The sequence below is a fragment of the Peromyscus leucopus genome, chromosome 5 (genome assembly GCF_004664715.2).
Source record: "Peromyscus leucopus breed LL Stock chromosome 5, UCI_PerLeu_2.1, whole genome shotgun sequence".
NCBI classification, from domain to species: domain Eukaryota; kingdom Metazoa; phylum Chordata; class Mammalia; order Rodentia; family Cricetidae; genus Peromyscus; species Peromyscus leucopus.
This window is the reverse complement of record NC_051067.1, coordinates 13,517,844-13,589,037: the sequence shown is the minus strand read 5'-3', so window position 1 is coordinate 13,589,037 and position 71,194 is coordinate 13,517,844. Positions and strand designations below refer to the sequence as shown.

The following is a 71,194-nucleotide window of genomic DNA, read 5'->3' as shown; positions in this document are numbered from 1 at the left end:
CTAAGGATCAAATGATACAGTAAACTTAAGGTTTGATGCCCCAGTCACAAGGTCTCTAGTAGTTAAGTGAAGTCAAGAGAAATGTGGATAGCTATTTGACAGAAAATCATTGAAACAACTGAAACTCATAGAAAAATTGCCAATAGCAAGCAGGTAAGCTTGATTTAATGGGCATGTACAAACATACATGATAGCCAGAGAAAACACATTACCACCTAACATGTGGACTGTCCACAAGAAGTTACTCCATGTTGGGCTTCAGAGTAAATCTTAGTGGCCTCAAAGAATTGTCATGTAAAACACATTTAAAATTTTTATTACATTTATTTATTGTGTCTGCACATGAGCAGGACCCACATATGCAGGCCAGAGGACAAGTTGTGGGAGTCGGTTCTCTGCCTCTACCATGTGCTCTAAGGATCAAACTCCTGAGGTCCTCAGATGTGGCAGCAAGTGCCAGTAACAAAGGAATAGTGTGTGTCAGAGAAGCCCTCCCACATAGCAGCCCCAAGGCTGTGAGCCAGGACACTAAGGGGACAGACTTGGACATTTGTATCCAACCAGCTATTTTAAAACTGAAACTTCACCTGTATCCCAGCACATGGGAGGCTGAGGTAGAAGGATTCCTGAGAATTGTAGGTCAACGTGAGCTGCATAGTGAGTTCTAAGCCTGCTTGGACTACAGAGTGAGACACTGAGACAAAAAATAAAAAACACAATGACCAGAAATACACAAAACAGTCATGTCCTAACGGGCTGGCAAAGTGTGAGTAGAGTCTTTCAAACTGAACCAGGGTTCCTATTCACTAATCCATGTCACTGTGACTTTATAGGTGTGGTCTCTTTCCCAGAAGTGTCTGGAAGGGGCTTTGTTTTAGATTTTATTGTCAACTTGATACAACCAAGAGTCAGAATCACCTGGGAGGAAGGAATCTCAGACTTGCCTATGGCCATGTCTCTTGGGAATCATTTTGACTGATGGTTGGTTGGTGTGGGAGGGTCAGGGCTAGTGTGAGGGGTACACATACAGCCCTTTAGAAGTACTACTGGGAAGGACAGACCACGGTCACACATACACATTCATTTTCCCACATTTGCTCAAATACACACATGCATTTGCCAAATTTGCATATATAAACACATGCTTGTGTCCACATTCACACACACATACACATCCACATGCTCACAAGTTCTCCATGAAGTTTTATTATCTATTTCAGTGATTCACAGTTATGTGAGGATCATAATAGTTACATGAAACAAAAACACAACAGTGGGGAAAAAATACACGATCTAGTTTCCTATTTTAACGTAAAGATACTTGATAATTTCTGAGGTATACAGATTAAAAAAACATATTTCTTAAAGACACAAAACCACCAGAGAAAAATATAGAATATTATGATGGCTAATTTCTTGTGTCTGGGCTTGCGTGGGCTGTGGGCAGATTGGGAATACCACCTGGTTCTGGTGGGCCTGGGACTGGTGCTTAGTACAGAAGGCCATCTAGCCGATGTGGGGCCGCCTTCCAACCCTGAGGACGAACACTGCCCATCTGTGTCTGCAAATGGGCCATCTTGTCTTTCGGTGCGAACTTAATTTTCAGAGGATTCACTTGCTGCCACGGTGCTTGTTGACGCAGCCACTCAGCAGAAGTGGGTCCCTCTCCATAATGACTGAGCTTGTCTAGCTTTTAAACCAGGAACTGAAGAACCTAGACCTTTGTGCATCTTAAACTCAATTCTAGCATCCTTCTGCCCTTCCCATTCAGGGTCAAAGTCATGATGACTCCTTTCCAGAGGCTCTGAAGGTAATTCCACATTCTGGATGAGGATGTGCAGGATGGGGCACACTCTTAGCAGCATAAAGCCAAGTGCTACTCCTTGACAGACACATCTAATGAGAAGAGAAAGGAGCCTTCCATTAGAATGATCCTGAACAAAAATCATGACTATAGAAGGTTGAAAAATATATCTCACACATAAGAAATTTTATTTCTGAAAGATGAAATGTGAACTGATTATTTTCTTTTTCCTCTTCCTTATGCCCCCCTCCCACCTTGTCTGTCTGTGTAGAGTTGTGTGAGTTTATGTGTCCAAGGGCACATACACATGCTTGGGCTTGTGTGAGTGGGACAGAGGTCAGCATCAAGCCTCTTCCTCTATCACTCTTTACCTTATTTTCTGAGGCAGTCTCTGCTTGAAGCCAGAGCTTGTCAATTAGTCTCTACCATGTGCACAGGGAGTCCCAGGCTCTGTCTGTCCCCATCTCCACAGAGGTGGGATTAGAGACACACACTGCCACATCAGGCTGTTTTGGTTCCTGGGGATCTAACTCGGGTCCTCAGGCCTGCTTGACAAGAATGTTGTCTAGGGAGCTGTCTCCCTGGCCACAAGAAGGGCAGTGTTGGAGGGCTACATCCTCATCCCATCTTCCCCAAGTCCAATTTGGTCCACAGCAGATGGTTTGTAGACACTGAGTGTCCAATCCCCTGTTGCAGCTCTGTGAGACAAGAAGCAGGACAGGCTGGTGGTGGACTATGGGCTCTGTGGAGTTCAGAGGACTCCTGAGAGCCTGAGCACTCATGTCAGGGTACTATCAATGCCCATCATGGCGGCCAGCCCAGTCCCCAGGACACTGGAGGCAAAGTCCTGTCTTGACTGTGTGGAACTGAAGACTGAAAGGAGCAGGGAGGAGAGCACACCCTGGGCCTGTGCTCAGCAAAGGCCCTGAGGCCATGGGACTTGGGTGTCCTGGAGATACTGAAGGTTAGTGGTCTGGCTGTTTGGGATGTGTTCCTAATGGCTCCCAAGAGCTAGTCTGCCAGGGACTGAGTCACCTCATGTTGCCTCAGGCGTTGCAGCCTTCCTAGTGAGGTGGGGTGGGAGGTTTTATTGCTCAATTTCTCTGTTTCCATGGTACTCAGACTGGTTCCTTCCATCCCATGTCCAGCCTTGAGGGGAGGGCCAGGCTCTGAGAAGATTTCAGGGCTTAAACAGTCTTTCCCCATCCAAGCAGTTCAGAAACAGAACCCTCCCTCCGGGAAACTAAGTCTCACATTGGCAAAAGGAATCTGGGAGAGTCCTGGGCTGGAAGTCACTAGGAGTGAGTGTCCTAGCAGTTTGAGCCCATTGTCAAAAGGCCTGTGGCTGCCACGTGATCAGAGTGTCAGTGTCACCTATGGACTGGCCACTGGTGGCTTTTATCTTCTGTGGAGAATCGTGGGGTGTGCTTGTGTGTTTTTTTTTTTTTTTCTGAGACACAGTCTCACTATCTAGCACAGACTGACATCTTAGGCAACAGTGACATTAAACTCACTTCAAATCTGATTTCCAAGAATCAAATTTGGCTTCTCTATAAGAGCAGCACCACAAGAAAGGATCTTCAGGGAAGAAAATCAAACTCTAGAGGCTTCTCACATCATCCTGTGCTGGTCATGAAGGGACAAGTCTGAGCTGCTTCAGGGAGGTTTTCTGGAGCATCTGCATAGGAGGAGAGACATGGATTACGTTCCTGGTTTGGGAAAATGCAGAGTCCAAGGGGAGCATTTGCAACATTAAGCACTCACTGTGATGCTTCCCCACAAGGACACTCTTCCAAGACAGGAAATTACATGGTGGGAGAGGTACGGGTTGTTAATACTCTAACCCACCCCTTGGCGCCACCCTGCATCCTGACATAAAAGCCTCATTTTAAGGAAAAACCCCTCTCCTCCCTCGCTCTCTTGCTTTTCCTCCCATGAGATGGGCACCCCTTGATTCCCCCCTTTCTCTCTTCTCTCCCTCTTTCCTCTCTCTTCTTTGTCTCTCTATTATAATAAACCATTTCTGCATGGATGCAGCGTCTGGGTCATGAATTACTGTCCACCGCCTCCGCCCCGCCACCATGCCTGCATGGCTTGGGTCACCCACCAGCCTGCCACTGTATCTGGCCAGCATGCTAGCATGTTTCCCTGCACATGCGATATATATATATATATATGTATATATGTGTGTGTGTGTGTGTATATATATATATATAATAACAACACAGGCCCTATGAGGAGCTGGTGTTGCAGTTTTGTCACTGTCCACAATGTGTCTCTGACTTGTGAGCCCTGAGGCTCTGGGGGAAATTACAGAGCTCCAGGAAACCAAATGTCAAGTCCCTCAGTAAGAGGACAGGACCATGATGACCATCTGTCCTATCCCTGCCAACAGGGCCAGAGTACAGGCTGCCAGGTGGAGGCAGGTCTGGCTACAGGTAGCAAAGTTTGGCTAAGTAAAAAAGGAAGAGTATTCCAGACAAATGGGTAGCTAACACAAAGTCCCATGTTCTCTAGAACGCAACATAATTGGGGTAAGAAGGTGAAGGCTTAGTGAGGAACTGGTGTTGGAGAAGAAACCATTTTGTCACCACCCACAGCAGGTCACTGTCCTGTAGGACCCTGAAGGACTGGCTGTCTTACCAGAACCCCAGGAAACCACAGGTGTGACGTTTCTCAGTAAGAGGAATGTAATGACCCAATGCACCATCACTGCCAGTAGGGCTTGGAAATCCAGGCTGCTATATCAAGGTGGCCAAGATGTATAAGGTGTATAAGATGTAGTCAAGCAGGTATGAAAGAGGAAGAACATTCTGGACAAATGGATAGCTTGGTACAAAGTCCCATGTTCCCCAGGACAGAGTCTGCAGCCTCTGCAGAGAACAGTGAGTTCATTTTCACTGGTGTCAGAGATTAAAGAGAGTCAGGTACAAAGCCTGCCTCCTTCCTTATGACCTCCCCTGGGGAGGGACACCAAGCAGGGCCTCTGACTCCTGGTTGAGCTTGGCCTTGATGGCCCTGATCATTTTTCTTGTAGCAAGATGGTCAGAAATGGCTCCCTACGAACATGTCACCTTGGAATCTCTGTCTCCCACTCTCCATCTCCCCTCCACTTGTCCAGTCAAGACAGAGTGAAGAGAGCTTCAATGCTGAACACATCAAATAGAGCCAGCAGAGCCGAGACCAGAAAGGAAGGCCATGGTGGATCTCTGGAGTTGGTATATGAACTCCCAACCAGCCTGGGCCACAAAGGACATTATAGCTAGGGCTGTATGCCTGGCCCAGAGATTATACAGTGACTGACCAAACTTGTTTATTTCCCAAGGACAAGTCCCTCAATGTCTCTTAAAGAGCATCAGGAGAAGTCTGTGGGTTGCAGCAGAACTGTGGGTCTCAACACCCTGATACCCAGAGGCAGCTAGGAAACACACTGGGCCACCACCAGGTGTGAAAACCACAAACAAGCAGTTGGTGAAGGTTCTGGTTTCAAGGGCCCTTCCTCACCCCAATTTCTGGTCTCTAGTAGAAAGCCAAGGCCAAGGGTGGGCAATGTTTGAGGTTCCTTTGGTTCGCTGTGCCAAGGTAGGTAGGCCTTTTCAGGCCTGAGGCTGACTGAGCACTGTCTCCAAAGGCCAGCAGCCATGGGACTACTTTGTACCCAGTGTCAACCTTAGGGGGTCAGGTTTACAAAGAGATCTTGATTGCCATGGAGCCCCAGATGGCAGCTAGTAGTGCTGTGTAGCCCCCTGCTGGCAGGTGCCTGCAGTGTTCTCTTGGGCACCTTCCTGGTGGGGAGGGGCTTACCAGCTGACAGGACATACAGGGAGCTCACCTGAGGGCATCTTGCACTTGGCGGTAATTTTGAGTCCACTGAGTATCTGCTTGTGGTAAAAGATGAGTTTCTGAAGTCTGGTCTTGACATAACACTAGCCCGGGTGAGTAAAAGGGAACAGTGGTTTTGGCAGGCCTCCCCGACTCAGAGGGAAAGGTGCCACTAACTGGCTTTGAGGTTTGGTGAGGGGAAAACCATCTATCTGGTCTGTCATCGGGCTTTCCACTCTGGCCCTCTGGCCCCACGCTTTTTTGGCATATCAGGATCTGCCATGGAAGGTCTGGAGGACAAAGAGATGTTGACAGATCAGCCCAAATGCCTGAGTACACAGGAGGAGGATGGGTCTCCACTGGTGGATGAGGCCTCCTTTCTCTCCCACCATACCCTGACTCAGCAACCTAAGACAAGAGAAGATTTCCAAGCCAGCATCATACTTGTGTGCCTTGGCACATGCTGGGACTCTCCAATCAGGGCCTCTTCGCATGGCGGGGGGGGGGGGAGCTTGCACCCTCCAACTCCACTCTTCAGGCTGAAGTTTGCTCCTGTCTTCCTACATTCTGCCCCAACCCAACACTCAGTCCTTTCTCCTCACTTCCTTGACAGGAGTTTCCTCAGGACAGACTCTACTCCCTCCCCAATTCCCTTCAACTCACCCCTTTCCCCTCTTCTCCTCTATTTCTTTATGCCCCGTCTTTCCCTTCCCTCCTCTGACTGAACTCACACTTAGATTATCCATTTCTGTCCCAAAGGAGTTAGTGAGAGAGAATATCGAAGGGATGAAGGGACCAAGCAGATGAGAAGCTCGAGACCTGTATGTCAGTCAGTTTTGCTTCCAGGAGTAGGTGTTCTGCAGGAGCTGGGGAGGTGGACCTTCATCAGGCAGATGTCACGTGAGACCTCCTATCTGTGTTGCAAGCAGTGCTGGGCTGAGCGAGCAGGGAGCTGGAAGCAAAGACCCAAGGGCTGGAGGATGGCTGCAGGAGTCTGTGCCCTGAGTGTGTGGGCACAGCACACTGGAGTTCTGGGCTGCTTCCTCCTGTGGGGGTCCATCCACACCAGGAGTGCAGTTCACCAGGCCTCTCCTCCTTCACCACTTCAAAGATGACACATGAAAAGGCCTCTGTCAGTGACATGTGGCACAGGCAGGACTTAGCACTCAGCTACCCTCCTGTGCCACTGACTCCTCCCCTTCTGAACCTTTGTCCTCTTTGCTAAACTCGCCCTCCTCCCTCTCATACTCTAGCCCCACGCTCTGCTCTCTCCATCTGGTTCAATGTTCCCAGGTTCTACATACGAAGGAGACTGTGAGCTTGTTCCTTCTAAAGAGAGACATCTTTCTTGACATTTTCAAGGGGCATTTAAAAAGCATTAAAATACAACATAGAAATGCATTCTGGTGCCCTAAACTACTAAGCTCCACTCTCCTTTCTTTGGCCCTCCTTTCTGCAAGTGTCCGTGACTCACCTTTGGGTGGGCAGGCAGCAGCAGCAAAGTCTTCTCCATACTCAAGAAATTCGACTCCTCGTCCCCTTCCAGCCCTAGTTACTTGGATCCAGAGCCTGTAGATTCAACCTGAGCCTGGTCACTGGGCATGGCTGGCCCTGTTGATGATTCCACAGGGCACAAGCTCTTGTTTTTTTTGTTTTTGTTTTTGTTTTTTTTTTTTCATTTAACTCTGTGGTTGTTGCATCCGGGGCTGACTCTGGTGGGAAGTGCTCATCAGGTAGAGTATCACTCAAAGCCTTGGTAACTGCAATGCCCCTCAGAAAATTGCTATTGATGTCAACAGTCGTCACATTGCCTTCCATGTCTGTGGTACCCAGGCAGGACATCTTCTCAAGGCAGCCCTGGGTGTTAGGCATGTTAGGTGTTCCATGAGATGACCTACTATCATGTACCAATATAATCTTTCGATAATAATTTGGTTGGTTTGGGACAGATGACAGGGAAGATAATACATTGTGTTGGTGATGAGCTGGTGTATACCTGAAGGACTTGTTTCTAAGTATGGAAAGTGCTCTATGACACAGAAAAGGATGCCCAAGCTCCACATCAGCTGCACTGTTACACAGTTTTCCTGCCAAGATATCTGGGGCCAGGTAGAGCAGGAAGCTACAGACCTTCCCCAACATCTGCCCTTTGTGGATTTAGCTGCCATGCTGAAGTGGCAAATTTCTGCATTTCCTACTGCATCCACCAGAATGTTTTCCTAATTTGATATTCCTGTGGATGTGTCTTTGGTGGAGGAAGTGAACCACTGACATGACCTGTTGGAAAATTTGTAGTGCCTCCCTTGTATACAGCCCAGCTCCCTAAGGTACCTCTCTGGGTCTTCTCCCACCACACATTCCATTGTCATATAAGTGGTTAATGGTATATTGATCATATAAAAATTTTTATAATGTTCTAAGGATTTATGAATTCTGCTTCAACAAGTCATTGTTGCTTTTTTCAAGGGCCTCGACAGTTATGTGTATGTGTGAGAATGTGGCACACCAGCTTTGCCTTCCAAAATGTGCCACAGCCCAGGGACAGTAGATTTTGTAATCATTTTGAAGGATGCCCTCTTCATGGGGCTGGCCATGAGGATTGCCTCCATCTCAACCACTTTATTATGAGAAACAGTAGTACCACATGATGCTAGGAAGAAATAGAAAGCAGGTTAGAAGTTTATAGTTATGAATTCTACAGCATAAAATCTGAGATACTCCAAACAACCTAATGATGCACCTCAAGGTCATAGAAAATAAGAACAATGCAAACCCCACAGCAATAGATGAAAAAGCATAGTGAAGAGCAGAGATGGAATCAATGAAATGGATATTCAAAGGGCAACACAGAGACAGAAAAACAAAAAGGTGCTTATTTGCAAGGACAAACAAAACTGGCAAACCCTTACCCAAATTAACCAAGAAAGATAAGACACAAATTAGAGGCAAAAAGTGATGTTTCACTAGACACAAACGATCATTAATATTTTGAGGTTTTTATACTGTTAAGTTAGAAAACATGAAAGAAATTGCTAGACTTATGTGGATATTGAAATAATATGAAATCAAAAGACTTGAACAGGTCAATAATAAGCAGCAACAATAAACTAGTAATAAAAATAGCTTCCAACAAAGAAGAGCCCAGGAGTCCTGGATTCACTGAATCTACCAGACCTTAGAGAAGAATGATCGCCAATGGTCCTGAAAATATCTCATAAAAGAGACAGTAAAGAACACCCTCAAACCCATCACAAAGCTAGTATTACCCTGCTCCCAAAATCAAATAAGCACATAAACCCGAATAGGCCAATTTCCTTGGACAAAGATGTGAATATCATTAATGAGAGCACTTGATACCTCACATCCAATTCAACAACACACTAAAACCTCCCTTCACCATCCAAATGGCTTCTCCCAGGATTACAAGGATAAGTACATGTACACAAACTGACTGGCAACATAGCTTATAAACAGACTTGGGGAGGAGTCCCCTGCTCAGCCACAATGAGGGATGAGCTGTTGCCATTTTCAGGAAAGTAGATGAATCTAGAAACAGTTTGACATGAAACAGTCCCATCAATGTGTAATGTTTCTGTTTTGTTCTATGGGTCATAAGCAGGGAGTGGGTTCTAGTTCAGTAAAAGGGGGGGTGTCAGTGGCACAGATGTGACTGGGGACATGAAGCAGAGCAGGAGGCGTGATCATAGTGTAGTGTTGTCAGGTATGGAAATGTTATAATGAAATTCCTTATGGCTAATATATACTAAAAGGTGTTTTAAAATAAGAAAAATGAAATAAAAAATAACAAAATTTGAGTTTCAAAAATGAGAATGGGTAATAATGAAGAAAAATAGGCACAAATTAATCTTAAAACAGGAACCAATAATATAAACAGAAAAGTGAACCATGAAAACTAAAACCAGAAAACAAAACCAACAAGCTAGGAGACAAATTCTCTGTCAAGGGTCAGCAGTTTGGAGTTGCCCAAGCCCATCATAGCCAACATTACAATCCTGCTCTGCAGCCAACCAGCAGTGTCTCTGCAATAAGAGGACAGGCCCTGCCCAGGTGGCACCTTATGTGGACTCGTGCTCAGCATTCCTCAGAATTGGCTCCTTGTGAGGTCACAAGAAATGGACCAATCATGGCTTGGCACAACCCACCGTGGCTTTTCTCACTTCTGTCCCACAACCACTGTAACAGTGACTTTTCCTCATGGCTGTGACCAAATCTCTGACAAATAGCACCCGCAGGGAGGAAGGCTTTGTGTGGACTCCTGTAGGCTCTGAAGAGGCACAGGAGTCCCGGGAGTGGGAGCATCTGTTGCTTAGGCAGCTGGGTTGTTAGGTGTCTGGTGACACTGTATGGACAGGTCTCCATCCCCAAGTGGTACAGTTCCTCCAGATAAGCCCGCCTCACATGGGCTCCACAACTTCCCAGAATAGGACAAGCTATAGGAAAGCAAGCGCTCCACCACACGGGACAGTGTTAGGCAGCCATGCTGTGGTGGTTTGAATGAGAACTATCACCCACAGTCCCGCGCCTGTGAACACTCGGACAGCAGTTGGTGGTGATGCTTGGGGAACCTTAGTTGGTATAGCTCTGTTAGAAGAAGCACATCACTGGGGGGAGACCTTTAGATTGCAAATGCTCGTCTGCTTCCAGTTCTTTCTGCTTCTTGCCTGAGGTTGGGAATATGACACTCTCAGTTTCCTGCTCCTGTTGCCATGGCTGCAGCTAGCTGCCATGCTTCCCCTCCACCTTCATGGCCTCTTATCCCTCAGGGAAAATAGGCTAAATTAACTTGGTTCCATAAGTTGTCTTTGCATGGTCTTTTATGGCAGCAACAGGAAAGTACCACACATGCCTTCAGCAGAGAGGGCTACTGCCCAGTCCCCACCCCAAGCATGTTGTCCAGTGTCCAAAGCAGATTGATTTTTGCCTCGCATTATCCAGGTTCCCTCCCATATCCAGAGAAACAAGGACCCCTGTCCTGTAGCCTAAAAGGAGGATCTGTCCTGCGATCTCTGTCTCTCGCTAACCTGCTTTTTCTCCCTTGCTCCCATCTTAAAAAACCAAACATACGCACACAGCAGAGGAGTAATCAAAGGAAAAGTCTAGAAATTAAAACTGCACAAAGGAATATGAAAGTCCTGGTGGATCACAAAAGCCTTGCAATGTGACCAGAGCACAATTCACTGATGAATTCTACGTTATTAATAATAATTAACAGGAATGATCCCACACTCCATAAAACAGAAGGGAAGAAACTTCCAAACTCATTCTATAAGACAAGTACTGTGAATTGTGCTCTGGGGACAAGTGACAACTTAAAAGAAAGAGGTGTAAGCCAAAGTCTTTGATGAGCATAAATGAGAAAATCCTTAATGAGAGACCTCAATACTTCACATCAGATTCAACAACACATTAAAAAGACCTTCATTCACAGATGGCTCACACAGGAACACGAGGATAATTCTACAATACAAATTTGCAAAGAGCATACCATATAAACAGAATCAAGGGGAGAGTCCCATACTCAACCATCAAAAGGAATGAAATGTTATTTTCAAGGAAAATCATGGAAGTAGAGATAGTTTACCTGGGGTAAGTCAGTTACACCAACAGAAACCACATTTTATCTGCTGTGTCAGGAGTGGAGGGGGTGAACTTCTGCAAGAGGAGAAGTAAGTATCAGTCACATGGGAAAGGCAGGCAAGTGAAAGAGCAGGTGGATATAGTCAAAGTGCAGTGTAAGCCGGTAAGAAAGTCAGGATGAATCCCTACTGTGTGCACTTAAGACAAACCAATGAACCTTCTGAAATGAAAAAGAAACAAAACCAAAAAATGACAGATGAGTTTTTAAAAAGAAAAATGGGTAACAATGAAGAAAAATGCAGGCACAAATTATAACCCAAACCAATATTATAAATAAAGTCAATAAAAGGCCAAACACTATTGAGAGCCGCTGGTAGTGAAAGTCCATGGAGTATACAGCAGTGACAACTAGAGTTCAGAAGGTCAACCTATCAGAACTAAGGGTTCTGTTAGAGGAAACCATCACACAAGGCGTTATGGAATTCCTGCCTTTTGAATGAACTGGCTGTCTCTTGTTGTAAACTTCTTGTGCAATAACAGCCATGATTCTCCCCATTTACCGTGCATCTCCATGTTACGTGTATATGTAATCTCACGATTGTATCTCAATCTTGGGCACAACTTTCCCTATACATTTGGGGTAGTTGGACAACTGTTCCCAGCTGTGTTTATTTTTCATTAACATATATCTGGCTAGGGCCATTCTCCAGACAAAAGTATTTCAGCAAAGATACCTTTTTCCAAGGACAAAACTGCACATAGATAAACACTAGCTCATCTCACTCACAGATAGAGAAAAGAACCACTAACAATTTAATCCTCACCCCCTTACCTTCATCCTAGGTTATTTACACAGGACCCTAATTTAAGAGATTTACTGCTCACATTCCTGGGATGAAGTTTTAGCCATTTGCTAGATACTGAGTTAAGGCAGTTACTTCCCACTGACCCAAGGAGATTGCCTACAAGGCCAGGCAGGTGCCAGGTGCCAAGCTTCTTTCTTGTGCAAATTAAGTTTTTATTCCTCCTCAGCCAGGTGCTATTCCTAGATTTTCTCCTCAGCAATTACTCTGAGTGAAAGTGTTTTTACTAACCAAATACTACATGCTCTGACATAGGTTGCTTAGCCACCTAGCATATGTCCCCCTCCTTATCAGAAAGCAGCTGCAGCTGGGATGAGCGGGAAAAGTGGCGCCAAAGACAGCTGACTTTCTTGTGACTTATTGACCACTAACATTCTATCTAGCCATTTCTAGATTACAGTTTGAGCACATAAATTCCCTAATTGGTCTTAGCCTTTAGTTGACCCTAGCAGAGAACTCCCCTTTAGTCATTCCCCTTTTGGGTTGTAATTGGAAGCTGACAATTAATTGCTTTATGTGTGTATTCTTATCACCTCTCTCTGCATCCCTGAAAACTTCAAGCCTCGCATTGCTTTACCAAAGAATTACTGTGTAGATATACATACTGCTTCTCTGAGAGCAACAGAGCAGAGAATTGATGGAGAAGAACAAAGATGAGGACGGAGATGGAAAGAACTAGGTGGAATGATGAAAGAACAGCAGAAGGGACTGAGAGCAGGAGGAACCGAGAGGAGCTAAGTAAGAAAGCAGAAAAGAAACTGTGTAGATAGAATCGCCATAGAAAAATAAAGTGAATGGACTAAAGAACTCAGTGTGCATAGATTCATTGAATATCCCTCAGATTAGGATCCTCAGCTGGTTGGTAGACTCTTCTGCGGACCCTGGGAACAAACAATATAGACTGGACCTAATATTGCTTGCGTTAAAACACCAAACTCCCCAAACCCAAACTCACAATGTTGAGGTCCATCAGGTTGGAAAAGTCAAAGTCTATCAGAGACTGTGAGTCCAACTGCTCACCAGCCACCCAGCCATCCAACTAACAGCTTCTCTACAGTTGAAGACAAAATTTGACTTTGTCAGTATCTTGTATGTATGCTATTTAGCATACCTCACAATGACTCCTTGTGTCTACAACCCTGGGACTGACTAATCAGAGCGCGAATGTATGGGATGCTTCCATGGTATTTCACTTCAGCCCCAAGTTTCTGTAATAACTTACTTTTACAAACCTTATCATACCTACATTTAGGGTCAAGTCTTGTATCTTGAGGCTGAAGAGTGATGGGTTGAAAGGAGGTAGCTTTTCACTGACACTGTGGTGCTCTTAACAAAATGCTCTGTTTCCTAGACACCCCAGGACATGGGATGAACATCTATGGGCCTCGGAGGACTACAGCTTCATCACAACTTCACAATAAGGCCCTCACCAGAACCCCAGGATCCCAAAGACAGTGTGTTGATGCATCCTTCAGGTAGACATGAGGATGATGCCACCTGTCTTTGCTCTCCAATACAGTATCTTGTTTTGAGTAATTTATACCACAGATAATCGTTTCTTATGCTCTTGGAGGTGGCATTTCTACACCATGGGTGAATCCAAGGCACTTCTGCTCTCCCATGTTAAATCTTGGGACTTCACTGGGGCCTCAGTCCTCAGCACATGAGTCCTCTACGCTATGCATGCCATCACATCACCACACTAAAAATACCCCTATGGTCTCTGGGCTAAGATTCAAGGCTATTGTATGCTGTCTGTTGCTTGGTTGGGCGAAATCTCAGCCTCTTCACAAGCAGGGGCAACCTTCAGGCTTCCATGCTAGGGTTGACCTCCTCATGGATTCCATGGGTGGCTTTTCCAGCTTAGTATCTGGAACCCAAGGGACTATAGCACCAAGCAGTTCCTTGGGCTACATGGGACTGAGGGTGACAGACCCGAGGCAAGGACAGTCTCCTGCCTGAGTCAGAGATCAGAGCTGCTGTGAGCTTCTGGCTTGGCATGCACAGCTGTTAAGTGTCCACAGGACAAAGAGCAACAGACGTATCGAATACCATGTGAGAAGAGGCACGCACGTCCTGCTGCATGAGGCTGTGGGGAGCCTGAGGAGGTGGCAGGGAACAGCATGCTCCCAATGGGCTCCTTTATAGTCCCAACATCAACTTGAGCTGTTTCCACTAGGGTTCAGCTCTGTAGTGCAGGGATAAGGAACCTCTGTGGCTACTTGCCCGGTTCAGGGCCTCCACAGCCTCACTGCATACCAGCTCCACTGGTCACATCCCCTGGTACCTCCTAGGGGCAACATCTAAACAGCCTTGGCCCTGGCTTTGAGTAGGAAGATCCTCAAGCTGTTTAATAAGAAGATGGTTGGGTGTGGCCTCAGTATTTGCAAATATGGGGGAAGAAGTCCCTAGCACAGGTTAATAGACGAGCATGTTGCAGGACACATGCCTCTTTGGTCCAGAGCAAAGTTCGGCACAGGGTTGAGGGTAGAATGCAGCCAATTCAGAGACTCAGCTCTGGAATCTGATGGACAGATTCACAGCTCCACATTAAGGGGTCTGAGCAACCCTGATGCATTTGAATTTGTGCCAACAGGGTAAACAGGAGTTTCTACATCTGTAGTTTATATCTGAGTAGTGAAGAAAGACATAAAAAATGAATGTAAACTGAGGTGGTCACATGGAGGATAAGAAGGACTTTGCCATTCAGATGCCAGCCTCTTCCCACCACTGTAAAGAGAATTTACTGATCAGCACAAGCTGGTAAGCTGTCAGTCACATAACATGCTTAAGGGGTGATGGGTGGAAATAATACTTTTTGTGTTTATTTTTCTCAACATATAGTTAAAGAATTTTACTTATGGATTTTTAAAATTCATTCTATGGATAAATGTCTCCATCATGAAGATGTGGGAGTCCTGGTGAACTCAGCTTTTCTACAGCCTTCATTGCTTACCACTGAGAGACATCCCAGACACGTGTTCACATCATTCCCCATGTTTTACGCTGAGACACCATGTCTTTTTTTCCCTCAAAGATCCATAGAAACTTTGTGTGAGCTGTGAAACTTTGTGAAACACCGTGAGCTCCTTACACTCAGTATGGATCAAGTAGGGTTAAGATTGAGTCAGAGGCTAGGCAAGACAGGAATTAGGACCTGGGTCACCCGGATCCTGAGGACAATAGAATCAGGCAGGCAGACAGAGTCAAGGCAGGGATGGGCCTGTCTCAAGGAGAGGTACAAGGCTACTATCTCTGTAGGGGGGGCTGTGGTCAGGCAATGTTGGCCCAGGTCAGGGGCACACTCCCCCTGCGGTCCTTGCACCTAGGACAGGTGCCAGTCAGTGGAGACCTGAGGCAGACGAAGCTGCTGCTGCTGTTGTTGCAACTCCTGAGCCCTCAGCCTTGTCCCTCAGCCCGGTGTCTTCGGAACATGTAAGGCTGGGAGCACTGGGGAGCCTAGGGCTGTAGCAGTGTTGGGGGCTTGTGTTCAGTGGGCCCTGGGGTACTGCAGGGTACCCCATCCCCGTCTCAAGGAGAGTAAGCACATGTGAAGCAAGGGCTGGGAAGCCCTAGTCCAGCACAGGAAGTGACGTGTCTTTCCCTCAGAACCACATGGTCCCAGAGAAGTCATCACAAGAGTCTCATTTTCCTCTGTGGCAGATCTACAGCTGTGGCCAGCTGTGGGGTCAGGGGCATCTAGGGCTGGCTCAGTATTGGCAGCAGGGAGCACAGGACTGTGGAGGATGGGGACAAAGTCCTCAGTCCCTCCCTGAGGCTCAGAGGGCAGGCCCAAAGAAGGCACAGCCTCTCAAGGTCTGGGTACAGCGATCCCCTCCCAGAAGTCTAAGAAGCAAACAGCATTTACTGGCCCCACCTTGTTCCCTCTAAGAAATGGAAGGCAACATTCCGCAGGTCCTTTAGTTATTCTCCCAGGGATGCTGGAGTAGGGCAGGGGTGGGGGCACAGCTACATAGAAGCCCTAACCTTGAGCAACTGACTTTGGCCCTGATTCTCCAGTTCTTTCACCTGCAATGTAGGCCCAGAGGTGTGTTGGTGCAGGACTCCCAGCCACCTGCCCTGGCAGGTCCACTTAAGATGGGGTGCTGTGGCTGCACTTCTACCCCACCCCATCCCTAAGACCCGTGAGCTCTCATTCTCACAGAGCTTTCAGATGTGGCTCTCCATCCTGTCCCTGCTGGTGGCCAGGGAAGGCAGGGGTCAGGGCATCCCAAAGTCACTTAGGCCATGTGACTTGTCCTTGATCTTATACTCTATGGAGGAGGAACCTCCTTGGGACGTCATTCCCTGCATCAGGGACCTTGTCTCTAACACATGACATTGGAATGTCTCCATAGTTTGCAGAAAGCCCTAGATGGTAGGGAAGGGAATCTGTGGCCTGGACACAACAGATGGTGAATGGCCTTGGCAGGCCAGACTATACTGGGGTTTGCCTCTCTGAGGAGCTGTCTTTCTCAGCTCTTACCACCTGGCTTCTATAGCCCACTGCCTCCAGAAGTGAACCTGCCTTCCCTGGGACCCCAGGAAGGGGCAGGCAGCAGAGGAAGATGCAGGGTGAGAGGAGAGGGGTCTGGGGTGACATGCCTTTCCCCCAGGGGAAAGGCATGTCACCCCAGACCTTGCTCGGAGGCAGTCTGCTGCCATGAAAACACACGGATCTTTCCTTGACTCAGTCCCTCCTAGATGGTCCCTCACACCTCCCACAACTTCATCTGCCCACATCTTTATCATTTTTTCATTCTCAGCTCCCAGAGGGAGGCCCATGACCCCAACCACATCTGTCTATGACACAGATATTGTCCATGAGGACTGACTGTGTTTCTTTGTCTCCCTAGAGACCTCAGTTTATCTTACTGTCCTGCCCTCCCATGAGCCAACTTCTGGGCAAATGCTATATATGCCCCTCAGCCAGGTGATTTCTGATCACTTCAGTAAGACAGCATCTTGAGTTAAGGTGAGGTCACCCCAGTTCAGAGGTGTTACTGGCTGCACTGGTGGGAACTGTGGGGCCCTACATGGGAGATGGAGCCTGACGCTGATCAGATGTGGAGGGGTCCAGAGAGGAACGGGAGTGTCTGTGACAGCTCAGGGAGTTGCAGCCTAGAGAGTCACTGCCTTTGAAAGCCCTTAAGCCTGTTGGCATCTAATGCCTGCTGCGCTCACCTGGCACCCTCTACGGCCCCAGGCTTCCATTCTCTCAGGAGGTACACGCTCCTGTCAGCGTGATGCAGGAGGGGAAATCCAATGAGTGTGAGGAGGGCAGGCCCGAGGAACAGGGTCCAGAGAGATGCAGCCATCTGAAAGGGGGGCAGAGGAGTTTCAAGGACTTCCAGAAGGGCTGGATTGGCATGTGGAGTGGGTGAAGGGCCTCCAGGTGGGAGTCGTGGGAACAAAGCCGTGGACACTGGATGCTTCTCCACTCCTGCTCAGAAACAAGGGAACTTCCCTCTGAGCACTCACGTGTGGACTTAACAAATCCTTCATGATCACTTACCACCAAGTGGAGTGGCAGCTTGGCAAGGCACAAGAAGGTGCATGTTATCTTTGCAGCTCTATGAATAAGTCCCTGAGAAAATCAACTTGCAAGGAGGGTTGGTTTGAGCTCACAGTTTCAGTAGTTTCAGTCCATGGTCACGAGTGCAGTTGCTTGAGCCTAGGACAGGGTAGAGCACAGGGTGGGGGACGTTTACCTTCTAGGCATGAGGCATGGCAAGTCAAGCTAAGTTCCATATGTCAGCAGCCCAACACCTTCCTTCATCCCCTTGTGGGATCAGCTCAGGAGCTTCTTGCTACTCAGCCCAACAAAGCACCCTTGAGTCTTGATATGAGGATGTATGGGGCCGCGACCCAGGCGCTGGCAATTCTGACCTCACCGAGAACTCACATTAACTCCCCTCTCTCTACCACATTAAATGCCTGGGACCTGGTATGACCGGCCAGAGGGGGCCTGGACTTCCGGTATCTTGCCTACTGCAGTGTCTTCACCAGGCTTGCATACTTAACAGGCAGGATCAGGTCAAGATCCACTTCCAGACCCTGGATCTGTCTCCTCAAACACAACTCTCACCCAGCCTCTGAGAGACGCTGGCTCATCCCAGTCTGGTGGTTCCAGACCACTCTGGCCAATTTGTGAGTCCGCTCAGCTACATGACCAGGTAGACTAGATGACTGCAACCACAGACACTGTCTCCTCCTGGCTCTGAACAGGGTCTCCAGTGGTCTCCTCAGCCCCATGTGCTCTCCTCCAACACTAGGATTTATGCAATAGGAACAATGTGCCAGCCTCTGCCAACCCCTGACTGGGGAGCTGGTGCCTTGAAAGTGAACCACCCCTGTTCAACAAACCCTCCTCAATTACATTCCTAATGTTGATGAAAATGAAAAGAGCATGCAGAGAGGAGAGAAGCCTCTTACACACTCTGAGGACATGTCTGGTCTCTGCCTTTGCTCCATGTGATGCTGAGGTGCACACAAGCCAACAAACAGCTCTCAGAGGGAAGCAGCCACGCCTCTCAGCTTCCTTTCTACTTTCTCTTGACATCTCCTGGGCGCTTGTCTCCCAGGTCGTTCCGGCTCTCCCAATCTCAGCTTCAGCATCTCTGGATCTGGTCCAAGATCCTTGGTGTGCTCCATCAGTCACATCCCTGACCAGCTTGTCAGTCAGATCTTCTGTGTAGTTCTGAGTGACGTCAGGATGGGCCTGGAGGAAGGATTACTTGAAGGCTCTTTCTGGGCCACCTTAACTGAACTGGAGTCCTGCAGATGCCAAGGGATTTCAGATGTCTTCAGGACTGTGGTTCTGTCCTTATATCAGCAACCTCTTTGGTACTGGACCAGCCCAGCCCAGGACCTTGCTTCACATGCTTGCCCTTAGCAGTCTTTCGGTGCTGGGAGCTGAACATGTACATGACCTCCATCACACCTCAGACTGAGCTTCTCTTATTCCTAAGTTCATGGAGTTTGAGCGTGTAAAGGAGACAGAGAATCCAAGGTTGGAGATGATATGAGCCTTGCAGTGCCAAGCTCCTACAACCCCACTGAAATAGGAATCTTCAAGGTTCCCATCTCCTGGTGTTGATGAAGAGCCAGGTAAGGCTTTACACCTACCTGCAGGTGTCCATGCAAAGGTCAAATCAGTCACAAGTGTCTACTGTCCCACGTGCGGGCCTCTTCCTTTAGAATGGGGCATGTGCTGTGCAAGCTAACGAGCTTCCTACAGCCTGGGGTCCCTGCTGCCCTCCGTCTTCTGCTGTGTGATGATCTGGCCAAGATCATTACTCCTCTTTCCTGTCACCTCTCCAAAGGCCCAGTAGTGGGAATACTCAGGAACTGGACACTGGGTTTGCAAAGTAACTGGGATATTTGGTGATTCCAAGTGTTCTCCCACACAACTGTCCTAGACGTTCCTCTTGCAAAGTTCCCTCTCAGAGGTCTTTAGGACAAGCTGTCCCAGTTCATCTTGGGCCAGTGCAGTTCCCCTGAACCCTGCTATTCCTGGTATGGCTGGGGTAAAGCTGGACCAAATTCCTGCTTCATCATGCTCTCCTGTATCTTAGCATGCACCTCCATGAAAACTTACCATGAGGGTATCCCTACCTGCTTGCCTCCAGATATCAGCAGTTACCAGAGACCAAGACACTCAGAGATACTTCCTGAAGCCATGCAGAAGTATATAGACATCATGCACTGCCTGGTGAGGCTCCCGGAATCTTCTACTGGAGAGCCTGGGGAAAGAAGAAGAAAGGAAAACACTAAGCCAGAGCAAAAAGAGGATGAACTGTGTCCCAATCCAGGACTCCTGAGCTACGATGATGAGCTGTGGTCCCAAGACTTTGTTGAACAAGTGAGCTGCATCTGGAGCCCTGGGGTTAGTGTGGTTCTGGGATGGCATGCCAGGTGTTTGGAACTAAACTTGCTTCCTTAGCTGTTGAACTGCACAAGTGGTGTGTATGTGTGTGTGTGTGTGTGTGTATGTGTGTGTGTGTGTGTGTGTGTGTGTGTGTGTGTATTCATGATGGTTGTCATCATGACTTGTTAGAAATGTAATATGGACCAGGAAGTACTGGGCTTTGCTTGCTGAGTCCCTTGAAGGGGAGGGGAGGGTACCACTTTAGGAGTTGGTGAGTTATAGTGAGTGAAGGCAATTTTGTTGAAAACGTCCTGGGCTGCTGCATTTGGTCTGACATCTGCACTGTTCCATGGGGCAGGGAGATTTGGAGGGATGGACGCAGAGATGCCGTATCTAGGGTGCAAATGTGAAGATCCAGGTCTCCCCTAGATTTGGCCTCTGCTCCTGGGAGAATGCAAACTAGAAGCTCCAGGAATCTATCACCCACTGCTCACAAAGCCTGTCTGGGTTAATGGGCCTTCCTAGAGTGTGCCATCATTAGCTGTCCCTCCAAACCTCTAGACAGAGCTGTTTCCAGTCTTCAGCTCTCTGAACCACTTACCCAGTCTCTAGAATTAGCCTGTAGATTGCATTTTTCTCGGGGAGCTTCTTCTGCTTCCTTCATGGCACAGGTGCCAAGGCTAGCCTAGTTCTCAGGGTTGGGCCTTTTTGAATGTGTGGTTTGACAGCAAGATCTGGCTTCCAGGGGAAAAGCCACAGCCAGCTGGGAAATGTTCAGCTGACATTAACTGGACCTCAACTTGCAATCATTCGAATTCTATGCCCTCCGACAGCGACAGGAGGCCCTGCTTCCAGGAAGCCCTGTTGCTGTCCATTGCCTTTGCTGGGATCGAGACCAGAACCTCCACAGGCCAGGCAAGCATTCTGCCACTGAGCTGCATCTCCAGTCCTCCTTATACATTTTAGTTTAGATAGGGCTATGCTATGTTGTGCAGGCTGGCCCTGAATTCACTGTGGCCCAAGCAGGGTTGAGCTGACAATCCTCCTGTTTTAGCCCGGAACCTCCCATATTCATCACGGATAAGACTACACCTATACTGCCAAGCCCAGCTAGGAAAGCATCACGTTTATTATAATCCTCAGTTGAAGGAAGCTCTTCAAGCCTTATGTCCACTGGGAGGATTGGTAAGAGGTCCTTGTTTGTGGGCTCTTGACCATTATGACCAAAGACCCAAGACACCAGCTAGCCTGGCTGAGTCTGCTCATAAGTTAAGCATTAGCCAGATGTGGGTCTCACAGGAGGCTCAGGGCAGAGGGTAACTTCAGTGAGAACTGGCTATCAAGACACCTCCTGGGGTTTTCTTAAGGCCCCTTAGTCTGTATTGGATCTGTGCCGAGACTGCGGGCCATTTGCTGAATCCTCAGCTGAGACATCACTAGAGATGCTTTGTGTGCAAACCTGTGGTCTTTGACCTCATTTAATCAACTGGAGTGGTTAAGACAGTGCTCACAGTGTTTGATACCCACCCTCATCTCAGTGGTATAGTCCTCATGCTGCAGTCCACTCCTGGCATGTCCTCTGTCTTAATTCACTCCAACAACAATAATCCTGGTCGTGTTTTGAGTGTGCTTGTAAAAGCCTATGAGGGCTGAAGAGAAAAGCTTCATCACTAAGCAGCGGTGTCATCCTCTTCACACCTGAGGACAGGAATAAAATTCCCAATGAACACAAGCAGAGGAATGAGTCACGATGGATTGTTCTCTCCTTGTAGTCCACTGGAACGACTGTGAATACAGGTTCTTCTTCATAATGTGCTGAAGGAGATCCTCAAAAGCAGAAAGCACACAAGCCACAGTCCGACACTGAGACACAGTGATGCTGATACAATCAGATAGAACACACCAGGGCATGCTCCATCTTTGTCCTACTGTTTAGACTAACCACTGATGACGGTTTTCTTTGATCCCTGAGTGATGCCTGGTAATCTGCAAACTTCTCTCTGCCCATCTCTGTGAGCTCCTCTGGCATCTGGGGTCATGGATTCAGGACATTCTCTACTGGTTGCTCTACAAGTGAAAGGCAAAGAGACCTGTTATCTATTGTCCCAGAAGTATTCAGAGAACATGCTGAGCATTAGTAAGCGTGATACTGCATAGTGCAATGTATAAGCTTCAATATCTAAAGGCATGAATGAAAAGAATATTCTAAGACTAAAATTTGCAAACACATGGAAATTACAGTCTTGATAGTTCATCTTGATAGTTCATCAGTTAAGAGAGAAACTCAAGGAAAATAAAAAATTAGAACTGAACAAAAATGAAAATATAACACAAAATGTGGGAATTCAGATAAATCATTACTGGAAGGAAAATAACTGGTGGTGAATGTCTGTCTTAGAAAAGAAAAACAAGTCTCCACTAACTGAGGATTTTTATATAGTGAAATCAGTAAAAATAAGTAAACAAAAAATAAAAAGGGCAGTTTTGATTTCAAAACGGCTCATTGGTTCCTTTAGCTAGCCCCCCTCCAACCTTGTTTTCCTTGATTGAATGCCATACACTGTGTCTTTTGGTGCTCTCTCTTCCTCCTTTTTGCTGAAAAGATGCTGTCATGAGTTTTGTTGCATTCCTACAATCAATTAGGAGGCACTTAAAGACAAATATATGCATGTGAGTATGTGTGCGTGCACACGTGTGCACTCATATCTATCTATCTATCTATCTATCTATCTATCTATCTATCTATCTATCTATCATCTACATGCTCTTTAGCAATGTTTACAGCTACGCTGCTTTGGAACTGCTTTCTGAGCCTGTCTCTCAGACCAGAACTTCAGCGAGCCCCTATACATATCTCCAGAGTTAGATGTTATATACTGACATACTATCAAAATTGGTAACTTCATGAAAAACTGCCACCACAGTCACTTGTTTTCAAACCTCTGATTCCAGAAGCTTATTACTACATGCAGAGCTGAGGTGATCTCAGCAGGGTAATATTTAAATAGATTGTTGAAATGGAAAAATGGCCTATTATATTTTTGACTAAGTGGACATCTGATTTTGCTACTTTTTTCTTAATGTTTTATGGCTTTCAAAACTGTGTTTTGTCTGATATTTTCAAAAACCCCAATGATTTAAACAACTGGCTTTCGCATTTAATGCTAGGCATCAGGTCCCACTGGACAGTGGTCCCCTCTGTCCCTGCCACCACCCAACATGCACTATGTGTCCTGGCTTCCTGGATACCAACTGTTGCTACTGCACAACACAGTATCAGACCCTGGTGGGTATTCTCCTGACACCCCACTTACACTGCTAAGGATCGGGTCTATAAGACACCATTCACCACTATGATTCACCACACTGCGGCTATGGGATCAGCTATTGCTGGATTGGAGGCCATGTCTGCCATGCAAACATTGCTAGATAATAGGCCTTGTCTGACTCCCTAACCCCAGGCAACATCCCACATACATTGCTAGGTATCAGATCCTGTTTGGCACCCTGCTGTAGAGGGAAAAAAAGGTCTTATGCACACAGATAAGCACTGGAGAAGCCAGTTAAACACGCAGCTTATCTTTTCAGTGGAATGAGGTACACAGCTGCTCTTCCTGGAATGATAGGGATGATGTAGATTTACAACCTGGTGGTCCTTTGCTGTCTGAGGAGACAAGTTCTGTCCATATCTCCCTGAAGTTATGTTCTTTACTTAGCCAAGACCTTTCCCCCTAAATCCTGCGCATTGCTTTTAGATCATAAACCCACTCTTATGAGTGATGTCACTTGTGCTACAACAGCCTAAGTGACTTCTATGTTATCTTAGGGCCAGGCCAATTCTGAAACCCATAGGTGTTATATTTACCTCAGTCAAGCTCCCTAGACCCTAGATCATGGGCACTGTCTCTGAGTCAATAGTACCCATTCTTGTGAAAGAAGCCATATGTACTCCGTAAAGAATCTCAATGTAAACATGTCTTAAATTGTTGTGCACTTGGGACTGAGTTAATTGTTACCTGAATACTTTTTTCCAAAACTGTGCTGCGCTCTAATACGGCTAAAGTAAAATGATCTAGGTCAGACTCTAGAAGTCTTGGTCCAGTGTTGGTTACGATAAAATTGGGCTGAACCAAGTTTCTCTCTTGTCTCTTTGTGGATCATTTTTCCCTGCCTGCTGTGAAGCCTGCAGGGGAATCATCACACCTTGCTAGGTGGCAACACTCAGCTTGGAAACCCTGTCTGCCCTACTTCCCTGCACTGAGAAAACTCTAAATAAAGAAATGGGGCCAAAAGCCCAGTTCCGCATTTCTGGCACCCAATGCAACCTGCCTTTCTGACATGGCTAGCCACCCAAGAACTCCCGCAAGGACACAGTCCTAGCTCCTGGCTAAGAGATCACCACCCCTCACCTAAGGTCTATAAAACCTCCCTGCCTTAGCCTAGGCATGTGACATCCTTGGCCCCATTCTAGGGAGTGATGCCAAATAAACCTGCATGTATCTGCTTTTAATCTGGTCTGATCTGGCCTTTTGCATTGGTGGAAACCTATCAGTCTCTTCTGAGTTTCATGGCAATCTCTTAACAGTAACCACTTGCAAAATTCAAAATCAAAAAGCAGATCGCATACTTCCAACATAGAATGGCACAAAATATACATTGCCGTTCCAAATGAGAGGAAATACTGGACCAAAACAAGACCAAGAACAAATTGGGCCAATTCCAAATCTTATATCTCTATGTCTGATGTTAAAGCACTCTTCAGACTCCAACTTCGTCCAGCTTTGTTGACTGCAACACACTTTTCTCTCTCCCCCCTCCATCTCCCCTCCCCTCATATTCCATACCCTGTCTTCAGCTCTCCTTGATTCCACAGCTGTGGCACTTCCAGTGTCCTGGGGTCTCCAACTCAATGCAGGATTCACCTTCACAGCTTCATATAATGGCCTCTCCTGGCCTCCATGCAGCTAGTCCTCTGCCACACACCTGGCCTCAAAAGCGTTCCTTAACTGTGAATGAAGATTCTACAACCCATTTCCTGTATCCTCCTTGACTCTACATCCAGACCTTCATGGCCCAAACTGTCTCCCCTTCTGCTGAAACCTGGCCCCCTCCTTGACTTGTATTTGAATAAGTTTTGACTTGATGTTTTCTAAACTGAGAAAATTCCCCAGGCTTAACTTTTTCATAGGTTGCAAGATTAGGTGAGTGGGGTCTTGCCTTAAGGCTATCACTCCCTTTTTCCTAATATGAGGCTTTTCTTTAAACTTCTCATCTCCTTGAGATTCATGGCAATCTCTTAACAGTAACCCCTTGCAAAATCAAAACCCAAAAGCAGATCACATACTTTCAACATACAATGGCACAGAATATACACTACTTGGCCTCAACATTGCATTTCCTGGTGCTTCTTTTCTCCTCAAACTCTAGATTTTATGTTTCTCTTTACCTTCATTGTTCATTTTCATTGAGGATCTGCATAAGATTGATCATCAGTAACCACGTGACATAGTCAATTCTTAAAATCTCCTCTGCCAGTCCTTGACCTAGTCCAAAACTCTTCAAGTTAGCCTCTGGCAGGTATTTTGGATAAGTACATAAGGCAGCCACATTCTTTGCCAAAATACCACAATGATCTCTAGTCCAGTTGATAATATTCTTCCCCTCTGAAAACTCCTGAGCTTGGCCTCCACAGTCCAGATCATTCTTAGCACTACTGTTTTCCATGTTCCTGCCAGGATGGCCCATTAAGCCCCATTTACAGCCATCAACTGCTTTTCTAGTCCAAAGTCCCAAAGTCTTCCATATTCTTCCAAACAACAGCATGATCAGGTCTGTCAGAGCTCCTAGTAGCAAATTCTGTCTTAGTTAATGTTCTATTGCTGTGAAAAGAGACCATGACCAAGGAAACTCTTATAAAAGAAAAGTCTTTAATTGGGGCCTTGCTTACAGTTTTAGAGGATTAGCCATGATCATCATAGTAGGAAGCAGACAGGCACAGTGCTGGAGCAGTAGCTGAGATCTTATATCCTTATCCACTGGCAGGCAGGCAAAGAGAGACTGGAACTAGCATGGGCTTCTGAAACCTCAAAGCCCATCCCCAGTGACACACCTCCTCTAACAAGGCCATGCCTCCTAATCCTTCCCAAACAGTTCCACTCCCTGGTGACTAAGCATTCAAATATAGAAGCCTATGGGTGACATTCTTATTCAAACCACCACAGAGGTATAGGGTCAATTATGGGGTTGGGGCAGCCTGACTTCCCCTAGGCCATTTTAGGGTGGGGTGTCCAGTAGGACCTTATACCTAGCAGTGTATGTAATATGGTGAGTATGCTGGCATGTCCAGTGTGATCTGGATCTACCAATCAATGTGTGTGACACATTGGAAGTGTGTGGAGTGTCCCATGGGTCCTGATAACCACCAGTGTATGCCAGGTGGCAGTGAGGGGTGGGGTGAGTGTCTAGTTGAGTCTGATACCTAACACTTTATGTGGGGAGAAGGAGTCTGCTAGAACCTGACACACAGCAGTGTAAAAGTGGTGACAGTGCTTGGGGGAGGGGGACTGGTGTCTAGCAGGGCCTGACAACTAACACTGTATGTGGTGTGGCAGATCAGGCCCATTAAGGTTATAGCCTAGTGGTATATGCGGGTATACTGCTAAGAGCAAGATGTCCAGCGGGATGACCTGATAATTAATAGCGTATTTTGGGTTAGCCCTAGGGGTGGGATATCCAGGAAGGTATGATTTCCTGGTACTTTATGTTTGGTGGGGGAAATAGTCCAGCAGGGCCTAACAGCTAACAGTGTATGTGGGGCATCAGTGGGGTATCTAATCTAACAAGGCCTCCTCTCTGGAAGTATATGCATGGGGTTGGGAGTGGCGGCAGGGCCTGATGCTGAGCACTCTATGTGAGGTAGGGGTGGGGGTAGTGTACAGCAGTGCATGCACCTAGCAGTGTATGTGTGGAGACAGGTGGGTATCTGATTGCTAGGAGTGTATGTAAGGTGGTATGGTGTGCCTAATAACCAACGGATATCTTGAACTGGATGCCGGGGAGAGGGGTGGTGCCTGATGTCTAGCAGTGACAGCTGTTGGTGCCTGGGGGCAAGGTGTCCATGAGTGCCTCCTTCACTGCAGTATGTATAGAGTGATGTGGCAAGGAGTGTCCAGGAGGGCCTGATACCAGATGCCCTAAAAAGAGGGCATCTGTGCCACAAATACAGGACCGGTGGGGATCCTGAGGCATGCTCCCCATCCCAACCTCCCCATACTACTAGGAAGACGCTCTGGTGGACACCCTACTGTCATTACCTCATTTACACTGCTAGACATTAGGCCCTGCTACCTCCCCACTCCTTGTCTTCATAGGTATCATTTCTGCCGGGCACAGCCCCCAGACCCACCATGTATACACTGTTACATGTCAGGCCCTGCTAGACACCACCCACTCGACTGGGATCAGGTTAAGCTGGAAAACAACCCCTCCCCTTCATAAAGTACCTGGGTGTCGGGACATGCTAAACAACCAGCCCAGATGGTCCAGCACACAATGGTATTTGCCAAGCCCTACCAAACAGTCCTGTCCCCTCCACCTATGAACTTCTTAGTATCATGTCCTGTGGCCCCGTATCGCACTTCACTAGGTATCAGCCTTGACAGAATTCACCACTCACTGCTGAACCTGCCAGTGCACGCCAGGTATCAAGTCCTCTGGACACTCGGTTCTCTGCCGCACAGCCCCAAATACACTGCTTGATTTTAGGCCTCGCACGACACCCCTTACAGCCCTCTATACACTGCTATGTATCAGGTCCTACTGAACTCTCTAATACACTCCACATATGGTACAAGGCATCAGGGCCTGTTGGATAGATCCCATATCCCACTGTCACTCAAAATACACTATTATTTTTAGGCTATGATGGATGGACTCTCCCTGCAGCTCCCCATCCAAATCTGTAGGCATTAGGTCTTGCTAGACACTCCTCAGGCTACCATCCCATACACAGTGAGGTATCAGACATTACTAGACAACTTGACAACCCCACCACTGCCCCATATATATCGTTAGGTACAAGGCTGGACAACCCCGTGGCTGCCTCATCTACTCTACATAGTAAGAGACCATGCCAGACACTCATCCTTTCTCCACTCCGAATACAATATAAGGGATCAGGGCTGCTATCCCTCCCTGCCTCTGACTCACACCCATTACTAGCTGTCAGGCATTGCTGGACTTCTCCCCTGCTCCGCCCCCATGGGCTAGGTATCAAGCACTGAAGAACACCCGCCGTCCCAGCCACCAACGTTCCATATGTACTACCAAGTATGGGGCCCTGCTGGACACTCCACACCACCCTGGATACACTGCTATATATCTGAAACTACGCAGGGTCTAAGACCCAGGAACGTATTTGAGGAAGTGGGTGGGTGATCGGCAGTCAGACAGCCAGCAGCAGTGTCAGTGAGGTGGGCAGAGGGCTGTGTTCAGTTATACATGATACTGACTGACGTACACTGGCGATCAGGGGGTGTCCATCAGCTGAACTAGCAGTGTATGTGGGTCATTGACATGGAGTGGCATGTCCCAAAGGTCAGGACAACTAGCAGTGTATGTCAGTTGGCAACAAAGGTGGAGGGTTGCCCAGTTGGGCCTGATACCCAGTGACAAGGTGCAGTGGCCTGGGAGGTGGTATCCAGGAAGGCCTGATACCTACAAGTCTTTAAGGAGCACCAGCAGGTGTCCCTCATGGTCTGAAAACTAGCAAAAATGTGGGTTTTTTGTGGACACCTAGTCCCACTCCACCTGTCAATACAGAGTGCATGCATCAGATAAAGCTGCTCCCACCTCTGTGTCCCAAATAATTTTCTAGGTACCAGGCATTGTTATACACCCACACCCCTCATAGCCACACAACCTACACTACTGTTTTTGGAGGCAGCTGGACAACTTCCTAATACCCCACATATATTGGAAAGTGCAGGCCATGGAGTACACCCCTCACATACACGTTGACAGGCATCCGGCCATGCTGTATAGCCCTTTCCCACACCACTTCTGCCTTGCGTTCACTAGAAAGTATCAGTCCCTGCAGCATAGACGTCTACACTAATTACCAGGTATCAGGCCATGCTTCATACCTCTTCCCAAGCCATTTCTACCCCTCATATATTCATAGGTACCATCTAGACCTAGTAGACCTACTGGATACACCCCTGTAGCCTTCCATATACTGCTACATATGTGTGTGCAGGGGAGGGAAGGACTGGATGCTCAGTAATGTGCCATACCAGACAAGTTATGCTACACACACACACACACACACACACACACACACACACACACACACACGTATTGTGCAAGGCAGCAAGGTATCCGGCTCTATTGGATGTATCCCAAACCACTTTGTTTCTACCCAAAATACATCGTGGTTTTTTGAACACACCGTGCCACTCCCCAGTCTAAACTTGCAGGTACCATGCCCTGCTGGGCACCCCTCTGCTACTCCCCAACCAGCACCTGAAATACACTTCTGGGGTCAGACACAGCTGGAAACCACCTGCTCTAACATCACTCAGCATCCAGTCCTTCCCTACCCTGCCACACACAAAGTGCAAGGTGTCAGCCCCGGCTAGACGTGTGGACACAGCCACCTCTACTGCCAACGTCTATACAGTGCTGTGTATCACTCCAGCCTCCATCCATATAATGACACCCACGTCCACCCATGCCCATTCTTTGACTTATCAGGCCCTGTTGGACTTACCCTGGAACAAGCACAGGTAAACATGGAGATGAAGCCCTTATGGACACCCCTCCCATGCTTATAATGCTGGGTATCAGGCCCAACGAGACATCTCTGACCCCAGCTCTACCTCCTAAGCTGTTGTTAGGTGTTAGGCCCGTTCTGAGATCCAACCCTGCTTCCTCTTGACCTATACTGCTAGGCAGAAGCAGGGAGTTGTCCAGCCTGGCTTGAAAGTAATCGTGTATTTTCTGTGACCATGAGGTTGGTCTGTGTCCAGCAGGGCCTTTTTTTATGTGGGCAGGGAGAGATGGTCCAATAGTACCTGAAACACAAGAACGTATACAGGACTTCACGATTGGTATCCCACAGAACATGACACAGGAGAGCATCAGAGGCTTGGGCATGGTTGTCAAGCGTAGCTTTACCACCTAGCAGTGCATTTGGGAATTTGGGACAGGTGGGGGTATCAAGAAGAGGCAATTAACTAACTACCAATGTTATTTGGTTGGGGAGGATATAGGCAACAGGTCCCGAATCCAAATACTGTGTGTGGGGTGGGGTCAAGACATGGGACAGCAGCACCTGAAACGCAGCGGTGTGGTGGGTTTTAGCTCTTGGGGTGAGGTATAAGAAAGGCATGGTATGTGGGTTCCCAAGCCAGCTGAGGGGCAGTAGAGCATTGCCCAGATCCTGGACATCTCTCTGAGAGCACAGCAGGGGTGGGGCTGCTCCTTCCCCAACAGGCTTGGGCCTACTCAATCCCATAGAGACAAAGGCCGCATCGTGACAATTAGTCAAGCTTCTGTTCCACCCAAGGGAACTGGCTTCTCAGAAACCATGTGACCAGCAGTCTGCTAATCTGACTGGTACATGTGGAGAGCCCCTACCCTGACTGCAGCCCTTCCTCCCTCAACCTCTTTCCTCCCTTCCCCCCTGACTCAAGCTATATAAGCTAACCTCGCTATTTCAAAATAGTCAAAACAGTCTCCTGGGTCACTCATATCCCCTATCCTCACTGCTGCCTGAGACGCCTCCTCCAAATCCTGGGACCGCCGATCGGGTTCAGGGGACCCACAATGATACCTGACTCTATGTGGTATGTAGGGTAGCAGTATCAAACAGAACCTGACACCTCACAATGCATGCATGCCAGCAGCAGAGTGCACACCTAGGAGCAGTATGGTGGGTAGCTGGGGGCGACAGCAGGCACTGATTCTTAGCAGTGTACATGGGGCAGCAGGCAGGTTCCTGTGGGGCATGGGCACGGCCAGCAAGGCCTGGTGCCTAGCAGTATTTATGAGCAGCTGCAGGATGGTTTGTTCAGTAGAAGTTAATACTTAGTATGCGGAGCAGTGATGAAGGTATGTGCTGCTCTCGCCTTTCCGGTCTTAAAGATAGCAAGGTAGAGACTCATCAGCTCTAAGTTCCACCTCTTCTCCATTAGCCCTAGGGCAGGGCTGCAGACAGTCAGAGCTGGAAATGACCACCCAGTGTGGACTTTGGAAGGACTACGCTCCTAGCCGAACCCCTCACGCAGCAGGATGGAGGATGGAGAGGCATCTATGGACAAGGAAGGGAGAAGGGCAGAGCACATTTGCCTGAACCAATTCCTGTGCTATAATAATAACAAAAAATCCAGATGGCTTAGAAGAGGGATTTGTTGTCTCCAAGCTCTGAGGTCCTGGGGTGTGGCAGGGCCAGGCTCCCTCTAGTGGCCTAGTGGGGATCTGCTCCAGCCAACCTCCAGTTGTGTTTTCCAGGCTGGTGGCAGCAGAGCTCCAGTGTCCACAGGTCACCTTCCCTGGGTGACTCTGTGTCTCAGGCTTCCTTGTTGTTTTGTCTCCGGGTCCCGCCAAGTCCTGGCAGTCCCGCAGCCCACTTATAAAATAAACACACAGACGCTTATGTTATTTAAACTGTTTGTCCTAATGGCTCAGGCTTCTTGCTAGCTGTACTTATATCTTAAATTAACCCATTTCTATTATTAGTCTATAAGTTGCCACGTGGCTCGTGGCTTACCAGTACCTTACATCTCGCTTGTCATGGCTGCAGCTGGCAGCGTCTCTCTGCCTCAGCCTTCCACCTCCCAGAATTCTTTTCCCCCTTGTCCCGCCTACCCTATCCTTCCTGCCTGGCTACTGGCCAATCAGAGTTTTATTTATCAATCAATCATCCACAGCACCTTGTCATAAGGTGTGAGGCTGTATGGGTTTCTCCTATGACTTTTACAGCTTCCACATCATGTTTTAATTTTATATTTACAGTCAGCCATAACCTTTGTGACAGTGAATTTTCAACATGGATATTGTATTGTTCATTTTTCCAGTTCTTGTTCTGCAGTCTTTTATGGATGGATCATTTTCTCTGCCTTGGTTTCCCTGGGTGCCTCTGACAAAATCAGCTGACTTGATTTAGGTGGGTCTGTTGCTGGACTCTGGCCGGCTCCATGTGTCTAGTCTCCATTCCTTCCCCTGAGCACTTTCTGTATCACTGAGGCTTTTGGTAAGGGCCGGAACCAGAAGCGCAGGGTCTGGAGGGGTCGCTTCTAGCCTCTGCCATATCTTCTGGGTTAAGCCCAGTTACTTGCTCCAGTTGATGTGTTGGGCATCGGTTTGTCATTCTGCTGAGTCTTCAGATGAAGTTCAAAAGATCTGTCACCTTAACCACTGTGCTGCTGAAGAACAGGGGTCTGAGAGCCTATCCCTTTAGATTTCTCTCAGCTGTGCTTCAGTGTTCTGAATGCCAATTTATGAAAACTGTTTGGATTTCTACTTCAGTACTACAGTATTTGAGTCTGCTGTAAACTGTATCTATGTGATACCAATAAGAGATGGTGCACCTGGATGACCCCAAGTTCCTACCTTCACATTAGCAGTGACTTGGCACAGGAGGTGGGGGTCCATGGTCATTGCCCTTCTCAAGAGATTCAGCCCAGCAGCCAGGCACAGATGAGCATTCATTTCTCAAGGCCCCGCTGAGACACTTTTGCAATCTGCTCAGGCAGGCTTTCTGGAGCATCTGTGAGGACAGAGAGGCATGGGTGACCTCCTGCACTGGGACAATGCAAACAGGGCTCAAGGGGATTGTTTCTCACAGTAAGTTTCCCACTGTCACCTTCTTCCAAGGAGACTTCCCCCTTGGGAACCTCCTCCCAGTGAGACCCTCCGGCCGAACCTCAGAACTGGTGGAAGAAGGCAGAAGGATGCCCCAGTCTTTAGGTGGGCCCCAGAAAGGTAAATCATTTTGTCACTCTCCACAGGGGGTCATGTTCTGAGACTGTGTGGCAAAAATGAACTGGCTTCCAGAGCCTCAGAAAATCATGTGCTCCTCTCCCTAGGAGGCTTCAAAGGCCCTCTCCACATCTGAGCAGTGACATCATCAGGTCAAGGAGCCACAGACTACATGTTATAACTCCATCTATTGTCAGAAAATCCCCCATAGCAAGGGCTATGTACATGGCAGAGAACGCAGTTTGTGTTGTGTGGGATCCAGGGGCTAAAGGGGGAAATACTGTGCCTGTCTCCTTCCTGAGTGACCTCTGTCCGTGGAAACCAGCAGGGAAAGCTCAAGGACTTGTGTCTGCAGGAATGAGCTTGGCCTGGCTGGACCTGCTGCTGGCCAGAAACAGCTCCCCATCAACATGCCAGCACCTGGGCACTCTGTCTTCCTGGATTCTACCTTACACTTCTCCACCTGAGTCAACACATGGTCAAAAAAGTTCCAGGACACACCCAGCACAGCTGCTGAGCTAATTAGCTGTGAAAGCAAAGCCATGTACTTCTGAAACTCCAAGGGACCTTGATGTTGCCACACCAGACATTATTGCTGGGACCAAAAGGCCTGGCTCAGAACTAAGAGTTCTTTTATCCCTGCCAAACACCCTGTGTCCCAAAGAGCAAGCTACTGCATATGTCTGAGACTCAGCTTCCTCCCCTGTGAGGTGGACATCAGCAGGCTACTTGGGGATGGTGTATGTAAAGATCCTGGGACACAGTAGCTGCTGGTAACTGCACACACACCCTCTAGCCGCATGGGTAATGTGCAGGCAGGCACTGAGTGCGGTGCTGTGTTTATGGACCTGCTTATCACCTGACTATCTTCTCTCATGTTGAAGACCAAAGACAGCAACATTGTTTCCTGAGCAGCAAGAATATGATCATACCCTCGAAGAGTTACCCAGCTCCTTCCATGGTCTCTAGACAAAGCCTCTTTCACCACCTCGTTAGTGCTCAAGCTCTTGCTTCTCTGGAGCATCTGTCTAGTGTTCCCTAACAGGGACATAGCTGCCACCTCTCCCCTTGCCCAGGACCTGACTTCACTGGAATGCAGCTGCTCCAAGAGCCTAGCTTAGTAGTCATCTGATGACCTGGACCCACTCTGGCCCCATGAGCAAGCTGCTCAGTATCTCTGGGCCTGTTTCATATGCTAGGCTATGTAAGGCTCACCTCATATCCATGGTCCTGACCCAATACAGATGATGTAGCTGGCCAATGACAGAATTACCGATGGCCATGTCAGAGGAGCAGCAGGTAGCAATTACCTTCAGGGGATTGACTCACCAGGAAGCAATGATGGGTGAATCTCCGATAGGCAAGGCCTAGCGAGCTTCTGCCCCAGAACGTCTCTTGCTACTGCTGTGCCTTAACATGTTTGCCACTGCCATTTTTCTCTGGTGTCTGGCATGGTGTGAAAGGGCCTGGGAAGATCCCCACTGCTCTTAACACAGTCTTGGAAATATCCCAGTCTACTGGGCATTTTACCTGTGGATTTTTATGAAGATGATTTCCTCCTAAGCTGTACTGTTTAACTGAACAATAATAGTGTTAAATAGGATTTTGATGATTGAGGATCTTTATTAAGTATAGTAAGGGATTATTATAGAGGTTAGTTTAGTGGAAAAATTAATATGGGTAAAGGTGGGATGAAATGTTGCCCCTGCCTGTGATAAAGCAGAGGCTGCAGAGGATAAACAGCAAAACAAGGAAATGCCACACAGCTGTTGAGGAGCTGTTTGGATTTGGACTGGGGCTCAGGTTAATGATTAAGAAAAACAAGTGAGTCCCAGAAGCCCAGCTAGCTTAAATTCTTTCCATCTTAATGTTGGGAGATGTGTTCACAGGTTTCAGCATGCATTACAGCTGGAAAAAAGCTTTGAAAATGACTTAAGGTTAGACTAAGATGTTTTTGTTAATAACTTTGAGGTGAAAAACCCAAGGAAACATTATAAAGAAAGGCACATAGTTGACTGAGGGACTTGTTAAGGTCAGGGAACAAGAACAAAACATCCGATTATTATTCACTGACATGCCTTTCTTGCTAGGACGAGTTGGTGGCCAAAGGCGATGATTAATTCCTCATACCCATTTCTGCCCTCAACTTCCTGATTTTAAAAAAAAACTGCTAAGGAGTGGCTATGCACCCTGACTTTAAAGCAGAGCTGACTTTGTTTTTCAGATATAAAAGTTTAGATTTATGATTCTTTTAAGATTCCTTGTAAGATTACCTTTTGAGATAAATAATAAAATGATTGGTCTTTTCTTTGTAATTGCAAAGTGTAGCCTGCCAGTGAAAGAACTGGCTGAGGAAAAAACCTGTAATACATGAGACATTTAATCATGTAAGGGATATGGAAAACATGCTGTTTTTTACTTGTATCCATTGTAATCATTCACTTGAAAAATAGAATGTAACCCATACTGTAATTTTTATATCACTTGAAAGATTTTGCTGGGGTAAATAAGCTATAAAAGGAAAAAATAAAGTTAGTTGGAAGGAAAACATATTTGTAGAAGGAAAGTTAGAAGGAAGACATCAAGACAGACAGAAGGGAGACATCAGAAGAACAGAGTAGAACAAGCAACAGAAAGAATAATAAAATGAAGAACTAAGCTTTGGTCCTCAGAAAAGTCCTCATGTGTCTGTTTGTCTGTCCAGTGGTTCACCTGCTCTGCATCTCCTCTTCAGTTTCTCTCACCTGCTGAAGGCTTTCCATTCTTCAGCACCTTAGGTGAGATACTGGCATGTTGGAGATGTATCTGTTTGTGTTTTCCTCTTTTTGCCAGCCCCAGAAGTTAAGTTTAGCCCCCCTCACCAGCCCATGAAAGTTAAGTTTTACTCCCACAGATAGAAAAGTCAAAGGTCTGCCAATTCCATATGTTCCCCCTCCAACGCTGAGCTGCTAGAGGCTGGTCCTCACAGCAGTGATACAGAATAGCTACCATGCTGTACAGGTGTGAAAAGATGCTGTCCATCTTTAATACAAGCTCTTTCTCCATGATGGTCTGGGCACATGTGCTGTGGGATGGTCTGTATGTCAAGTGTTGCTCTGATTGGTCAATAAATAAAACACTGATTGGCCAGTGGCCAGGCAGGAAGTATAGGTGGGACTAACAGAGAGGAGAATTGAGAGAACAGGAAGGTGGAAGGAGACACTGCCAGGCGCTGCCATGACAAGCAGCATGTGAAGATGCCGGTAAGCCACAAGCCACGTGACAAGGTATAGATTTATGGAAATGGATTAATTTAAGATGTAAGAACTAGATAGCTAGAAGCCTGAGCCATTAGGCCAAACAGTTTAAATAATATAAGCGTCTGTGTGTTTATTTTATAAGTGGGCTCCAGGACTGGTGGGACTTCGCGGGAGCTGGAGAGAAATTCTCCAGCTACACACATGTCTTAGGGTTTCTATTACTGTGAAGAGACACCATGACCACTGCAACTCTTACAAACATTTAATTGGAATGTCTTACATTTTCAGAGGTTCAGTTCATTATCATCATGGCAGGACATGGCAGTGTCCAGGCAGACATGGTGCTAGCTACATCTTGATCAGAAAGCAACATGAAATGGTCTGAGACACTGGGCATGTCCTGAGCATATATGAGGTCTCAAAGCCCGCCTCCACAGTGACGCACTTCCTCCAACAAGGGCACACCCACTCCAATAGAGCCACACCTCCCAATAGTGTCACTCCCTTTGGGGGACATTTTCTCTCAAACCACTTCAGCACAGAAGGCCATGGTAGAGGTGAGCTGTCTTCAAGGCCATTCCAAAGTCACATCTATGCCTTCTCTCAGTTGGCTTTTGCTTCTTTGGAAGGCAGGGCTGGTGACAGCTGTCCTTGGGTGTAGTAGAACAGGTCCATAGGGTCAAGGAAATTGCCTCAAACCAGTTGCCAAGGCATGCACATAACATACTTCCTTATGAGCCGACCTGGAGTCTGCCTGAAGGCCTAGCAACAGAGCTCCTGATTGTGCCTAGTCCATGAGGGGCAACCACACGGTTGGGACACAGCCTGGGTGCTGGAAGGAGGGTGTATAAGACTTCCTCTATTACGGAATAAAGGAGCCTGATGTTTGCCTTTCACCTGACTCTCAGTGTCTGTGGTGTCTGTGTTGTTGACACGACACCTTCTCACCCCATCCCCTGAGGGAGCCTTTAGAACCCAGCAACACTTGGGGTTGAGGCAGGCTGGCCTCAGCAGCCTCACACTTCCCTTTGTACTCAGGCCAGTACTGAGGTTAGATGAGATCCCCAAAACTTATCTTTTCAGAGAGGCCAGTACTTTTTCATCAGGGAAAGCCCCATATATCTGGCCCCTGAATTCAGCACTGTGTGTGTGGTCACTCTTCAGCACAAGGAGCCACGCTCTACCACTGAGGGAGAGCATGCAGGAGAACATGCAGACAACTTGTACAGCAAGACACGCAAGCTGACACTGCTGGCTAAAAGCCTCAGCCTATGATGATCAATGTTTCTGTCTAGGCCTGACCCTAAATTCGAACACTGTGTTCAAATTGGTTCCTCAACTACTAGCAATAGCATCTGGAGTTGCTGTGCCCCAGGCCTGGCAATGCCCACTTACCTCTTCAAAGTGGAGCACCATCTCAGGAGTCCAGCCAAAGTGACATGCATTCTTCTCCAGCTCGCTGGCACTGTCCTGTCAGACAAAAGACAGGCTTGGCTCTGATTAAAGGCCATGCATAAGGGGCTCCTTCTCCCTTCTGACTCACTGCTCCAGAATGCCATGAGACTGGGTCCTCTAGCCTGCAAGGGAGGCAGAGCCATGGGGCAGGTAGCAAAATCAACACCTGCCAGGGGAGATTGAGGAGCGAGGGTATATAGCACTCTTTGGGGACACTGTCAAGCTCAGTTTCCCCAGGCTTTGCTCTGCACAGGGCCACAGGATTCACCCATCCTGAAAAGAATGTCAAGAGGCATCCCAACACAAGAATCCCACTGTCTCCTAATCACACATTATCCTACCTCCCTATGCTTACTCCATGAAGGCCATCCACCAACCTAGTCACACTAGAATCCAAATCCTACAGCACCAACACCTGCAGCATCTTCTATTGTATGACAGTTTGAGACCAGCACCCCATTAAGGTGACACTACCTTGGCATGACTATGAGTAAAACAGTTGTCAAGCCAAGTGACAAGGAGGAGCTGAGGCCCTGAAGAGAAAAGGGCCTTGCCAAAGTCTGCACAAAGAACTCACAACCTGTGTCAGGAGGTCTCTGAAACTGTCCTTGTAGAGTTGTACACCCTGATAAGTCTCAAAAGCTTGTCCCAAAAGACTGCTTGGGGTGTGGACTCAATCAGGCCAACACACCTTGGGACAGTTGGGGTAGGCTAGGTAGTAACAGTCTGTCTGGTGAGAAGACTGTTCCTCCAATGTTCTAAGCCATCTCCTCTCACACATGAGAGAAAGACAGGTGAGCAGGACAGGGGGACTTGGCCCATCATATGTCTTCAATGTTTACCACAAGTGAGGACTACAGTTGTTTCTCACCCCAGGTAGCTTCAGGTAAGCTTTCAGCTCCATCCCAAGCAGGATACTGTGGAATGCCATCCTGGGCCATTTCCTGGGGAGAAGCCTGTGATAGTTCATTGACCTCTTCCTATGCTGGACAAAGCCTTCCATGCAGGACATATGGACACACTGCCACTTAGATGTCCTGCCTGCCTCCTGCTGCAACTGTCTCAGTCCACCCTGGCAGATCCCCACCCTGTGGTTCAGCATCCCTGGAGGCTCATCACTTAAAATCAGAAAGACACAGGAAAGGCACTATCTGTGGTTGACTATGCTGGTCCTGGTGTGCAGAGTCCCCCACCTGACTCTTCCTTCTAGATCTTTGTTCCCTTTAGCCACACACCCCCAGTTGCCCTCTCCCTCAGCTTCTAGTCCCCATCCTCTGCTGTCTACCTCTAGTCAACTTCCTCAGGTTCCACATTAGGAGAGTAATGTAAGGTTGGGAGAATGGGTCCTCACCACAGAAGCAGGTACACTCATCATGGGTCCGTTGCCAAAGGATGTTAGAAAATGCATAAATTGAATAAAATGCATCTTGGTCCCCCTTACCTGGTTTTGTGTGACTCCACTCTTCCCCCTCCACCTGGTTCTATGTGACTCCACTGTCCCCTCCTTCCAGTGGAGCCACTCTCCTCTGGGAAGTGCAGCTTCTCCTTTGGGTTGGCAAACAGCAGCATAATCTCCGTAAACACTTCACAATTCTCCTCTTCACCCGCTTCCATCCACCCCATAGATTGTGAGGAAAGGCTGTGGTCATTCTCTGGGGTTGGGCACTGGTGAGGTTTGGTTCAGATGTTTCCTGGGGGGACAAGCTCCTGTCCTTGGGATGAGTGTCTGTGGTGGTCACATCCTGAGGGCCCTCTTTGGAGCTCCTTGTAGATGGTGTATCCTGGATGGATGAGCTGCACATAGGGGTATTTTCACTCTGGGGCTCCACCTGGGAGATGTGGTTTTCAGAAAGAAAACCCAGGAGCTGTTCATGGTCATGCTGCACAGGAACACAGGACACACCCTTGGAAGCCATGTTTTTCTTCTGCAGGCTGCTGCTCAGGAGCTGTTTGTCTGAGCTGGGCTGCCTCAGGAGCTGCTCATGCTGCTCAGGAACCACAGGACACACTCTTGGAAGCCCTGTTTTTCTTCTGCAGGCTGCTGCTCAGGAGCTGCTCATGCTGCTCAGGACCACAGGACACACTCTTGGAAGCTGTGCTTTTCTTCTGCAGGATGCTGCTCAGGAGCTGCTCATGATCATGCTGCACAGGACCACAGGACACACTCTTGGAAGCCATGCTTCTCTTCTGCAGGACTGCCTCCGCTCCAGGAGCCTCTTCTGCTGATGCATGGCTGCAGCAGGACCACAGGCACAGGACACACACTCTTGGAAAGCCAGTGCTACTCTCTTCTTCTGCAAGCGCTGCTGCTCAGGAGCTGCTCACTGTCATGCTGCACAGGACCATAGGACACACTCTTGGAAGCTGTGCTGCTCTTCTGCAGGCTGCTACTCAGGAGTTGCTCATCATGGTCATGCTGCATGGAACCACAGGACACACTTTGGCATGCTACTCTCCTGCAAGCTGCTGCTCAGGAGCTGCTCACTGTCATGCTGCACAGACTACAGGACACACTCTTGAACCCGCTCTCGCAGCTGCCCCAGCGCTCATGTCATGCTGCTCAGGACTACAGGACACACTCTTGGAAACAGTGCTACTCTCCTGCAAGCTGCTGCTCAGGAGCTGCTCACTGTCATGCTGCACAGGACCATAGGACACACTCTTGGAAACCCTGATTCTCTTCTGCAGGCTGCCGCTCAGGAGCTGCTCATGCTGCACAGGACCACAGGACACACTCTTGGAAGCCATGCTTTTCTTCTGCAGGCTGCTGCTCAGGAGCTGCTCATGGTCATGCTGCTCAGGACTACAGGACACACTCTTGGAAACCCTGATTCTCTTCTGCAGGCTGCCGCTCAGGAGCTGCTCATGCTGCACAGGACCATAGGACACACTCTTGGAAGCCATGCTTTTCTTCTGCAGGCTGCTGCTCAGGAGCTGCTCATGGTCATGCTGCTCAGGACTACAGGATACACTCTTGGAAGCCATGCTTCTTCTCTTCTGCAAGCTGCTGCTCAGGAGCTGCTCACTGTCATGCTGCACAGGACCATAGGACACACTCTTGGAAGCTGTGGTGCTCTTCTGCAGGCTGCCACTCAGGAGCTGCTCATGCTGCACAGGACCACAGGACACACTCTTGGAAGCCATGCTTTTCTTCTGCAGGGTGCTGCTCAGGAGCTGTTCATGGTCATGCTGCACAGGACCATAGGACACACTCTTGGAAGCCATGCTTTTCTTCTGCAGGGTGCTGCTCAGGAGCTGCTCATCATGATCATGCTGCACAGGACTACAGGACACGCTCTTGGAAACCCTGATTCTCTTCTGCAGGATGCTGCTCAGGAGCCTCTTGTGGTCATGCTGCACAGGACCACAGGACACACTCTTGGAAGACCTGCTTCTCTTCTGCAGGCTGCCGCTCAGGAGCTGCTCATCATGATCATGCTGCACAGGACTACAGGACACACTCTTGGAAGACCTGCTTCTCTTCTGCAGGCTGCTGCTCAGGAGCTGCTCATGAGTATGCTGCACAGGACCACACTGGGTGCCTGTGGGGTGAGGCAGGCTCTTATGCTGGCAGCACAGAATGGCAGGCATGCTGAGATTCTTGCTGTCTTCCTTCCTTACAAGCTCGTCATCGTTGTCATGAGACTGAAACTTTGCTGGCAGGGTAGAGGTGGAATGGTCAGTCTCATTCCCTGTCTTCTTTAGGAAGAGATGGAAGGTAGAAGAATCTGAAGGTTCCATGGCAATACTGGGCTGCATGAGCTTAAAAGTATGGTTAATGTTGTCCACCCAGGGTGACTGATGTTTTAAAATTAAGTAAGTTGCCATGATGCTATTAAATTTTTTTTCATGTAAGGAGTCTCTAATGTCCTTGGGGTTATAGCCCATGCCCCACATGGCTGCCATAATATTGGGGTTGGGCTTGTTGGGGAGGGTTTCTAGGAACTGGGTTAGTTTTGAAAACTCTTCACTGCCCTTGAGCCACTGATGTTCCATGATGTCACGTATCTTGGGCCTCTGTCCAGGATCAATAGTGAACAATCGCACGATGAGGTTGGCAATGTGTGCTGGGAGCTTTGGTGGAATGTAGTAATGTGGCTCTTGCATTTCCTCCTTCATCTTTTCATATGTTGTTGCTTTGAATGGGTAGTGCTTTGTCACCATGATATATAGTACCACTCCCATGCTCCAGATATCAAGTGCCCTGGGATCATAGCCTTGGCAGCTGAAAAGCTCTGGAGCACAATATGGAAGGGTGCCACAGAACACTGTTGACTTCTGCTCAGTGGTAACTTTGATGGCCAGGCCAAAGTCACACAGTTTGATGTTTCTATGTGCATCCATCAGAATGTTTTCTGGTTTGATGTCCCTGTGTGCAATGCCATTCTCATGGCAGTAGTTAATGGCACATACCATCTGTGCGAAGATGTGCCGGGCTTCCCCTTCCTTCATATAGTCCACTTCTAAGATACGACCAGCCAGATCACCCCCGGAGGCATATTCCAGAACCATGTAGATGTGTTCAGTGGTTTCCATGACATGGAACAATTTAGTTATATTAGGGTGGTCTAGTATTTTCATGATCTCTAGCTCATTTGCAATCAAAGAAGCATTCTTTTTATCCTTTTCCAGGGTCTTCAGAGCAACCTGTACCTCTGTGTGGAGGTGGAGGGCCAGTTTCACCTGAGCAAAGTTGCCTGTGCCGAGGGTCTTGATGATCTTGTAATGATTCATGAGGACCTCCTCTTCATGGGAGGGGGCCTGAGGATCCTGCTGCATTGCCAGATCCTCCCGTATGCAGCTCTGTATTGTCTATCCCAACCGAGCCACGATACTGGATTTAAAAAAATCAAAAGCAGACCTGTTACAGTTCGTTGTTACGTTAAAATAGCATGGCTGAAAGCAACAGATAGTAGAGTGTATTTTGGCTTCCAGAGGGAGCATCCTAATGGCAAGTGAGGTGTGGTAAAAGGTGGAAGAAGCCAAGAGATCATATCTCAACCACACAGAAGAGCAAAGTGAGTGAGTATGTAAATGCTCCAAGCCCACCCCAAGGGATGTATTCAAGCAAGGCTGAACCTAAGGGTTTAATAACCTCCTCAAACAGTGCCACCAACTGGGGACCAAGTGTTCAAATATGTGAACCTATGGAGGGCATTTTTTAATTCATTCTATACAAGGTCTAAGAGGGAAGTTCATATCAGTAAATTCCTACACAAAACAATCAGAGATATAAACAATCTGATTAAAAACAGCCAATAAAACTGAGCAGCAAGTCCTCAAAACAAGTGGTTAATAAATATTTTAAAAGTGTTTATCATCCTTAGTCACCATGGAAATGCAAATGTAAAGCAACTTTGAAATTTCATCCCACTCCAATCAGAGTGAATATTATCAAGAAAACAAATCAGTATAAATGCTAGCAAGGATGTCAGGGGAGAGGAACCTTTACTCACTGTGGGTGGGAGTATGAATGGGTGCAGCCACTGTAGAAATCAGTTTGGAGGTTCCTCAAAAACTAAATATAGAACTGCTGTATAACTCAAGTATACCACTTCTGGGCATATACCCAAAGGACTCCATGCACTACAACAGTTACTTGTACTTCCAGATTCACTGCTGCTCTATTTACAATAGGGAGGAAATGGAACAAGCCTAAGTGTCCAACAGATGGATGAAAATGAAAATGTTCATATACACAGTGGAATTTTATTTATTGGTAAGGAAATGAAATTTACAAGTGAATGAATGTGTCTATAAAATATCATACTGAGGTAACCTAAGCAAGGAAAGAGCAAATTTCAGCTATAAATTTTTCAAGTTATTTGTTTAACACTGAATAGTGATGGTGAGAAAGATAGAAAGGGACCATTAGACGGATGGAGGTATGAAGGAGGCATTAAGGGAAAGGGAAATAGAACATATCAGACAAGAAGGGGAAACTAGGGGTGGAAGGATCTAATCAAGATTGCTTGGAGCCTGGGGAAAAAGTGGGTGGGAGCAGTAGCCAAAACTAAGGATGTATAAAACAGACACAAGGAAACATGATCATATAAGCTTATTAAAAACTACCATCTAAAAGGAAATTTCTATGATGGTGTCCTGGATGAATGACTATAACTCCTTTTAATAGGCATAGGTCATTAAGTAAAGATTCCAGTGTCAGCCAAGGAAACCCCAAAGACTCTCAAAACAATATAGATCATTGCCACTGCTCTCGGTTGCTCACCAAAACTTGATGGTAAGAGCCTATTACAGGAGACACTACTTAATTTGGTCACAGGACAGAGAGAAATCAAGTTGAAGATGAGTCAGAAGTTTTCTCCCTATGGGCTAGTCTTCACAATGCCTGAAGATGCTGCCTTCACAGTGCCAAAAGATGCTACAAGACTGCTCAGGGAGAAAGGTCACCAACAGTCTGACTCAGCTGTGAATCCTAGGTGCAACAGTAATGACTTACCAAGCAAGACATGCTCTGTAGTGAAACTGCAGCTTAACTGTTACGGAGGAAACAACCACTTTCTGATCATAGGGAACTCATGTCTGATTCTGTAAACCTGATCAAGGACCCTTGATTGGGAAAGTCATGGGCCTGAGGGAAGCTACTACTGTTGTTTTAATTTCGTGTTGTCAAATGGCCTTCTAAATACACACGTTGATACCCATAGATTGATGCTGCAACCAACATCAGTGACGCTTCTTACTGCTGCAGGCAGTGGTTAGTGCAAACCTTGCCAAAGTGACAAGAATACATGATGATGGAATGCTCAGCCCTAACTGAGACAGTTCTATCGCCCCCTCCAGGACTCCAGGAATGCAGAGGAAAAGGGGATGAGAAGAACTGAGAGCCAGAGGATGGGAAGAAGTGCAGCAAAAATCTGCCTCTGGACATGGCATGGCCACACACTCATGAATTCACTTCAGCTGTGGTTATCTACACAAGACTGGGCTCCTCAAGTCCCCATCATTGGTAGAAGAGGGGTCTGTGAGACCTCATGGCTCCTGAGGGACTACGGGTGGGTACCACCGGTGGGGAAGAAATCATTTCTTCAGTGGTGTAGCCACTGTCAAGATGCCCTTGCTCAGGGGAACACTCCTCTGTTGCTGGTGAGAATGTAAACTTGTTCTGCCACTATGGAAATCAATGTGGCAGTTCCTCAGAACCCTACCACAAGGACACTTACTCAACTATGTTCAACTCAGCTTTATTCATAATAGCCAGACACTGGAAACAACCTAGATGTCCCCCAGCCAAAGAATTAATAAAGAAAATGTGGTACACTTATGAAATGAAGTATTACTCATCTGTTTAAAAAAATGACATCCATGCTTTTAATCCCAGCACTTGGGAGGCAAAGGCTGGCAAATCTCCGTGAGTCTGAGGCCAGCCTGATCTACAATGCGAGTTCCAGGGCAGCCAGAACTACTACACAGAGAAACCCTGTCTCAAAGACCAAACAAACAAACAAAAACAAAAACAAGAAACAAAAAGGCATCATGAAATTCGCAGGCAAATGGATGGAACAAGAAAAAAAAAGTCATCCTAACTGAGGTACCCCAGACCCTGAAAGACAAACATGACATGTATTCATTTATAATTGGATATTAGCTGTTAAGGATAACCATGGTTTAATCCACAGACCCAGATAGGCTAAGTAACAAGGGAAGGGGCTCTAGTGAGGAGGGGGGCACATGGATCTCTCTGGAAATGGGAAATAGATTTTGTGGGTGGACTGGGGGCAGATGAGGATGGGAACAGGAGGGATAAAGTTGGAGAGGGAGAGAGGGAGGGAGGGAGAGAGTACTGAGAGATAATTGGAATTGGGGACATTTGGTGGGCAATGTGGAAAACTAGTGCAGGGAAACTGCCTGGAACCTATTGGGGGAGGAAGAATTGTAGGAGCTAGAGGGGATGAGGACACCAGGAGAGCACAGCCCACAGAGCAAAGTAAGCAGGGCTCACAGGGCTCCTAGAGACTAAAGCAGCAGTCATGGAACCTGCATATATGTTGTGATTGTTTAGCTTGGGGTTTTTATGGGAGTGGGGGCGTCTCTGACTCTTTTCCCTGATCTTGAAACCCCTTTCCTCCTACTGGTTGATATGATGGTTTGTGCCTGGTCTTATTGTATCTTGTTATGCTGTCAGTTACTATGCCTGGGAGGCCTGCTCTTTTCTGAAGGGAAACAGAGGAGAGTGGATCTGGAGGGGGGGGAGTGGATCTGGAGGGGAGTGGATCTGGAGGGGGAGTGGATCTGAAGGGAGGGGGAGTGGATCTGGAGGGGGGAGAGTGGATTTGGAGGAAGGGGGAGTGGATCTGGAGGGGGGAGAGTGGATCTGGAGGAAGAGTGGATCTGGAGGGGAGTGGATCTGGAGGGAGGGGGAGTGGATCTGGAGGGAGGGGGAGTGGATCTGGAGGGGAGTGGATCTGGAGGGAGGGGGAGTGGATCTGGAGGGGGAGTGGATCTGGAGGGAGGGGGAGGTGGATCTGGAGGGAGGGGGAGTGGATCTGGAGGGAGGGGGAGTGGATCTGGGGAGGGGGGAGGGGGGAGTGGATCTGGGGGGGGGGGGGGGGGGGGGAGTGGATCTGGAGGGAGGGGAGTGGATCTGGAGGGAGGGGGAGTGGATCTGGAGGGAGGGGAGTGGGGGGGGAGTGGATCTGGAGGGAGGGGGAGTGGATCTGGAGGGAGGGGGAGTGGATCTGGAGGGGAGGGGGGGGGGGGGGGGGAGGGGAGTGGATCTGGAGGGAGGGGGAGTGGATCTGGAGGGAGGGGGAGTGGATCTGGAGGGAGGGGGAGTGGATCTGGAGGGAGGGGGAGTGGATCTGGAGGGAGGGGAGTGGATCTGGAGGGAGGGGGAGTGGAGGAGGGAGTGGATCTGGAGGGAGGGGAGTGGATCTGGAGGGGGGGAGTGATCTGGAGGGGGGGAGTGGATCTGGAGGGAGGGGAGTGGATCTGGAGGAGGAGTGGATCTGGAGGGAGGGGGAGTGGATCTGGAGGGAGGGAGTGGATCTGGAGGGAGGGGGAGTGGATCTGGAGGGGGAGTGGATCTGGAGGGAGGGGGAGTGGATCTGGAGGAGGGGAGTGGATCTGGAGGGAGGGGGAGTGGATCTGGAGGGGAGTGGATCTGGAGGGAGGGAGAGTGGATCTGGAGGGAGGGGAGTGGATCTGGAGGGAGGGGAGTGGATCTGGAGGAGGGAGTGGATCTGGAGGGAGGGGAGTGGATCTGGAGGGGGAGTGGATCTGGAGGGAGGGGAGTGGATCTGGAGGGGGAGTGGATCTGGAGGGAGGGGAGTGGATCTGGAGGGGAGTGGATCTGGAGGGGGGGAGTGGATCTGGAGGGGGAGTGGATCTGGAGGGAGGGGGAGTGGATCTGGAGGGGGAGTGGATCTGGAGGGAGGGGGAGTGGATCTGGAGGGGGAGTGGATCTGGAGGGAGGGGGAGTGGATCTGGAGGGAGGGGGAGTGGATCTGGAGGGAGGGGAGTGGATCTGGAGGGAGGGGAGTGGATCTGGAGGGAGGGGGAGTGGATCTGGAGGGAGAGTGGATCTGGAGGGAGGGAGTGGATCTGGAGGGAAGTGGATCTGGAGGGAGGGGGAGTGGATCTGGAGGGAGGGGAGTGGATCTGGAGGGAGGGGAGTGGATCTGGAGGAGGGGGAGTGGATCTGGAGGGAGGGGGAGTGGATCTGGAGGGAGGGGAGTGGATCTGGAGGGAGAGTGGATCTGGAGGGAGGGGGAGTGGATCTGGAGGGGGGGAGTGGATCTGGAGGGGAGGGGGAGTGGATCTGGGAGGGGAGTGGATCTGGAGGGAGGGGGAGTGGATCTGGAGGGGAGTGGATCTGGAAGGGAGGGGGAGTGGATCTGGAGGGGGAGTGGATCTGGAGGGGAGTGGATCTGGAGGGAGGGGGAGTGGATCTGGAGGGGGAGTGGATCTGGAGGGAGAGTGGATCTGGAGGAGGGGAGTGGATCTGGAGGGGGAGTGGATCTGGAGGGAGGGGGAGTGGATCTGGGGGAGGGGAGTGGATCTGGAGGGAGGGGAGTGGATCTGGGAGGGAGGGGGAGTGGATCTGGAGGGAGGGGAGGGGGAGGGGGAGTGGATCTGGAGGGAGGGGAGTGGATCTGGAGGGAGGGGAGTGGATCTGGAGGGGGGGAGTGGATCTGGAGGGAGGGGGAGTGGATCTGGAGGGGAGTGGATCTGGAGGGGGGGGAGTGGATCTGGAGGGGAGTGGATCTGGGGGGGGGGGGGAGTGGATCTGGAGGGGGGGAGTGGATCTGGAGGGAGAGTGGATCTGGAGGGAGGGGGAGTGGATCTGGAGGGGGAGTGGATCTGGAGGGAGGGGAGTGGATCTGGAGGGGGAGTGGATCTGGAGGGAGGGGGAGTGGATCTGGAGGGGAGTGGATCTGGAGGGGGAATGGATCTGGAGGGAGGGGGAGTGGATCTGGAGGGAGGGGAGTGGATCTGGAGGGAGGGGGAGTGGATCTGGAGGGAGAGTGGATCTGGAGGGGAGTGGATCTGGAGGAAGGGGGAGTGGATCTGGAGGGGGAGTGGATCTGGAGGGAGGGGAGTGGATCTGGAGGGAGGGGGAGTGGATCTGGAGGGAGGGGGTGGATCTGGAGGGAGGGGGAGTGGATCTGGAGGGAGGGGGAGTGGATCTGGAGGAGGGGGAGTGGATCTGGAGGGAGGGGGAGTGGATCTGGAGGGAGGGGGAGTTAGAGGGACAGGGAGAAGTGGAAGGATGACAGGCTGTGGTTGGAATGTATTGTATGAGAGAAGAATAAACAAGCAAACAAACAAATAGACGGGGGGAAAGATGCGCTTGCCCTTGATCTAGCAAATACTCTCTCACTCATACTAGAGCAGTACATTCTAATGAACTTTAGGGGACCGCACACTAAAAAGAATGCATGTAAGTCAGCGGGGCTTGTTGAGACGTAGTCACACAGGACAGGGAGAGGCATGAGAATGAGGGAGGGGAAGGGATGCAAATGACTAAAATTCATCCTAAAACTATCAAACAATAATCAGAGCTACACTGAACAACCGAATGAATGATGCACTTCAGGTCATAGAAAACCAGCCCCTAAGCAGTGGGCAGCAACGCATGAAAAGATCAAAACTGAAATTAACAAAATGTTTCCAGAAAGAACAGGAACAAAGCTATTTGAAAAGATATGCAAAACTGACAAACCTTTACCCAAACTAACCAAGAAAGAGGGGACACAGACTGATATAATTAGAGAAAAAAGAAGAAGATATTATGTCAGGTACCACCAAAATCCATGGACTGTTAGGAAATTTTTTGAAAACATACTTTAGTGAACTGGGGAATTTGGAATAAATGGGCACATTTCTAGGTGCACAAGACCTATCAAAATTGAGGTAGTAACATGTAAAACATATTAGTAGACAAACAACAAAGCTGAAATGATAATGAAAAAATTCCTAAGCAGAGGAGAAGTCCAGTGCCACAAAGTAATGAGGAGAAATCCTATCAGACCATTGAAGAAGAAATGATCCTCAGACTAGTCCATCAAAGGGAAAGAACACTTTCAAACTGCTTCTACAAAGCCAGACCACCCTGATACCAAAACCAAATGAAGATGCCACAAACAGAAAAATTATAAGCCTATTTCTTCGATGAGCATAGGTGTGAAAATCTTAAGTGAGAAAACTCAGTATTTCACACCAATTTCAGCAACACATGAGAAAAACAATAAGTCACGATAAAATAAGTTCATCCAGCACTCATCAATCCAGGCATGGATGGTTCCACATACTCAGACTGATACGTGATAATCCAGGGTAAAATCCCATGCTCACCATAAAGAGTGAAATGTGGACGTTTTTCAGGAGCTGGAGATGAGCTTTTTACATGTGACTAGCCAGTGTCACAAACAGATGTCTCCTGTTTTCTATTCTATGTAGTGTCTAGAGTGTAGGGTGCCGAGGGGGTGGGGTGAGAGCATTAGGTACATGGAAGAAGGCAGTGGAGGGATGCCCGAGCCACTACAAACTGCCACAGTTTAAAATCCTGGCCATAACAACCCCTAGGCTCTCTTCTAGCTAGCTAGGAGGGGCAGTGGCCAGTAACATAAAACCCAACCCAATATGGCTTCGGCAAACCACCAAACCAACGGAATGAAGAATCCACGCCAACAGTGTAATGGCAAATGCCAACAGGCAAGACTGTACCCGGGTGTTGGATGAGGAGAACAGAAGCACCTGTCCCAGATTTGTGGTTCTGCACACTGCCTCTGCCACTGGTGTCTACTGAAAGCCCTGCCTTCAATATAACAAGATGGACACCAACTGTCTCAGCTGCCTAATTCGAACTTCCAACTGTGAGTCCTGACCCATGACCTAATTGGTCACATGCCTAGAACCTAGCCAATCAGGATGGTCAAGCAGGGAGAGCACTTCTGATTGGTAAGGTTGAAGTCATGTGACCTAGGCTGGTTTGCGGTAAGGAGGCTCTAGCCTAGACTCCAAGTCCTGTGAGGGCACAGTGAGGGATGTAACTTCTGTATTTGCTATGACTTGTCTCCAGGGATGTGCCTGCTCATGCCGCCTCCCCCACCCTAATGGTTTCTGTCCACAGAACTGTTGGCATAACTTCTTTCCTCCCAAGTCCCCATTTCACTTGTAAAAAACCTGGACTGACTTTCTAAAGGTCGGGGTTTGGGTTGCCTCTCTTCCTTGAGGGACATGACAGTCAAGAAACGGTTCCCTGCTGGGTGGGTCATCAGAACTGAAGACATTCCTGTCTTCAAGGAGCTGATGGTTTAAATGGAAACGGACCCTCCTTTAAGGAGCCCAAGTGTGCGCTGCCTCCACCCCAACCCCTGTCTTCCCTTTAATGCCTAAGCCCAATCTATGTTAAATAACCATTTCTTAGTGAATTCTAAATTTACATCATAAAAAGTCATGGCTTATAGCACCTCCTTGTGGTGTCCAACATCATAAAAAAAGTCAAAGAATTTTCCTCCTGAGTCTTTTTCCATCCTCTGCATGTGTATGTGATGGGTCACTCTAAAACAGATATTCTGTTTCTCAGACTTGGAAACCTTCCCTCCAAACATCCCGTATACCATTTCTCCTTTGTTCTACCTGAAAATACTTTCACCTTTTTTTAAATCAGTCTTCGATTTCTTGTTTCACTTTATAGACATCCTCAGTTTTGCCTCTAGATTTTTGGTTTTACTCCTTTATATTTTCTTACTAAACAGCCCTGTTTAACTATTCCTTTTAAAGTATCCAGTTATTGCTTAATGGATGCAGAATATCCTCTCATCTCTCTGAGGACTTTGAAGAGTTTACACAGCAGGACACTATCCAAATAGGTAACTTTGTGCAAAGCTCTGGTCAGCAGTCATCTGTTCCCAAGCCTTTGCAAAACCACAGACTCCAATTTAAGAAGTGTATTGCTATATACATAGCTGAAGTGAACTGAAAGGTGACCTTGTTATATTTTTGACCAAGCAGAAATCTGCTTTTGTTTATTTTTTTTTCATAGTGACTAACGGCTCTCAAAACTGTTGTTGGATAATAGGGGAAGCTGTGGCCAGGATATAGAGTATGAAAGAAGAATAAATTAAAAGAGAAAGAACTCACTGATTTTAAAAAATTGATTTTTTAATTTGTATTTTATGTGTAATTATGTGTATACAATTTTTAAACTGTAATTTATGTATTTTATTTTATTGTGCATTTTATGTATATATGTTTTGCTTGCATGTATGTCTGTTGGAGGTCAGAAGAGCATACCAGATGCCCTCGACTGGAATTATGAACAGTTGTGATCATCATGTAGATATTGGGAATTGAATCCAGGTCCTCTGCAAGAACAAGAACTCTGAACCACTGAGCCATCTCCACAGCCCCCAAACCTATCAGTGTGAGCATGTTACTTCAATGAAGCATTTGTGATGCATCTTTGTTTAAAGGTAGAGATGTTCAACATTTTACAGAAGTTACCATAACAATAGGGCAGAAGATGGCCCTCATGAATGTTTACAGCTACAGATGACTGATGGAAAAAAAGCTTCCCAAAGGGCCTGGGTACAGTTTCAGAAATGTGTCCCTTCAGAGCTTTATCCTGAAACACTATGCTGAGTTTGTAAACCATGCTCCATTGAAGTAAAAACACAGCAGTCGTCTGCTTCCTTTACTAGTTTGAGAACTTGCTAACTTATCAAGATAAAGGTTTAAAACTTGAGTGAAGGAGGGCTCTGGCACTGGGCTCCCAGCATCACCAAGGTCATAATGTCCACTATGAAAATGTTCCAGCAGTCAAAGACAGCCTTGTGCCTCCCCGGTCTTGGGCTATAAGCTATCTTAAGTCCAGCTGGGTCTGATCCAGTTAAAACAGTGTATGTGGGGGTGGGTAACCTTGGGATGTCCATCAAGGCCTGATGCCTAGCAGTGCATGCAGGATGACACATAATGGGAATGTCCTCATACACAACTAAGTATTAGGCCTTCCTAGACCATTCCCCATTATAGCTGCAAACACAGCGCTATGTATCCATTCCAGCTGAACACCCCCTCCACCTCACATAAAGTGCTAGATATTGTGCCCTGCTACATACACTCATGAGGACACTCAAAATGCACTGCCATTCATGGGATTATACTGGTGGGCACTTCCATATCACCACCTCTAAATCTCTGCATATTAGGTCCTACTCCCCCCCCACCCCACATATACCCTACATGATTTCTAACAGTGTTTGAAGTAGCAGCAATGTGGTGGTACCCAGCAGGGCCTGATACCTAATAATGCATGCTCCCAGCCATGATGGATTGAACCTCTGATCTGTAAGCAACCTACCACAATTAAATATTTTCTTTATAAGGGTTGCCTTGGTCATGGTGTCTCTTCACAGCAATAAAAACCCCAACTTAGACAGTGGGATGGGGGATATTCAGCAACATATGTGGGTCCAGAAGAAGCTGATCACTAACAGTTTGTGTTGGTTGGCAGCAGAGGTGGGGACATCTCTGGGGACCAGTAACACCTGCTACCTTGAGTTCTACATGGGGCAGTGGTGATATGGTGTCTTAGTTTAGGTTTCTATTGCTGTGAAGAGACACCATAACCATGGCAACTCTTAAAAAGGAAAACATTTAATTGGGGCTGGCTTACAGTTTCAGAGATTTAGTCCATTATCATTATGGCAGGAAGCAAGGCAGCATGCAGGCAAACATGGTGCTGGAGAGGTAGCTGAGAGTTCTACATCTTGATCCACAGGCAGCACAAAGCAAACTGCAGCCCACAATGAGCATAGCTCGAGCATCTGAGATCTCAAAGTCCATCCACACAGTGACACATCTCCCCAAGCAAGGCCACACCTACTCCAACAAGGCCACACCTCCTAATAGTGCCAATCCCTATAGGCCAAGCCTATCTATTGAAACCACCACACATGGTAAAGGATGTCAGTCAGGACCAGGCAGCTAGCAGAATGGGGTGTGAGATGGGGCATATGCTGCAGAGTGTGATACTGTCTAGTATATGTGCAGTGTCAGTGGCATGATGTCTAGCTAGCCCTGATAAATAGCAGTGTATGTTATGTGGCTATGAGAAGTGGAAGTGTTTAGCATGGCCTTATACAAAACACATTATGTGGATGGACAGTGGTGTCCAGCCATATCTCATACATAGTACTTTACAGACATGTGCAATGGGATGGGGGTGCCCAGTGGAGCTTGAAACCTAGACATTTGTATGTGCTATACACACCTCTTCTTCCTAGTGACACTCACAGGTATTCCTAGCTTTCGTACATTCCTAGTTTGTAGGCTGTGCTGCAATGCCTGATATCTACCCATGCATATGAAGAAAATTGGCAAGGAGTGTTGTTGTACAACAGGGCCTGGTATGTTTAAGTTGATAGCTAGCAGTCTATGTGGGTGGTATGGGCCTGTGCAGCTCTAGACTTTATGACCTCCACAAACACCAGGGAGTAGACTTGCCATCTGTTAGAGTAAGAGAGTAACAGAACTTGTAGAATGACTTACAGGCTGTGGTCCAGCTAATCCAACAGTAGGTGATTATGAACAGAAGGTCAAGGAATCCAGTAGATATTCAGCCCACAAGGCTGGATGTCTCAACTGGTCTTCAGTATATGCCAGAATCATGAATAAGTAGGCTCTAAAGCCAGTAAACAGATGGAACTGCTAGTGAGGGCAAGAGCAAGCAGGCAAAGAGCAAAAGCTTTCTTCTTCCATGTCTTTTATATAGGCATCCAGCAGAAGGTGTGGGTAAACCTGTGTCTTCCCACCTCAAAGATTAGAAATGGATCTTACCACATCAAATGATTCAATTGAGCAAAAGTCCCTCACAGTTGTGTCCAGTTGTTTTTTTTTTTGGGGGGGGTTAGTTAATTATAGATGTAGTCAAGCTGACAACCAAAAATCATATCATACCATCTTTAAAAAATTCCATCTCTTCTTCTTTACACTTCTCATTAGTCCCAGAAGTTGAGGAGTCAAGAGCAGAGCTCCCAGATGAATTAGAGCTGGAAACTACAACCCAACCCGGGCCTGGAAAGGGCTCTGCTTTTAGTCAGTCCCTCATGCAACAGGATGGAGGATGGAGAGGTGCTGTGGGATAATGCTCTTGTATACTGGTTTAATAAAACACTGATTGGCTAGTAGCCAGACAGGAAGTATAGATGGGGTGAGCAGACTAGGAGAATTCTGGGAAGAGGAAGGGAGAGTCAGGAGTCTCCAGCCAGACACAGGTACAGGCAGATGGCAAGGCAGAACTAAGAAAAGGTACCAAGCCATGTAGCTAAACCTAGATAAGAATTATGGGTTAATTTAAGTGTAAGAGCTAGTCAGTAATAAGCCTGAGCTAATGGCGAGCAGTTATAATTAATATAAGCCTCTATGTGTTTACTTGAGGTCAAGCAGCTGCAGGACGCAGGTGGGAGAGATTCATCCTGACCTTCTGGCTACAGAGAGGCATCTATGGACAAGGAAGGGAGAAGGGCAGAGCACATTTGCCTGAACCAATTCCTGTGCTGTAATAATAACAAAAAATCCTTAGAAGAGGGATTTGTCGTCTCCAAGCTCTGAGGTCCTGGGGTGTGGCAGGGCCAGGCTCCCTCTAGTGGCCTAGTGGGGATCTGCTCCAGCCACCCTCCAGTTGTGTTTCCAGGCTGGTGGCAGCAGAGCTCCAGTGTCCACAGGTCACCTTCCCTGGGTGACTCTGTGTCTCAGGCTTCCTTGTTGTTTTGTCTCCAGGTCCTGCCAAGTCCTGGCAGTCCCGCAGCCCACTTATAAAATAAATACACAGACGCTTATGTTATTTAAACTGTTTGGCCTAATGGCTCAGGCTTCTTGCTAGGTGTACTTATATCTTAAATTAACCCATTTCTATTAGTCTATAAGTTGCCACGTGGCTCGTGGCTTACCAGTACCTTACATCTCGCTTGTCATGGCTGCAGCTGGCAGCGTCTCTCTGCCTCAGCCTTCCACCTCCCAGAATTCTTTTCCCCCTTGTCCCGCCTACCCTATCCTTCCTGCCTGGCTACTGGCCAATCAGAGTTTTATTTATCAATCAATCATCCACAGCACCTTGTCATAAGGCATGAGGCTGTATGGGTTTCTCCTATGACTTTTACAGCTTCCACATCATGTTTTAATTTTATATTTACAGTCAGCCATAACCTTTGTGACAGTGAATTTTCAACATGGATATTGTATTGTTCGTTTTTCCAATTCTTGTTCTGCAGTCTTTTGTGGATGGACCATTTTCTCTGCCTTGGTTTCCCTGGGTGCCTCTGACAAAATCAGTTGACTTGACTTCGGTGGGTCTGTTGCTGGACTCTGGCCGGCTCCATGTGTCTAGTCTCCATTCCTTCCCCTGAGTACTTTCTGTATCACTGAGGCTTTTGGTAAGTGCTGGAACCAGAAGTGCAGGGTCTGGAGGAGTCGCTTCTGGCCTCTGCTGTATCTTCAGGGTTAAGCCCAGTTACTTGCTCCATTTGATGTGTTGGGCATCGGTTTGTCATTCTGCTGAGTCTTCAGATGAAGTTCAAAAGATCTGTCACCTTAACAACTGTGCTGCTGAAGAACAGGGGTCTGAGAACCTATCCCTTTAGATTTCTCTCAGCTGTGCCTCAGTGTTCTGAATGCCAATTTATGAAAACTATGTTGGATTTCTACTTCAGTACTACAGTATTTGAGTCTGCTGTAAACTGTATCTATGTGATACCAATGAGAGATGGTCCAACTGGCTGCCCCCAACTTTGCCATCTTTATGTTAGTGGTGACCTAGGATAGGGTATGCAGGGACACTGCCCTCCTCAAGAGATTCAGCCCAGCAGCCAGGCACAGATGAGCATTCACTTCTCAAGGCTCCGCTGAAACTCTTCTTTAATCTGCTCAGGCAGGCTTTCTGGAGCATCTGTGAGGACAGAGAGGCATGGGTGACCTCCTGCACTGTGACAATGTAAACAGGGCTGGCTCATGGGGATATGTCCAATTGTCAGCCCCCTGCCCCACATCTTTCCTCCAAGATATCCCTTCTGCAAACCCCAAGATCTTTTTGAGGAGAAGACAGGGAGGCAACTGGTCTTCATTTGACCCCTGGAGGAGAAGGCTCATCATCCTCCACAGCTTGTCCCACACTGACTGATGCTGCCTGGCATTTCATCCCTTCTTTCCGAACCTCAGGAACTGATGTGCTAGTTGCCCCAATAAATGAACTGGAAAGTGCCTCTCCACTACCACCACCACTACAAGGCTTACCACTGCAGGACATCAGGGCAAAGAGTCTGCAGGATGTGGTCAAGCAAATACAAGAGGAAGAGCAGTACAGCCATGGAGCAGTTGACAGAAAGCGCCACCTTTCCCAGAGGCAGGGCCTGTGGATGCCATGGAGACAGGCAAGATTCTTTTGTGCAGACATCAGCATATTCTAAGGAGAGGAGTAGAAAAATGGCTCAGTGACTTTTTTCTTCATTGTCTTTTGGCCAGGTACACAGTGGAGTATACACACACACTGGAAAAGAGCCTTCGAATAAATGGTTGTTTATTGGAACAAATACAGTAAATGGTGCTGATGCAGCAGGACATCCACCTAAAGAAGAGTTTAAATAGATCTGCATCTCTCATCTTGCTCAAAAAATCAGTTCAAAATAGACAGGTGGTCTGAATTTAAACCATGAAGTGTGGCTTAGAAGCTGTTAGAAGGAGAGAAAGGAAAACACATCATACACAGGCACAGACAAGAGCTGACTGGCTAGAACACCAGTAACACAGGACGGGACCCTATAAACTGACAAATGAGTTAGCATGAAATTTAAAAGCTTCTGCACAGCAAAAGATGCTATCCTTAGAGGGAACTGGCAGCCCAGAGCATGGGATAAGATTGCTGGTCACACTTCCTGTGAGGTGTTAATATCTAGAATGTACAAAGAATTACAAATACTCAAAACAAAAAAAATGATCAATAAATTGACTAATGAACTGAACAGTTTTTAAAAGGAAATACACAGAAGCCAATAAGTATTTTATAAAGTCTTCAACATCCTTATCCTTAAGGTAAATTCAAGTTAAGACCATTTTGGATTCCATCTCACCTAAACCACAATGGCTGCGATCAAACAAAAAAAAAATGAGACATTCTGGCAAGGATGTGGGGATGGGACCCTCAGCAAGTGCTATTGGGAGTCTAAACTGGACCAGCATGGTGGAAATTGGTACAGAGGTTCCTAAAAAACAGAACTACCATAGGCCCAGGTCTACCATTCCTGAGCATGGACTCAAAGGATGCTATCTACATCCAGGGAGATACCCACACATCAACGCTGACTGTGGCACTATTCACAACAGTTAGTTCCAAAAAGTACCTTAATGAATCATATAATTTATGCTAATTCAAATAAAATAAACATGTAAAGAAAAGAGACAAATTGAAACACTAAAAATGGTTTATTTCATAATTAGCCATATACATTCTTACAATAGAGTATTGAATTTCATTTTTCCTTGACATTCTATTAACTGAGGTTTGTAAATTAAAATTATATTCTTTTAGATTTTATTGCAAATTGGCAAAGTGAAATAGTGTGAGACAAAAGGAAGTTCCATGTCCGAGTTGAGGCAAGGAATGACCTCATAATGAACAGCTGTGGATCTACAGACAGAAGACATCCTGAGGGTGACAATCCCTGAGACACAAGTCAGGTTCCACAAGAAGCCCAATGTGTCAAAAACTATGAACCTGATGGACTCAAGCAGACATCTTCCAGGAGACAGAGAGATTCTGGGGCTCAGGGGGAAGGAACAAAGCAAGGGGGAAGGAAGGTCTATCTGACTTCTTCAGCAGGAGGACTTGGAAGGAGGGAGCAGGGAACCCAGGAGTTGGGAGGGTCTGCTGGGCTGCATGCTGGGGAGGGGCTGTGGCTCCCTCCCTCCTGCCAGCAGCCCTTTGTGATGAGGAGGCCACAGCTGTGTGATGTGAGCCTGAGCCCTCCTGACAAGCCTCATACTGTGCTCCCTGGACTCAGTTGCTTGAGAGCCTCAGTGAGATTCAGAAGATGGAGAGTTCTGTCCTTCAGCTGAAAAGCCTTAGTGACTCCTGGATGAGTCTCAGCTCCATTTTCATAGCAGTGGATGTGATCTTTGGTGTTATGTGTGGAGTAGGGCTCTTCTTCCTACTGATCCCCTTCCTGAAGACGTACCCAGTGTCACCACCACCTGAGAGTGGAAAGAACACCCCAAAGGTGAGGAGAGCCTTGGCTGAAACACAATGGAATGTGTTCAGTCTGTTGTTCACTACTGTTAGGTTCACATTTCCTACTCAAGTAGAGAGACAGGTGAGAGGAAATCTCCAGAAAGAACAGCACCTCATCTGCAGGGACTGGACAGTAGGGCAGAGGGAAGAGAGGCCTTGAGGTGTGTGCCTGAAGCTCTCAGACCATCTGTGCACTATGGCTACTAAGAGAGGCCACTAAAGCAGACGGTGGCTCCCTGGGCTCCATTTCTGAGATGGTGGGGAGCTCTGTCTGGGACAGGACAGGCTCTGAGAAAGGGGTCACCTGTCCTCTGCTCAGATACAAGCTTTTGTGTATGTTGACATGATATGGGGGGGGGATTGATGAGACCAAGGGCCTCGGATCAGGGTTCGAGTCACCTCTGGTCTGAGGAAGCAGATCTTAGATGACAGCCCAGAGGCAGCAGCAGAGCTCAGCCTTGGGTGGGATCCTGTCTGAGGAACACTGACTGAGGGAGGACATCCATGTAAGTGTGGTATAGACAGCCCCTGCTTGTGTTTTCTGACAAGGCCAAAAGGAAATGTGTTTATGCATAGAACAACTAAGTCGAAGGTGGATGAGAGAAAGCTTCCTGGGAAATGTGGATTTCACGTTATCCATGAGCACAGAGGGCAGCAGCTTGTCAATTAGAGGAAGAATGGGCCCAGCTGACTTTTGTCCTTTCTCACTGTCAGGTGAGGAGGAGGAGGCAGAGCAAGACCAGGAAGAAAAATGCTTCTGTAAAAGGTAGGTTTCTGCTTTCCTCTAGAGAGGCAATTCCATCTGCCCTGCCCCTCAGTGATGAGAGCCATGTTTCTGAGGATACAGGATGTGGAACACCGAGAAAGAAGAGGAGGCTGCTAGGAAGGAAATCAAGATCAGGGAAACTCCCCAGGTCCTGGATAGAAGGAAGCTGTGCTTGGCCTGGGGTGGGTGCTGCCCATGGGGGTGCGGTTCAAGGCCAGGGAGTGATGCTGTGCCTGTGTATGGGGGACCCCCAGGTCTACCTGACAACAGGTAGCTGCAGTTCTCTCTGGCCCACCCCTCTTTCAGATGACTGGTCCAGTGTCCCTCACGGTGTTGGATGGGGATGACAGGGGTTGAGGGAGGAGCGAGGAGAGTGTAAATGGAGAGATCTGGTCCCTCCATGCCACCTGCTCATTTTCAGTGTCCCGTGTGTTTGCACACTGGCGGTTGGCATCAGAGTCCTCGCATGGGTGGTCTTCAAGAGAGATGCCTCACTCTCCTGTGAGATCTCAGTCCTCTTCCTTATCCTACATAACTATTTCCAGGTTGTAGTGATGACAGAAAGAGTGTGGAAGAGAACCAGAATCCATCACAACCTGTGGAAATGTAAGAAATCTCTGTCTTGTGGAATTATTCATGCCAGGATGTGAGCTCGGGCTCTTGGGTTTTTGTACTGGCAATACTATGAATGGTAGGATTAAGATACAGCCCTGTTGGATATGACAATAATATATAATAATATATATAATATAATAAGGATATGGGAGGTGGAAGCCATGGAGCGACTATGGGATATAGGTGTCATATTTATACCAACTGATGGGCATCTTAACCCTCTGCTTGGAGCTGATGGTTTTGCCTCTGTCTTATGCAGCCCCATCGAGCAACTGTTACTGGACCCTGCATCACTCCCCTTTGGGAAATCTAATGAGAAACAGGATCAGCTTCCCCTCTCTCAGCTACTGTCTTACCTCAAGTTCTTGGAGGATCTTATACAGCAAAAATTTAGCCAGATTTTCTGGGGCATGTCCTCTGTGCTCTCTGAGTCAGTGGTGGCTACTGCCTGGGTCTCCAAGAGGCCTTGCTCTGTAAGACATAAAACCGTGAGGTTCAGTGATACAGTTGATCCTTTCCCAGCTCTACCTCCTGCTCAAGGACCTCCACAGATTTCTCAGGCCCAGCGATTGCCCCCCCAACTTGTGACACCAAACGTGGTGGGTGTGACAGAGGTCCAGACACTCAACAGCCTCCCAAGCTCTACACCAAACCAAGCACTTTCTGCATCCACAAGCAGGGCCTGTGGAACAACATGTTGTAACACTGGGATGAAGGTGTTGGCATCCCTCCTGACTGAAAACCATCCCTGGCAGCAGGATCTGGAGTGGAAAGACACCATAGGCTCTAATGTCCAAAGTCATCAAGCAGCCATTAGCCGGCCTACTCACAACTTGCCCAGGGACATCCCACCCACTGAAGCTATCAGGTCGGCCTCCATCCCTCCTGAGCATTGTCAGTTCCTCCAGCACCATGAGGAGTCACAGAGTGAATACAGGATGAAGAAGGTGAGAGTACAAGGCCCCCCCTTCAGGTTCCTCCCATCCCAGGAACTGATGCAGCTGCAGGGACGCTTCCCAGCAAACAGTCGTCGCCAGTCTAAGGACAAGCCTGAACTCCCCCAGCCTGCCCAGCCCTCCATCCTCTACTACAAAAGCTGCAAGTTGAGTCAGATGATGGAGACTACGCCCTCAGGGATGCCCCTAAAGAAGGACCCAGCAAGATGTAACATACATGAACTCATCAAGGAGGGCCCCAGTTTTAGAGCCAAAGCCTTGCCTTGCACTTCAAGCAGCACCCGTGGGCAGGGTCTGGAACCCAGAAAACGTGCACTGAGGACAGAGCAGCAGTCCTATGTGAACACCACCCAGGACCTTTCCTTCCTTGACCCCAAAACCCAAAGGAAGCTGGACTCAAACATCAAACAGCTTCCTGCAAAACACAGATGGAGACCGTATCTACAGACTCTTGTGTCAAGGGATCTCATCCCTCCAGGGGTTCCAGCCTCATTTCTTCCCCAGCTTGTCTATCCCTCCTCACCCACCTGTGTTTCTAAGGTTGAATACTATTCCAAGGCTGCCATGATCCTGGAAAAAATGCATCACCAAGATCCAGGAGGGACAAGGGTAGAAACTGTATCAGCGTCCAGGCTGCAGAGTCCTCTGTTTGCACACTCACCTTCAGAGGTTCAGGAGATGCAAAGAGCCACTCCACCAGCTGCCAGCCATGGGCCTGCCAAGGTTCATCCAGATACTCTGCAGAGCTATCTGAGCACTCAGACCCGGGCTTTCTGCTTCCAGGCAAAAACCCAGAAGAGCAGGATTGTCCAAGGGACTGGAAGAGGCAGCCTGCAACCAAGGACCAGCCCAAGAATGCCCAAGCATGCAGCATGGAAGAGGTTTGAGAATGTGGCCTCAGGACATCCCTGCTGGAGTGGGACAATGCTGGGCCCTCAAGAAAGGTTTCTACCTTCAGTGGTCAAACAAACCAATAGATCAGAGGAGAAAAAGGAGACAATTCCTGCATGGAAAGTGAGTCTGGGATTCACAGAGATTCCCATTGGCCAAGCCATCAATATCCATCTCAGGGACTTTGAGTCTAAAGAGGTCAGTAGAAGCCCAGGACGTTTCCAAACACCTACTCCACAGCACTCAGGAGATTCAGCTCTAAAGACACAAGTGTTTAGTGAGATTGACTTCAGATCAAACAAGCAGCCACAGGCCCGGCCTGTGGGCCATCATAAAGACAGCCTCAGTTCAGTGAGTTTGCCTTCAGAGCATTTGCTTCCCAGCTTCCAGAATAGATCCAAAAAGCCCAAGACTTCCCAGGACCTAGATGATATCTTCATGAGGAGAGATCGGAGCCAGGAGACTCAGAACTTCAGAGTTCCCAAGAATAAGATTCAAGCAAAGAATCACAAGGCATTTCATCCCAATGACCAGAGGAAGGAGTTGGTGAGAAGCAGAGCCACATGCCAGGAGGAAAGGCCAGGGAGAGAGAGGCCCTCTACCCCAAGCTTTACCCAGTTCAAGGATACATCATCCATATCTGAGTTTCAGTCCTCCTTTGATATGCCAGGAAAGGGGCAGGCTCTGCCAGAAAATAATCTGAAGAAAATCAAAAGGATTTTTCTACAATATCTCAACCTCAGCACAAAAGACAAGGGGCAGGGAGATTCTCTAAAGAGTGAAAACTCTACACCAGCTACTGTGATTACCCAGGAGTCAGAATCAAAAGAAAAGCTCATCTACAGTATGGTAGTTGAAATGCAATACATCATGAATGTTGTGGTGCAGGTCCTGGTGAACTGGCTGGGTCTTAATGTAGGGGACCCAACAGAGGAACAATGGTTTCAAGTGGAACCTCTGATATCCCAGCTGAGTGGCTTTCACTCTCCTAAGGGTCTCTATGACCCTAAGAATAGCAGACCAGAGAGATTAATGTGCCCCGAGGATCAGAGCCATCCATCCATGTATAAGGGAATCAGAGACAAACAGCAGTTGGTTGTTGGTGCCCAGAGAGCCTGTGATCAACATCAGAACAGAGTGAAGAGAGGAATGGGCTTTGACCAACTCCCCACTCCCAAGGGGAACAACCATCCATGTAGGAACAGGGGAACTGGAGACAAACAGCAATTAGATGTTGATGCCCAGAGAGCCTATGACCCAGATCAAATTAGAATGAAGAGTGGAAGGGGCCGCTATCCACATGCCAGCCCCAAAGGACACAAACATCTATTTATGCACAGAAATGTTGGAGATAAACAGCAATCAGGCATTGTCCAGAGGGCCCGTGACCCACATCAAAGTACAGAAAAGGGAATGGGCTGTGGCCACCTCATAGGTCCTAGAGAGAACAACCATCCAGTCACATACAGAGGAAGTGGAGACAAGAAACAGTCATATGCTGCTGCCCAGAGAGCTGGTCACCCCAAATGGACCTTACCAGCATAGGCCAAGGAGCAGGTGCCTCAGGCCACTTTGGCCTTTGCCCATCAAGAGTTCTACCAAAAGCTGTCTCATTGCCCAGCCTTTTCTTCCCCCATGCTTTCCTGGTAATAAACGTTGGATTTTTCCTGCAAAGGAAATCTTCTTCCTACAGGAGCGCATCCTCTGTTGCTAATGGCTCCTTCCCAGATAGGAGCCGCTTCCTAGTTCGTGCCGTGGTTTCAGTGCCGTGGTTTCTGTCTTGCAGGGATGGGGGGGGGGGTGTCAGCATTCCTTCTGCCTCAGTGCAGTCTCTGGAAGGGGTGGGGCATGTGGGGAAGGCAAGGTCACTTTGAGGTGTCATCCTCACCCAGTTCCATCACTGTGCACTTATCATTCCATCGTTACAGAGACAACAGAATCTAGGGATCTTTCAGGGTGAGCCAACCCTGTGAAGACCCCACCCAGGTCTGTGGCTCGTTGTCTTTTCCTAACTTTGCTCCACCTTGATGTTTGTGTCACTGTGCAGGTTGGTGTGCAGAGACAAAGAGAGCCAAGGACCTTCTCATGTCACAAACTGTTCCAACCCTCAGTTCAAAGGTGGGACAGTCTCGACAGGACAGGCACAGAGGACACCTACCCCAGGAGCCCCTACTCACCTTGATGCAGGCTGAGGAGGGGCTGAGCTCCTCTTACCTCAGCCTGGGTGACAGAGCAGTGACTCTGTTCACAGTCTGTCTTCCTTTCTGACCAGAGCAAGGGCCAGAATAGAACTTGCAGTGTGTGACATAGGGTGACTCCTGAGGGCTGTGTCACACAGGCCTGCCCAGTAACTCAGGAAGTATGGTGATATTTTATTTGTGCTGAAATGTGATTTTATTTGTATGTTAATAAATAAAGTTGCCTGGGGATCAGAGCTAAAAGCAAGCCATTTAGCAGAAGTCCGGAAGTGGTGGCACATGCCCTTAATCCAATCACATGGCAGGCCAAGTCTCTGTGTGGTCAAGGACACGGCCAATCGGTGACCCAAACCTTTAATCCCAGTACCAACCATAGAGACCTGGAGGTCTGTATAGGCAGGCAGTGATGAGGAAATCATGTAGTTGGGTTTAGAGCCAATGAAAAGGTAGAACAGAAAGGCAATAAAAAGACAGGTCACACAGGAGAAGGTTTCTCTCTCGGGAAGGACGGCAGTGAGTGGTAACCTAAAGGCTATTCGCTAGTGCTCTGATCTCTTGGCCTTTTAACTCTGTATTTGGCTCTGTGTTTCTAATTTAATAAGACCATTTAGAATTTTGTGTATAAGGAAGCGCCTGCAGAGAAGCCACAAACATCTCATTGGGGTCACTCAGTCCCCTCCCTGGTCCTGTATCCATCTTGCCCATGCCATCCCCTGCGCCAGACCCAGAACTCTCAGTCATCATGGCCTCCAAGTGGGGTTCTCTGCTTGGGCTAAAGTTCTAATGTTCTTTCTAGGTGATGTGATTGTCTCTCACCCATCTTTAATAGAATAAAACACAATAAAGGCTGTTCACCTCTGGTGAGAGACTGTCTTGATTCTTTTCAGCTTTAGGTGACCTCCACTCAAATGACTAAGTGCCCTGTCCTTCCAGTATCACCTTGTGTTAATCCATGTCCCCTTTGTGCTGCCATCTGGATATGCAGCTCATGTGATGTTGTACCAATGCTTCTCTGGTGTAGAATGTCTAAGTCAGCTTGTAGATTGGTTCCTGGTGGAAGATTTCCATATGGATAATAATTTGTGAAATCTACATTTGTAGCTAGAAGTTTCTCCAGTCCTGCCTGGGTCCTGCAGTCCCATGACCTGCTTATAAAATAATCACACAGAGACTTAATATTATAACTGCTTGGCCATTAGCTCAGGCTAACTACTGACTAGCTCTTACACTTAAACTCAGCCCATTTCTGTTAATCTATGTGTCTCCATGTGTTTCATGGCTTTACCTGTGTGCCATTACATGCTGCTTCCTGGATGGTGGGCTGGCATCTCCTCACTCAGCCTTCCTTTTCCCAGAATTCTCCTTGTCTACTTATCCTGCCTATACTTCTTGCCTGGCTACTGGCCAATCAGAGTTTTATTAAACCAATGTACAAAAGCATTATTCTACAGCATTTCCCCTTTTCTGTTTATTTAAAAATGAAAGTTTTAACTTTAACATAGTAAAATTATATATAACAAAACAGTTATCAAGCAAGAATACAGTTACAATATCTAGTCTATTTATATTTGGCAAATTCAAAGAAAATATTCTATTTATCCTATATTTGTGAGTCTAAGGTTTCATATCTAACATCTTTTATCATAACTAAGGAAAATTATAACTATCTAGTCTTCAATTACATCAAAGACCTCAGAAGGATACAATATTACCTAAGTAAACAGAAAGAGCATTGTAAGCAACTTCCAAAAATCTAGAATGACAGAGGTAGCTGGCTACCTGGGCAGTCACCTAAAGTTCCTCTGCAATGTTGGCACATCCATTCTTTGGCCTACAGGCCTATAGTTTCTCATCACTTCTCTCTGTGTCCTGTACAATGTCTGGCAGTTTCTTCTGTGAAGCAGGAACCTGAAGGACCACCTTGCCTTGCAAAGTTCAGTGGTCACATTCCTATGGGTCCTGCATGTCCAGTTTATACAATATACCATCAAACAGTCCGGGAAAGAGCAGTTTCTTGCCCAAATGACTAACTTTTTGTCAAGAAGAAGATAAACTACATATAGAGTGTCTTTGGTGCCCATCTTACTCTTTGAAGTAAATCAGTGCTGCCAGGAGCAGACTTGTCTCACTGTCCAGAAAGTCTAAGTTTTTAAAACATTTTAAATGCCATATTCTGTAGGTCTTTGAAGTGTTTGAAGATTACCTACCTAATTGAAATATATCTATGTATACCTAGACAAATATGACTATAAGTTTGACTATCATAGAAAACTAATTATTAATCTGTATTTCTTAATTATCCATTACAATTTAAATAAGCTCCACAAACATAGTATCTTAAACAAGGGTAGAAATATACTACAGTATAACAAAATTAACTTTAAACTTCTATCAATAAACTAAAATCCATAGCATTATAAAACATTTCAGTGAAGATGTTGCTCTTTAAAAGTAGATTCAGTAATCTACTCTTTCATTCTATCATATCTATACTATCTCCCTTTCTTCTTTAGAAAGAGATTGCCTTGATAATCAATGCCCTTTAAATAAAAATAAATGTTTATAAACAATATTTTGGGAATTTGGGTGTAGCTTCTCATACTACTTCCTGCTGGTTGTGGGCACTGGTAATCTTATGGGAATCCTGAGAAGATTAAGAATTATGGTCAAGTCCTGACTGGAGTAGTCTGTGACACTGCATTGTCTGAGTCAGTTGCCTTGAAGCTGATTCTGGATGTTGGATCATCTGGAGACCTCTTAGGGGGTCTTCTTTGATCAAACCATATGAGCCTGGAAGCAATCCACAGGTTCTCATCTTCTGTAGAAACAAAAGCAGAACCTCTTTTCCAAAGCAACATATCCTTAGACATGAATTTTGAAATCAAGATATCTTTAAAATATACATATTGATTTAACTCAGCAGCTTTTACAATCAAATGCCTTTCTGCAGTTAAAAATCCCAAAGACAACACAATCCAGATTCTCTGTGTAATGGCCATCTTTATGTGGTTTATTTTTTTATATTACCTTTACTGTCTCTTTAATTTGTTTAAACTATTTCTTTATATAACTGTATATATTTCTTTTCCTCTCTCTTCCAAGCCTATGTACATTTATTTTATTTTATTTTATTTTACAATACCATTCAGTTCTACATATCAGCCATGGGTTCCCCTATTCTTCCCCCCCACACACACACCCCTTCCCCTTCCCCCCAGCCCACCCCCCATTCCCACCTCCTCCAGGGCAAATCCTCCCCCGAGGACTGCAACCTGGTAGACTCAGTCCAGGCAGGTCCAGTCCCTTCCTCCCAGACTGAGCCAAGTGTCCCTGCATAAGCTCCAGGTTTCAAACAGCCAACTCATGCAATGAGCACAGGAATTGGTCCCACTGCCTAGTTGCCTCCCAAACTGATCAAGCCAATCAACTGTCTCACCTATTCAGAGGGCCTAATCCAGCTGGGGGCCCCTCAGCCTTTGGTTCATAGTTCATGTGTTTCCATTCATTTGGCTATTTTTTTCAATAATTGAGTAAAACCGAAATTTATTATAAGCCACAGTCATGCTAGAGACCTCCATGCTATATATATATATATATATATATATATATATATATATATATATATATATATATATCCTCCATGGTTCTATGGGTTGTGGTCTGATTGTTCTTTATTTTATATCTAGAATCCACTTATGAGTGAGTACATACCATGACTGTCTTTCTGGGTTTGGGTTACCTCACTCAGGATGATTTTTTCTAGTTCCATCCATTTGCCTACAAATTTCATGCTTTCATTGTTTTTCTCTGCTGAGTAGTACTCCATTGTGTATATGTACCACATTTTTTTCCATCCATTCTTCCGTTGATGGGCATCTAGGTTGTTTCCAGGTTCTGGCTATTACAAATAGTGCTGCTATGAACATAGCTGAGCATGTATCTTTTTTTTTTTTTTTTTTTTTTTTTTTTTTTCGAGACAGGGTTTCTCTGTGTAGCTTTGCGCCTTTCCTGGAGCTCACTTGGTAACCCAGGCTGGCCTCGAACTCACAGAGATCTGCCTGCCTCTGCCTCCCGAGTGCTGGGATTAAAGGCATGCGCCACCAACGCCCGGCCTCTGAGCATGTATCTTTATGGTATGAATCAGCATTCCTTGGGTATATGCCCAAGAGTGGGATGGCTGGGTCTTGAGGTAGTTCGATTCCTAATTTTCTGAGAAACCGCCATACTGATTTCCACAGTGGTTGTACAAGTTTACATTCCCACCAACAGTGGAGGAGTGTTCCCTTTGCTCCACATCCTCTCCAACATTGACTGTCATTGGTGTTTTTGATCGTAGCTATTCTGACAGGTGTAAGGTGGTATCTCAGAGTCGTTTTGATTTGCATTCCTCTGATGATTAAGGATGTTGAGCAATTCTTTAAATGTCTTTCAGCCATTTGTGATTCTTGTTTTGTGAATTCTCTGTTTAGCTCTTTAGCCCATTTTTTAATTGGACTGTTCAGTATTTTGATGTCTAGTTTCTTGAGTTCTTTATATACTGTGGAGATCAATCCTCTGTCAGATGTGGGGTTGCTGAAGATCTTTTCCCATTCTGTTGGCTGTCTTTTTGTCTTATTGACTGTGTCTTTTGCCCTGCAAAAGCTTCTCAGTTTCGAGAGGTCCCATTTATTAATTGTTGTGCTCAGGGTCTGTGCTGTTGGTGTTTTATTTAGGAAATGGTCTCCGGTGCCAATGTGTTCAAGAGTGCTTCCTACTTTCTTTTCTATTAAGTTTAGTGTAACTGGATTAATGTTCAGGTCTTTGATCCACTTGGACTTGAGTTTTGTGCATGGTGACAGATATGGATCTATTTGTAATCTTTTACATATTGACATCCAGTTATGCCAGCACCATTTGTTGAAGATACTTTCTTTTTTCCATTGTATAGTTTTGGCTCCTTTGTCAAAAACAAGGTGTTCATATGTGCATGGATTAATGTCAGGATCCTCAATTCCATTAGTCCGTATGTCTGTTTTTATACCGGTACCAAGCTGTTTTTATTACTATAGCTCTATAGTAGTGTTTGAGGTCAGGGATGGTGATGCCTCCAAAGGTTGCTTTATTGTATAGGATTCTTTTAGCTATCCTGGGTCTTTTGTTTTTCCATATGAAGTTGAGTATTTTTCTTTCCAAGTCTGTGAAGAATTGTGTTGGGATTTTGATGGGGATTGCATTGAATCTGTAGATTGCTTTTGGTAAGATTACCATTTTTACTATGTTAATCCTACCTATCCATGAGCATGGGAGATCCTTCCATTTTCTGATATCTTCTTCAATTTCTTTCTTTAGAGATTTAAAGTTCTTGTCCAAAAGGTCCTTCACTTGTCTAGTTAGTGTTATCCAAGGTATTTTATATTATGTGTGGCTATTGTAAAGGGTGATGTTTCTCTGACTTCTTTCTCAGCCCTTTTATCATTTGTGTATAGGAGGGCTACTGATTTTTTTGAGTTGATCTTGTATCCTGCCACTTTACTGAAGGAGTTTATTAGCCGTAGGAGTTCCCTGGTAGAGTTTTGGGGGTCACTTATGTATACTATCATATCATCTGCAAATAGTGAAAGTTTGACTTCTTCCTTGCCAATTTGTATCCCTTTGATCTCCTTTTGTTGTCTTATTGCTCTAGCTAGAACTTCTAGTACTATATTGAATAAATATGGGGAGAGTGGACAGCCTTGTCTTGTTCCTGAATTTAGTGGTATCGCTTTGAGTTTCTCTCCATTTAATTTGATGTTTGCTGTTGGCTTGCTATAAATTGCTTTTATTATGTTTAGAAATGTTCCTTGTATTCCTGATCTTTCTAAGACCTTTATCATGAAGGGGTGTTGGATTTTGTCAAAGGCTTTTTCAGCATCTAAGGAGATGATCATGTGGTTTTTTTCTTTCAGTTTGTTTATATGGTATATTACATTGACTGATTTTTGTATGTTGAACTATCCTTGCATTCCTGGGATGAATCCTATTTGGTCATGATGGATGATTGTTTTGATGTATTCTTGGATTCGGTTTGCTAATATTTTGTTGAGTATTTTTGCATCAATGTTCATGAGGGAGATTGGTCTGTAGTTCTCTTTCTTTGTTGCATCTTTGTGTGGTTTGGGTATCAGGGTAATTGTAGCCTCATAAAAAGAGTTTGGTAGTGTTCCTTCTGTTTTTATTGTGTGGAACACCTTGAAGAGTATTGGTATTAGTTCTTCTTTGAGAGTCTGGTAGAATTCTGCACTGAAACCATCTGGTCCTGGGCTTTTTTTGGTTGGGAGACTTTTGATGACTGTTTCTATTTCTTTAGGGGTTATTGGTCTATTTAAATAGTTTATCTGGTCTTGATTTAATTTTGGTATGTGGTATTTATCCAGAAAATTGTCCATTTCTTCCTGGTTTTCCATTTTTGTGGAGTACAGGTTTTTGAAGTATGATCTGATGATTCTCTGGATTTCCTCGTTGTCTGTTGTTATGTCTCCCTTTTCATTTCTGATTTTGTTAATTTGGGTGCTCTCTCTTTGCCTTTTGGTTAATTTGGCTAGGGGTTTGTCTATCTTGTTGATTTTTTCAAAGAACCAACTCTTTGTTTCATTGATTTTTTGTATTTTTCTCTTGTTTTCTATTTCGTTGATTTCAGCCCTCAATTTTATTATTTCCTTTCGTCTATTTCTCCTGGGTGAGTTTGTTTCTTTTTGTTCTAGAGCTTTCAGTTGTGCTGTTAGTTCATTGGTATGGGATTGCTCCATCTTCTTTATGTGTGCATTTAGAGCTATGAATTTTCCTCTTAGCACTGCTTTCATAGTGTCCCATAAATTTGGGTATGTTGTACTTTCATTTTCATTGAATTCTAGGAAATCTTTAATTTCTTTCTTTATTTCTTCCTTGACCCATTGATGTTTCAGGTGGGCGTTATTCAGTTTTCACGAGTTTGTGGGTTTTCTATAATTTTTGTTATTGTTGAGGTCTAACTTTTAGGCATGGTGTTCCGATAAGATACAGGAGGTTATTCCAATTTTTTTGTATCTGTTGAAATTTGTTTTGTGGCCAAGCATGTGGTTGAGAAGGTTCCATGGGGTGCTGAGAAGAAGGTATATTCTTTTGTGTTAGGATGGAATGTTCTGTAGATATCTATTACGTCCATTTGAGTCATAACATCTGTTAGGTCCTTTATTTCTTTGTTAAGTTTCAGTCTGGTAGATCTGTCTTTTGGTGAGAGTGGTGTGTTAAAATCTCCCACTACTAATGTGTGGGGTTTGATGTGTGTTTTAAACTTTAGTAGTGTTTCTTTTATGAATGTGGGTGCTTTTGTATTTGGAGCATAAATGTTTAGAATCGAGACTTCATCTTGGTGAATTTTTCCTGTGATAAATAT

General features: G+C 46.9%; 2 protein-coding genes and 1 long non-coding RNA gene across 4 annotated transcripts; 1 reads left to right on the top strand and 2 right to left on the bottom strand.

Annotated features, from left to right (window-relative positions):
- Positions 1–1,183: 1,183 nt before the first annotated feature.
- Positions 1,184–10,109, bottom strand: LOC119088005. Of its 2 annotated transcripts, none has more exons than XR_005091561.1 (5): positions 7,101–10,109; positions 6,446–6,578; positions 5,637–5,916; positions 3,319–3,482; positions 1,184–1,896 (listed from the first exon to the last, which is right to left on the bottom strand). It is a non-coding gene; the product is annotated as an uncharacterized LOC119088005 (long non-coding RNA). The 2 variants fall into 2 exon arrangements; XR_005091560.1 differs by having other exon boundaries at positions 6,358–6,578; positions 7,101–10,107.
- Positions 10,110–39,621: 29,512 nt separating this feature from the next.
- On the bottom strand, positions 39,622–42,411 carry LOC114689524 (sperm motility kinase X-like). The gene is made up of 3 exons (XM_028863842.1): positions 40,159–42,411; positions 39,918–40,048; positions 39,622–39,865 (listed from the first exon to the last, which is right to left on the bottom strand). Exons 1-3 carry the CDS (start codon positions 42,409–42,411, stop codon positions 39,622–39,624), a joined length of 2,628 nt encoding a protein of 875 aa, XP_028719675.1.
- A 15,268-nt stretch (positions 42,412–57,679) lies between these two features.
- On the top strand, positions 57,680–63,280 carry LOC114689523 (spermatogenesis-associated protein 31E1-like). The gene is made up of 4 exons (XM_028863841.2): positions 57,680–58,367; positions 59,093–59,144; positions 59,690–59,750; positions 60,019–63,280. The coding sequence occupies exons 1-4, from the start codon at positions 58,182–58,184 to the stop codon at positions 63,149–63,151; spliced, it is 3,432 nt and encodes a 1,143-aa protein (XP_028719674.1). The 5' UTR covers positions 57,680–58,181; the 3' UTR covers positions 63,152–63,280.
- The last annotated feature ends 7,914 nt before the right edge of the window (positions 63,281–71,194 follow it).

Bases quoted from the DNA above. Each gene is read 5' to 3' on its own strand.
- LOC114689524 (XM_028863842.1), bottom strand. From the start codon at position 42,411: ATGCAGCAGGATCCTCAGGCCCCCTCCCATGAAGAGGAGGTCCTCATG. The intron at 40,049-40,158 runs GCGGGTTCAAGA...GGTTCCATGCAG, and splicing joins GCGCTGGGGCAGCTGCGAGA to CATGACCATGATGAGCAACT. The intron at 39,866-39,917 runs GTAGCACTGGCT...GTCCTGCTGCAG, and splicing joins AGCGCTTGCAGAAGAAGAGA to CCATGCATCAGCAGAAGAGG.
- LOC114689523 (XM_028863841.2), top strand. From the start codon at position 58,182: ATGGAGAGTTCTGTCCTTCAGCTGAAAAGCCTTAGTGACTCCTGGATG. The intron at 59,145-59,689 runs GTAGGTTTCTGC...AACTATTTCCAG, and splicing joins GAAAAATGCTTCTGTAAAAG to GTTGTAGTGATGACAGAAAG. The intron at 59,751-60,018 runs GTAAGAAATCTC...TGTCTTATGCAG, and splicing joins CCATCACAACCTGTGGAAAT to CCCCATCGAGCAACTGTTAC.